Source organism: Hibiscus syriacus, unplaced genomic scaffold (genome assembly GCF_006381635.1).
Source record: "Hibiscus syriacus cultivar Baekdansim isolate YM2019G1 unplaced genomic scaffold, ASM638163v2 tig00112738_pilon, whole genome shotgun sequence".
Lineage (NCBI taxonomy): Eukaryota > Viridiplantae > Streptophyta > Magnoliopsida > Malvales > Malvaceae > Hibiscus > Hibiscus syriacus.
The window spans coordinates 848,022-920,110 of NW_024063392.1; the positions used below are offsets into that span (position 1 = coordinate 848,022).

General features: G+C 33.0%; 3 protein-coding genes and 1 long non-coding RNA gene across 6 annotated transcripts in view; all 4 read left to right on the plus strand.

The window, feature by feature from the left end:
- The first annotated feature begins 24,121 nt into the window (after nt 1-24,121).
- LOC120183160 lies at nt 24,122-24,619 on the plus strand. Its single transcript, XR_005521918.1, has 2 exons — nt 24,122-24,245; nt 24,495-24,619. It is a non-coding gene; the product is annotated as an uncharacterized LOC120183160 (long non-coding RNA).
- Nucleotides 24,620-26,633: 2,014 nt separating this feature from the next.
- On the plus strand, nt 26,634-32,313 carry LOC120183156 (sodium/hydrogen exchanger 2-like). Its single transcript, XM_039187911.1, has 15 exons — nt 26,634-26,831; nt 27,092-27,393; nt 27,516-27,634; nt 28,168-28,265; nt 28,459-28,518; nt 28,606-28,652; nt 28,746-28,940; nt 29,211-29,257; nt 29,512-29,578; nt 29,665-29,765; nt 30,002-30,103; nt 30,426-30,564; nt 30,659-30,721; nt 30,837-30,920; nt 31,844-32,313. Exons 2-15 carry the CDS (start codon nt 27,220-27,222, stop codon nt 32,147-32,149), a joined length of 1,602 nt encoding a protein of 533 aa, XP_039043842.1. The 5' UTR covers nt 26,634-26,831; nt 27,092-27,219; the 3' UTR covers nt 32,150-32,313.
- An 835-nt stretch (nt 32,314-33,148) lies between these two features.
- On the plus strand, nt 33,149-50,029 carry LOC120183159 (acyl carrier protein 1, chloroplastic-like). 2 transcript variants are annotated; one of them, XM_039187915.1, is made up of 5 exons: nt 33,149-33,295; nt 34,251-34,361; nt 34,706-34,828; nt 34,998-35,133; nt 50,017-50,029. In XM_039187915.1, the coding sequence occupies exons 1-4, from the start codon at nt 33,245-33,247 to the stop codon at nt 35,124-35,126; spliced, it is 414 nt and encodes a 137-aa protein (XP_039043846.1). In that variant the 5' UTR covers nt 33,149-33,244; the 3' UTR covers nt 35,127-35,133; nt 50,017-50,029. The 2 variants fall into 2 exon arrangements, with proteins under 2 accessions (XP_039043846.1, XP_039043845.1); XM_039187914.1 differs by lacking the exon at nt 50,017-50,029 and having other exon boundaries at nt 34,998-35,279.
- A 20,332-nt stretch (nt 50,030-70,361) lies between these two features.
- The window catches only part of LOC120183157 (superoxide dismutase [Cu-Zn]-like), a 3,423-nt gene continuing 1,695 nt past the window's right edge, over nt 70,362-72,089 (plus strand). The window contains exons 1-2 of one of the 2 annotated variants that reach the window (XM_039187912.1): nt 70,362-70,441; nt 72,071-72,089. The exon at nt 72,071-72,089 is cut by the window's right edge and continues 74 nt beyond it. In XM_039187912.1, the coding sequence (XP_039043843.1) occupies nt 72,088-72,089 (2 nt within the window). In that variant the 5' untranslated portion in view covers nt 70,362-70,441; nt 72,071-72,087. The remainder of the gene's footprint in view (nt 70,442-72,070) is intronic. The other variant, XM_039187913.1, reaches the window with a different exon arrangement.

A 72,089-nucleotide genomic window follows, 5' to 3' on the forward strand; every position in this document is an offset into this window, starting at 1 on the left:
ATCGACATTTATCTTAATCCACCTGTCTTGAGAATTTGTCCATGGTTTCTCGTGTTTAATTCTAGTCGGTCTTGTGATGGTGAAGAGAGGTTTAGATGCCTTGTAAAACTCTTTTTTCAGCCCCAAACTGCATCGATCACCTCTCGCTATGTTGAAGTTCTTTGTCATAAAACCATTTGCTAAGATGGTTCTAAATATTCCAAAGGAGATTAACAAATTTCGTGAAACCTGTTCGATCTAGGTGTGTTGTCGCTCCTTCAAACCAAGATTTACAACTTGAGGCGTTGGAGTTGATTAGCTTGTTGTCTAGTCCCGAGAGGGTAGGAACTTCTTTGGTCATTGGATAATCTTTCAGAGCATATATAGTTGTTTTGACCTCCTATGTGCACATGGAACAAGTGTCTTGACTCTGCCCGACAGTCGCCAGTTTCTGTCCCGTGAAAAGAGCTTCGTGACAAGCTCACCATCTAAAAATTCTACTTTTCGGAAATGAGGACAATCTTGAAATAATCCTTCATATTGGTGATTCCTCTCGCTCTGTACCAGCCTTCATGAGAAGCCAATTGTAACCTAATTTGCTTGAATAACAGCCCATATTATGGTGCTCCCAAATAAGGTAATCAATTTCGTGTGGCAAGATAATAGTACTTAGGATTAACCTCACATCATTGGTCGGGAAGATCTTCTGAACCTTATCTTCATCCCATTTTGTTTGGCCATGGATCATGAAATTCTTACACTTAGTTGGTTGATCAATGTTGTCCACAAATGTGTTAGCGAGGTCAACTGCTTTGGAGCTTCCCCAACGATCGAAGTGCATTTTAGTGTTCCCTTCAAACCCAATCTACCAAAAGTATCCAGCTTTGAGGGCTTCCTTTGCTCAATACAGGCTTGTAGTGGCGGATCCATAAATATTTTTTTAGGGTGGACACATATGTAATGCCCCAAAATTTTGAAAGTTTAGTGGTCAAAGTATAAATTTGTGAAAAGTTCAAGACCAAAATGGTAATTTTATAGAAAAATTTTATATCGTAAATGAATAGTTCACCCCCGAGAATGGCATTTTCTTAGGAATCATATTTTTATCCGAAATTTATATTAAAAAGCTATAAAGTGATAAAGTTGAGTAAAATATTTGGATAATCAAATCAAATCTAAAATTTAGGAAAATTTGAAGGATGATAGTATAAGGTTAATAATTTTATTTCCATATTTTTTACCAGTAGAATTTAACTTGTCTAATTGGATTTAAGTTGGTTTCCATGTTAAATCAGGAATGTTAGATTAAAATGGTAAGATTATAATTTTTGGAATAATGCAAGGGCAAATTAGAAGATGAGAAAATCTTTGTCCATGTTTGACTTTGATGATGTAAGGAATGATATCATGGTAATGGCATGGTAGTAATTATAATGATTTACTAATGGTAAATTGGTAATTTTCAATTAAATGAATTTTTTAATTCATTTAATTGGATTATAAGACAAGCGTATTAGATTTTTAAGTAGAAAATTCATGAAACTTTGTTCTTCTTCAACCTATATGCCGTGAGTCTTCTTCAAGGTAAGAAAAAAATTATTTTTCATTTTCAAGCTTAATTACTTGGTTTTTGGATTAAGACATGAAATAGAGAATTAATCTCCATGAAATTCTCTATCATTTGGTACCAATTATTCATACTTTCCTTGTTTAAATCCTTAGTTTCATGAATATGTTGGATGAAGGGGAAGTTGATTTTTAATGATTTAAGGATGAATTTTGATGTTAGTGGTATGGTTTATTCATTTACAAGCTTGTACGATGATTAAAACCAATTGCAAATGGTTGAAGCAAGGTTTGGTTAATTAGGTTTTTATGGAAAGATTGGATTTGAATTGAAATTGATATGTAATTGGTTGTAGTTGATTAGAAATGATGTTTAGGAGATGAAACCATGTTTGAATCAAGTTTGCAACCAATGTCAAAGTGACCTTTGGCATTCGTCCTAAAGGAAAATATTAAGAAAAAATTATATAAACAATTATACAAGGGTTAGAAATGATGTATGAATGATTCTACATGCTTTGGAAAGTTGTTTGGACCGATTTGGAACTTTGTAAAGTTATAGGGACTTTTTTACATAATTTAGAAAATTGAGGGATTGAGATACATTTGTTTAAAGGTTGATGTATTATGCTGAAATTAAATGTTAGAATGATGATTTTGATGTTAAATGTTAATTTCGATTGATTTGGAAGTTTGTACAAGTATAGGGACTCAATCATAGATTTTGGAAAATAGAAGTTTAAAATGGAAATTACGCAATAGTTGATTACTAACTTTAAATTAAATGTTGAAACGTTTAATTATGCCTTTAGAAGCTTGATTGTGAAGTTAAATTGTAAAGGGGCCATTTTAAATAAATTGGAAAAGTTAGGTTGAATTTTAAAAGAATTCATTTTATTAGTCAAGAATGCAAAATTGAGATGAATATAGAACTACTGAATGAATATTGATATCAGGAGAATTGAAGTTATAATTTAAAGTGTTAAAGTTAGTATTGATCATGTGAAATGGAGCTTATATCAAATATGCATTAATTGCACTTTTGGCAATTTTATGCTAATATGCGCCTATGATGTTAGTGAAGGTATTAACATGTGCTTTGAAATGTGTATTTTTTGTAATTGACTTTCATGTTGATTGTGATTGTTGGGATTTATGATGATCTATCGATCAACTGAAAAAGTGTCAAGAGGGGGTGAATTAGCTAAATAAAAAATTTGGGAGTATGGAGAGAAATGATAGAAAATTTTCACAAGTATTTAGAGTGGTTCAACTTTCTCAATGAAGTTTACATCCACTACCTTAGCTCCACCCTAAGGATTTTTAATAAATTCACTAATTTGTTCTTTCTTTTTCTAGGTTCAAGAGTAACCTTTTACAACTCCTTAATTTTCAATGGCTAAACTATAAACCAACCTTTTTTAAAAAGGATAAAAAGAATACAAACAAGAAACCTCTCAAAGGATGATGTTTACAAATTAAGCTCACTAAAACACACTATTTACAAGAGAAAATGAAGAATAAAGAATGAAAGACTTTCTCTTGATAATTGATGCTTGGATAGGTGTTGTGTAACCTTCTTCAAGAATCTTAACTTCATTTTATATGTTGGAATGTGTCTGTGACCGTTTCTAACCTTTGAAGATGTTTTGGAGCCGTTGATGACTTAATTGCTTCAAAGTAAAACTGCTCAGACCAGAAAGTATCGATACTCGGGATTGGAGTATCAATATTGCACTAATTAAAACTAGTCATTTTTCAACCGTTGGGCTGAGAGTATAAGTAGTGAGGTCATGGTATCGATACTACTATATCGATACTACTTTAAGTATTGATACCAAAAATACCTACATGAATCTGAACACATTTAAAACAAATAGGCAATATCGATACTGCCAATAGAGTATCAATACTTTCCTTACCGTGAGTATCAATACTACAAGAACAATATCGATATTGTTCATGTGGTATCAATACTATAAAAACAATATCAATACTTCTTTTCAAGAAAATCATTTTTGTGTTCAAATTCAAGTTTTATGGACTTTGAATTAATTTTGAAAACTTTGAATAAATTCAATCAAGTTAAAAAACATTTTACCTCTTTAATTTGTTATATCAAAATAGGTTCAACAATATCCCCTTTTTGATATAACAAAATATTTGAAAATGAACTTTGGCACAACTCCCCCTAATAAAGCATCAAATGAAAAAAAGAAATATTTTGGAAAGTTTTTAAGCTCATCCTTTTCATTCTTGAAATTTAAAATTTTCAAACATATACTTTTCCCCCTTTTTGTTATATAAAAAATAATTCAAACATTTAAGTTCAAAAACAATAATGGAGATTAAGCAAAAAACTTTAACATAAAATCTATTTGAAAAATCAAAAGCTCCCCCTCAACAAATGCATTCCAAAGAAAATTTGACTTTAAAAGCTTGACAATTAAAATTATTAAATTTCAACAAATATAAGTAAACATGTTAGAAACACATGAAATTAAATAAATCCGAGTCTATACTACTTTATGCAACATTAACATTAGACATTAAAGTTCGTATGCATAAATCTATCCAAAAATGTTATACATTTTAAAAATTGATATCAATTTTAGAGAGACATCATTTGCAATAAAACCACATGTATAAACATTTAAATTTAAGGTCAAAAGTAAAATTTTGTAAAAACAAAAAATTAAAAGCAAATTTGACCAAAAAAATATTATGATGAACAAAAAAATTATTGAAACTTTAAAATTTCGCCATAACACATTTTAACATACATGAGATAGAAAAAGCAACATATAATTATTTATGTTCAAAACTCATGCATGTATAAAACAAAATAGGCAACCAATATACAAAAACATCAAGCTTAGAGGTTACTCATTCTTCTTTTTTTGTATGGCTAAAGCATCTGAATTTCTTCGCTTGTGGCACCATTGCTCTCATACACCTTCAAGAGAGATTTATATAGCTTTGAGTATCCAAATTGTTTTGGATCCTTGAATGTTAGTGTAAAAGACTCTTGTTCCCTTAGGAACTCATACTTGTCTAATTTTAAAATGTTTTCTAAGTTTTAAAGGACAAGTATGTTCCAAGTGACAATAAAAATGACAATGTGAGCATTTTGTCATTTTTAAACATGATGAATTGTTTTGAGAATTTTTTTTTCTTTTGTTAAGCATTCATGCTTAACTTTTAAATAAAGATTTTCTTTTTCTAAATCATTGATTTTGAATTTTGAAATCTTAAATTCAATTTTCAAAATTTCATTTTGTTTTTCAAAATCTATTTTTTCTTTCAAAAGAAAATCATTTTCAACTTTAAAATTTGAAATTAATTTCTTATATGTGGAATTCATGGTCTCAAATTCCAAATACATTCATCATAGGCATCTTGTAACTCTTTAAATGAATAAGAATTTAAATCAAAAGAGTTAGAAGTTACTCTTAAATCTTCTTCGATGACCATGAGACATAAGTTGGCTACTTCATTATCGGAGTTGTCTTCATCACTCTAAGTAGCCATAAATGCCTTCTTTATTCTTTATCCCTTATTATTTAGAAGAGGGCAATCAAATTTGACATGTCCCTTTCTTTGGCACTCAAAGCACACCGGGGGGACCTTTCTTCTTGACCGATTCATGCTTCAGTTTTCCCTTTGGGAGACATGAATTTTGTAAATTTTTGAAGAGCTTGGCCAACTCTTCATATTCATCCACCTCTTCACTTAAGTCTTGATTACTCTCATTGGTGGATTTAAAGGCGATTCTCACCTACTTCTTTTTCTTGTTCTTCTCTTCTTCTTCTTCTTCTTTTGGAGTTTCACCTAATAAGTGGGTAAAAAACCAATTAGTTCATCTAGGGTGTACAAATCCAAGTCCTTGGCTTCTTCAATGGCGTTTTCTTTTCCTTCCCATGATGTAGGCAATGAGACAAGCATCTTTCTCACTACTTCTTCATTGGGATAAACCTTCCCAAAGTTCTTCAACTCGTTTATGATTTAAGTGAATCGATCAGACATCATCTTAATGTCTTCATCGGGCTTTATCTTGAAGTTATCTTAGTTGAAAGTGAGAATGTCAATCTTGTACTCCTTCACTTAGCTTGTTCCTTCATGAAACTTATTACAAATCTCCTTAGTATTAGAGCATGAAGATAATCTACTATATTCGTTTGGGCCAAGAGCACAAAAGAGGATGTTCATGGATTTGACATTAAGTTGGGCAATCTTCTTGTCTTCATTGGTCCAAATCTTTTGATTTCTTAGTGAAACAGGAGAACCGTCGATGATGGAATCCTAAACCGCAAGGTCAGTGGCTTGAATGAAGAACATCATCCTATTCTTCCAATAGGATTAGTTGTTACCATTGAAGTAAGTAGGCCTTTGAATGGAGTGTGAATCTTCAAGGTAATTTGCATCAGATGTTGAACTTACCTTCTTGGTTGTGTCGGGAATTGATAGAGAGCTTCAAGGACCTTCACAAGGTTGTTAAACCGTCAATTTTTACCCACTTTGATACCAATTGTTGGGATTTATGATGCTCTATCGATCAACCAAAAAGTGCCAAGAGGGGGTAAATTGGCTAAATAAAATTTTAGGAGTATGGAGAAAAATGATAGAAAATTTGCACATTTATTTAGAGTTGTTCAACTTCCTCAAAGAAATTTACATCCACTACCCTAGCTCCACACTAAGGATTTCTAACAAATTCACCAATTTGTTCTTTCTTTTTCTAGGTTCAAGAGTACCCTTTTACAATTCCATAGTTTGAAATGGTTTATGAATGATTTTGTGTATGAAGCACCCAATACATTTTTATATGATATTTTAATAAAAGAATTATGGATGATTTTGGGTATGAACTGCCCAACACACTTTTATAAATGTTGATTTTCAGATTTTAGTTTAAAGAAAAGTTTGAAAATCTATTTCAAATATTCATATATTATTATATGAAATTTTATGTACTATAAGTTATGTGATATTTTATAAACCAATATGTTTTATTTTATATTTAATAATGCCTCACAAGTGTATACTTAGCGTGTATGGTCTCACGAGTAGGTAAAAAAAGCCAGTGGAGTAAGGAGATGAGCTTGGCATCAATTATCGAAGACTATTTACCCCCATAATCCTACTGTTATTTTTAATTTCTAGTTGGCATGTATACATATAATAAGTGTCCACAATATTTTAAAATGGTTAAATTTGAAATACTCTGATATGCGTATAGCTTTTAAATGTTTCATAATAATATTTATATATATGGATTTTAGTAAGCATAAATATGGTTATAAATACGGGTTTTAGTTTACTAATTGATAAAGTTATATTTTATTAGAATAAAGATGAGTTTTAATTTCGATAGTTTTTAGACAGTTTTACTTATGATATTAAACAATATTGAACTGCAATATTGTTGCTTAAAACCGAGTTTGATTTGTATGTCAAAATATTATTTTCTAGTTATACACGATTAACTAGTTTTGATTAAAAAAATTAAATAAATGAATTTTAAAGAAACAAAATTTTACTAATTTTCAAGTGTAAACCATTTTCTAAATGTTATGTGATATCTCTGCCTCATGTTCAGGGACGGACACGCAAAAAGGATGTTACAACATATATATTAACAATATAAAGTTTTTAAATGAGATATGCATAAATAAAATTTTAGGGTGGACAACATCAATAAAATATGTCACTAATCGTAGAAAATTTAGATTTTAAAGTGAACATAATAAAATTTTAAGGTGTACACGACTAATTGAAGAAAATTCGAATTTTAAGATGGACATGTACCCAACCTTAGCCCTCAATGAATCAGCCGGTGTGTCCATGCGTAAGATGCCTTTCCCTACCTTGCGTCCATGAAGAATGAGCTATGGGAATATTTTGCTGCTATGACTGTGTACAGCTGTGAGTGGGGGTTTTGAATTAGTTTCCAAACTTGTTTGTCGAGTAATGCCAAATTAAAAGGTTAAAGGTCACAGAATGTTTATCCACCATCCCTTTTAGTTGGACAAAGTTTTTTTTTTTCATGCGATAAATGCTCATCCTCGAGCGTCTTACTTTTTGACCATCAATGAGCTCTCATATGAGCAGACATAGAGTTGATACCATCTGATAACAAGTAACAAGACATGGCATATATCGAAAGTGCTTGGGTCACGAATTTGAAAAAGACCTCAAGAGCACCAAAAGCAAGCTGCATCCACATAAAACAAATTATTTATCCTCCCACTCGCGTATATTCCTTTGATTAGACCTTTACGTTGTCCAACAACAAGGAGGGTATAAAGTCCCTCTGAACATACGAGAGAAAGATAAGAAAAAGGATTTTTTTTTGTCGAAATCCTCGATCCGGTTTAAGGACATCTGAAATCTTTCCATAAATTTGAATGCAATGAGAAGCAGTAAAGTTCAATTCAAAATGAGTTAATGAAAGAACAATCAAATCCCATTTTCTCCATAATTTTAACAATAAAGTTTCATTTTACATGATCGGAGGTTATTTTTAATAAGAAGATATGAGAAATTAAATGTTATTTTTAATTAGAGAAGTGAATTATTTTTTTTTGTCACGATCATTGATGAATATTAATGAAACAGTCAGGATATTTAATAAAAAAATTAAATTTTTAAAAAGTTTATTTTTTAGACTAATATAATTATAAGATAATATTTATTTATAATTTTTTTAATTATCAATAATATAAACACGATCTCTATATTCCAGGACTCAAACCTTTAAAAGCAGAAATACACCTTTTTTGCCCACTAAGTCGCTAGATAAGTTTAAAAAAATCTAATTCAAAGAACAGGAGTAAAGCACAAAACCAGGCAGTAAAGCAACCTTCACGGTGGTTCGTACAATCCACAGTCAGCATTTGCTAACTCAAGAACAGCAGGCGGCGCGTCTTCGATCCAAAATATATTAGTTGTCTCTGACCTATCGACCGCTGCTGATACACTAGGCCACGAGCCACTCCGTTCCCCGATCGAGCAAGGAAGTTCAAACGACAGGCAACAAACCTCCGAGCGATGTTCTTCGCATCCCATATAAACTGATCCATTCTCCTATAAGTCTCTCATTCATCATGAGCTTTGTAATCACACCCATGGACAACAACCATAGCATCAGCTTCAAATGACTAGGAGACCCGATGAGCATTTTGTAATCTTGCTCATAAAATATACCCTTCTGAATGTTGAAAAGTCAATGCCAAGTTGGTCACTTGGCCAAAACTTTCGGTGGTCTGCAAATTAGTTTTCAATATTCACGGCTATTCGGTGCAGTAATTGTTGAAAAATAAATGATAAAATTGTTAAATTTGTCCCTGTACTTTAGAGTATTTATAAGATTAATCATTAAGCTTAAACTATAAATACCCTAACCCATTTAGCTTCAAAATCATCCCAAATCATTCTAACTTTCTCCCAATGCTAGAGAATTTAGAGAGTTTTCTTGAGAGTCGCGTTCTCCTTTTTATCAAGAGAGCATTGTCATTGTTTTCTCATTGTTAGATTGAGAGAGGTTGTAATCCCTATTTTCTCATAGTGAAATACTTCTACCTTTTCCTGCGATTTTTACCCTATATTATTTAGGGGGTTTTTACGTGAAAAAAAATTATCTTCTTTATCTTTATTTTTATTTTTTCAAATTATCAGTTGCGATTTTGCTCTATTCGATAACCATATTCCGCAACAATTGGTATCAGAGCCAGATCAGAGTGTGCAATATCTACTTATTGTCTTTGTAGTTGTCACAAAAAAAGGTGGATCCTCCAACATAAGAAAGTAAGAAAGTATTACTCATTATTTGAAGGTTCTAGAGAACTATTCACGATAGTGAAATAATGAGAGCTGTTCGTAATAGAAGTTATGACAACAAAATTTGATTTGAAAAGTTCAATGTGAGAAATTTCTCATTGTGAAAATTAAAGATGAAGGTCATCTTGAGGAAAGACGGTTGTCTAGCGGCTATCAGTAAAAGGCCGATATATTTCAAAGATAACAAATAGATCGAAATGGACGGGAATGCTATGAAAAACTTTCATCTTGCATTAGCAGATGAAGTATTGTCAAGCATCGAGGAGAAGAAGACAACTAGAAGATATGGGATAAAAAATCAAGGAAATGCAAATTCTTGGGGTATGCTGATGGTGTAAAGGGGTATCGCTTGTGGGATCCCACTGCCTGCAAAGTGATCATCAGCAGGGATGTTATCTTGTAGAAGATAAACTACAAAGAAAAGAAGAAGATGGTAGCGCTGAAAAGCCAGAGACTACAAAGATACATCTGGAAAAGGAGTTTGGACAAAGAGATTCTTCTGAAGCTGAACTAGCACATGATGAACAAGAACCAGAGAGTTCTGAAGCTCCAACGACTCGTCAATCAGATCATGTGAGAAGACGTCCCAATTGGCACTCAGATTATGTTATAGAAAGAAATATTGCATACTGCCTTTTACCAGAGGACGGTGAGCCATCAACATATCAAGAGGCAATAAACAACTCAGATGCTTCACTGTGGATGATGGCGATGCAAGAAGAAATTGAAGCCCTTCATAAAAATAATACATGGGACTTTGTGCCACTACAACAAGGAAGGAATCCAATTGGTAACAAATAGCTCTTCAAAATCAAACAAAATGGTAACGATCAAGTTGAGAGGTATCGTGCAAGACTGGTGGTCAAATGATATGTTCAAAAGGAATGTATTGATTTCAATGAAATCTTTTCTCCTGTGGTTCGACTAACAACAGTTCGAGTAGTCTTGGTCATGTGTGCTACATTGAATTTACATCTAGAGCAGCTAGATGTTAAAACAACTTTTCTTCATAGAAATCTTGAAGAAAAGATTTATATGCTTCAGCCTGAAGGTTTTGAAGAAAAAAAAAGAACTTGGTTTGCAGGTTGAACAAATCTCTGTAAGGTCTAAAGCAAGCGCCGAGGTGTTAGTATAAGAGATTTGATTCCTTCATTATGTGCCTTGGATACAACAGACTTAATGCAGACAATTGTGCTTATTTCAAGAGGTTTGGTAATAACGATTTTGTTATATTGTTGTTGTATGTGAATGACATGTTGGTTGCAGGACCCAACAAAGATCATATTGAAGATTAAAGTCACAAATGGCTAGGGAATTTGAAATGAAGGACTTGGGATCAGCAAACAAGATTCTAGGGATGTAAATTTACCGAGACAGAAGTAATAGGAAGATTTGTCTTTCACAAAAGAATTACTTGAAGAAGATCTTGTCACGATTCAACATGTAAGATTGTAAACCAATTTCTACCCATCTTCTTATTAACTTCAAATTATCCTCAAATATGAGTCCTAGTAGTGAAGAAGAGAGGGTGGAGATGTCTCGAGTACCGTATGCATCGGCAGTGGGAAGTTTAATGTTCGTTATGATATGCATAAGACCAGACATTGTACAAGCAATGGAAGTGGTTAGTCGGTACATGGAGAATCCAGGCAAAGAGCATTGGAACACAAAAAAGATGATCATGAGGTACATAAAAGGGACCTCAAATGTTGCACTATGTTACTAAGGATCAAATTTACTTATCAATGGGTATGTTGTTTCTAACTATGCAGGGGATTTGGATAAAAGCAAATCTACTACAAGATATGTGTTCAAAGTTGTCGGTGGAGCTGTAAGTTGGGTTTCAAAATTGCAGTCAGTTGTGGCTACATCCACAATAGAGGCAGAATATGTAGCAACTACACAAGCCAGTAAAGAAGCAATTTGGTTGAAGATGCTATTGGAGGAGTTTGGGCACAATCAAGAGTATGTCTCTCTGTTTTATGATAGTCAAAGCGCCTTGCATCTAGCAAGGAATCCAATATTTCATTCAAGGACAAAGCACATACGAGTTCGGTGCCATTTCATTCGTGAAAATGTGGAAGAAGGGACGATGGATATGTAGATAATCCATACCAAAGACAACATATCATATTTTATGACAAAGGCGGTAAATGATGATACATTTACTCGGTGTCGATCTTCTTGTGGCCTGTCAGAAACGTAAGTAACATGAAGGTACAAGGTAGAAAGAATGGTGTGGAGATATGATTGTTCCAATCAAATCTTCAAGTGAGAGATTGTTGAAAAGTCAATGCCAAGTTGGCCACTTGGCAAAATTTTCGGTGGTCTGCAAATTAGTTTTCAACATTCACAGCTATTCGGTGCAGCAATTGTTGAAAAATAAATGGTAAAAATGCTAAATTAGTCCATGTACTTTAGGATATTTACAAGATTAGTCCTTAAGCTTCAACTATAAATACCCTAACCCATTTAGCTTCAAAACCATCCCAAATCATTCTAGTTTTCTCCCAATACTAGAGAATTTAGAGAGTTTTCTTGAGAGTTGTTTTCTCTTTTTTATCAAGAGAGAATTGTCATTTTTTTCTCATTATTAGATCGAGAGAGGTTGTAATTCCTATTTTCTCATAGTGAAATACTTCTACCTTTGCCTGTGGTTTTTACCTTATATTATTTAGGAGTTTTCCACGTAAAAAATTTTGTGTCTTCTTTATCTTCATTTTTATTTTCTCAAATTATCAGTTGCGATTTTACTCTATCCGATAGCTGTATTCCGCAACACTGAATCCCTTATAATAATAGTATTATTTTTTATATTTATATTACTTGAAAAAAAATACTGAAAAAACAAAAGCAGAACCATTTTCGTACTTGGGATAAACATTAACAAAAAATAATCTAGAGTTTTCGATATCTGAAAGGTTGTTCGTTTATATATGTTATTGTTTTCCTGCAAACATGGATGATGTACGGGAGAGGAGGATTTTCCAGGGGAAGGACTCACCACAGTAGCTTGCCACTGGGGTTCTCACGCGTCGCCCAAGCGTTGCACTATTGTCTGGGGCCTGGCGCACCCCACCCAATTCTAGTTCGAATGCTTGGTGATTTTTAATGAGGTTTAATACATTTTACGCAATTCCATCTTAGGTGAAGGCTCAAGCAATTCAATCTCCTTTAAATTAGGTCAAGTTTTCCATAATAATTTCAGATCCGGAATCCCTATAAAATGAGTATACCAATTGATTCGAATACATAGAACATTTACAATGCATGAAATATGTTAAAATTAACATTCATTATCGTTAATGGTATGATGTGCAAGGACAAACAGTGTGAGGGATCTAACGGCTTGTTTTATTTCTGAAAATAATTTTAAAACAAGTTTTTTATATATATTAAAAACAAATTTAAACAATATTTACTTTTAAGGATTTTCAGTTGCTGCCTTTTCCATCATCTTAGATATTCTAATTAGATTACATTAACCTAAAACCAAGTACTTAACCGAATTAACAAGTAAAAACTAGGGTGCAGCAAATTTCCATTTAGAACAATTAAATAAGTGGTTAATCCGTGTTCAAATTTGTTCTTAATCATCGCTGTCGCTGCCTTCACCGCCGTCACTCTCTGCTCCCTGAAGATCACCGAGATTCATTGCCTCATTATTCATCCTTTCTGCACAACAATACAGTAAAACCTTGAGCTAATTTGAATACCAATTTAGCATAACAAGTTCAATTCTATGTTTCTGAATTCTGATCATACAATTGATCCGTTTTTATTGATTCTTTCTTTATTTTTTACCGTTATCACCGGGAAGGCCTCCATCTTCGTCGCCATTGTCTTTCAACATAGCTAGAGCAGCATTCATCATTTCGCGTTCATCAAAATTCTGTGCGATCTGGATATCGTTATTCTCAATTGCGTCAACGAAAACCAAGAACTCATGGACCAGTTGTTCCTGGGCCGCCTTCTTTCTTAGCAAGCGGTGGTTATTTCTGGCAAGCATGGAACGCTCCCTCCGCTTCTGGGCCAGTGCATCTTCCAACTGCCCTTTCTTTTGCCTCTCAGTTTCCAACACAAATTCCAGAATCGTAGCAATGGCATCTAGAAGATCCTGTTCGAGGCAGATGGAAAAGAATTAGATAAGATTTTGTTTCTTTTCGATAATCATAAACAACTTAACTGAAATAAATAAAAGAGAGCATCAATCTAACCATTTGGGGAAAAAGTTTGGGCAAAGCTAGAGATTAATTATTTTCTTTTGATTAACAAGAGATTAGTTGTAGAGTAGAGAGCTGCAGTTGAGAATTTATACAGGAAGAAAAACCCAAACAATTAGCTATGTGGTCACTGGTGAGCAACCCAGATATGGCCCGGCGGACTGGACGTCCACGCTTCCACGCTTCTTGGTTTGGAGTTTAGTGAAATGGTTTTGTTTTTATGCCAAACTCGTCAACCACGGCAGAGAGGCGGCGCCTTCCTCGCTTTTTGAACTTTGAGAGAAGGTGGGAAACAACCTTTTCCCCCAAAACACGTGTCCTCCCATGTCTGCTTGTTGCCGAGCATTTGGAACTGTTGTAATAAGCCCCGCCAGCTGAGGTTGCCGCCCACATCTCGACATTTTATCTCAATGTCTTTTTGTTTTTTTTAATAAAGGAATAATAGAAACTTTGCTTCTAAGGCATATCTGTATCTAAAAGTCAAATTTTAAATTAGGGTAAATTACATATTTGATCATCTATCTATTACAACAATTGTATTTGGATTATCTATTTTTAAAAAAAGCATACTTAACATTACATTTTAATTCCGTTTTGGTTATACATCATTAAAAAATTAATAATGATGTTGTCATCATAAGATAATATCATATAATCATTGAAAAATGTAAATTATTGTCATTTCAACAATTCTTTTTATTTATTAACGTCATGCGACCAAAACAAAACTAAATTGTAATACTAGGCATGGTTTTGAAAAAAATAATTAGGTTACCAAAACGGAAAAATATGAATAAGTTAATGACTAAATACATAGTTACTATTAAATTAATATCATTTTTAACGAGATTCTAAAATACAACTGCTTAATATGAGGTTAAAAAAACTGCAACCAATCATACTAAAAAAATTACCAAGTGCATAATTCTTTAGAATAAACTGGATAACATTTTAGGTTTAAACAAAAAATATTACATGTTATATGACAAATCATGTAAATTACACAACTATTCTGATTGCAACATAAAATATTACAGTCAAGAAACTCATGTAACATTCTCGGTTGTAACTAAACTTATTATCAATTGTATAATTTTTTAAAGTAGACATAGTAACATTTTAAATTAAAATCCGTTGTAATATTTTTTGTTGTAACCGAAATTATTATAAGTTGTACAACTTTTTAAGAATAAATAAGATAACATTTTAAGTTAAAACCCGAGATAATTAACCTAAAATATTTCCCTCACATATTAACCTTAAATTTTCCCATCCCACAATAGAACTACCGTCCTTTCTAGATAAGTTTTTAATTTTTTTTCTTTTGTGATGACCTTGTCATAAAAAAATACAAAATATTCTATCATTTTTTATAAATATAAGGGTGATTATAAGATAATATTTGTTTGAAAGATTTCAACAATTTGACATTGAACGTTCAAACACCTCTGACATATGTCGTACTAAAAATTTAGACCTTTAGAGATAATAAATATCCCTTCAACCACTGAGATAACTTGATTAGTGCAAATGGTCAAATAACATGTTTAATATTGATAAAAGAGAGACAATATTAATGTAATTCATATTTATTGAATTAAATAAAACTATTTTATGCGTGAATCAAACGATTTTAGTTGTTAAAAGGATATTGTTATCCCTAGAACTTTTGTATTCGAACACGAACGATTGCAAGATATTTAAGTGTTCATTGTTAAATCGTTATAAAATTTTAGGATATATACTACCGATTTATAATCAACTTAAATTAATCGAAAAAAAATAAAATTGTTTTATAATTCGTGCTTTTATAAGACAATGAATTAATGTTCTAAGTGGCCCAAAAATAAGAATATTCTATGAAGGGTTTATCAAGCACTGGTTGTCGGCGCTTTTATCATTGGTTTGAGCGATGAATATTCAAACAAATTGAATTAAAAATTTGAGTTAATTCGGTTTATAAGTATAATTTTATTATTTATAATATCATGGTACTAACTGAATTTAAGTTAAATAATTTTCTTTAATCATATATATATATATATATACTAATTTTCGTTCAATCTCATTTTTATTTTATATTTTATTATTATAATAAAGGGTACATATATTTATGTTACATTTTTTCTTTGTTTACAGACCCAATACCAAACACCTCGAGGTCCATTACAGAAGTGACCCACGTTGGACCCGAATCAAATACCCAACAGTGGACCTAAACCGGCCTCAACTTGAACTAGCTCGGATCTAAATAAGTTAGGATTTTGAAACCCTAGCCCAGCCTTCCTCAAGTAGTGTCGCATAGCCCTTTTCGAAGACCCACTCCAGCCACGCCAACAACCTCGAGTTTTCTGGTCGTTTTCCTCGACAACAACAACAACCAAGTCAGATCGAAGTATTCGAGTCCAAGTGGGACTCTAACTCGAACTAAAAAAAGCATGTTTCTTTATTATAAATAAAGCATGTAAAATCGAACACAAGACACGAAACACGAGGATTTACACGAGAGATTACACGAAAGTACTAGCAAAAATACGAGAGAAGCAACATCGGAGATCAAAGCTTTGTAAAAAGTTTTGAACAAAATAAAGGTAAAAATTTGTACCTTGATTTCGGTTTGGAAGCTTGTATTTTTCCCCTTTCATTTCTTTCGTTTGGATTCGAAAAATCCTAAGAGACCGAGGAATAAAGGGGAGGCATTTCGAGATTTTATTCTCAGATCTAGCCTCCCCTAAGGTTGATTTGCAAAAACCAATTTGATATTCGAACTGGGGATACGAAAAAACCTTTGAAAAAAAAAATCAAGTTTCGCCACCGATGATCGGTGGCTGGCGCCGATCAACAGCGATGGGTGAGGCGGTGGGCTACCGATTTCTGGAAACTGCAGTAGTCTGAAGAACAAGGGAGAGAATATCGAAGGGGAAGGGGGCTATGGCTTGGCAAAATTAGAAAATGAAGGATTTAAAAAAAATTGGCATTTATAGCAACCCGTTAACCCGTTGCTGACCTGCGTGTCGACCAGACCCGAAACCTTAGGTTTCACGTGTTTTTTAAATAAAATGGGGAAATTCCCATTTTAGTCCCTGTATTTTTTTAAAATACATATTTTGACCCTTAATTTTAATTTTTTACCCCGATTTCTTTTTAATTGTGTCCCCAATTTTAAATTTTATTTCAAATTAGCCCTTTTATTATTATTATACATATATTTTTTACTTTATTATTTTTTACCTAATATTTTATATGTATATATATTATATTTTTTTCATTGTTTTTTTTACTTATTTTATTAAATACTATATTATATATATATATATATATATTACCTACTTAGGGCCTCCTTTTTTGTTCTCTCTTAACCAAATTTACTCCCTTACTTTTTACTTTTTGTGAAGTGATTAGTAGGTTAGATTTTTTTATTTATTATTTCTCTCCTATTTATTATTATTATTATTTTATACCTAATAGTTATATATATTTTTATTTTTATTTTTTTCATTATTATTTTTTTATTTTTTTATTTTTATTAAACACTATATTATATATATATATATATAAATTATTTTATTCTTTTTTTATTTTTGTTCCTGTTTTTCTATTTAATTCCATTACTTGTTTTCCTTTGTTTTTATTTTTGTTTTATTTTATTTTTATTTATTTTATTTATTTTGTTTTGTTTTATTTTTATTTATGTTACCATGTTATTTTTTTTATCTTTATTTTATTACTTTTTTACAATTATATTTTATTTTATTATTTTATTTATTTAGCCATTTTGTTAGGTTTCTAGACTTTTATTTTACTTACTTTCTTTATTGTAGTAATGATTTACATTTAATTTTGTAGTTAGCCTTTTCATATTTATGCATTTTTATCTTAATTTGATTCAACATTTTTTCTATCTAATACTTTTTTTTATTTTTTAAGGGTACACTTTTAAATTCATCAGAGGTAAGTAATTTGGATCAATTTTTACTTGTTAATTTAACTTATAATTTTCTTAATTAAAGACAATCAAAAATTAATTAGTACCAAAAGGGCAGTTAAGGGGTGTTAATCATTCATTGACTGTAACCGACTCTTGAATCCAACATATCTTTGGTAAGATGCAGATCAGGTAAAAACCGAGGTATCCGATCAACCCGTTTTATTCTTAAAATAAATGATCGGTGGCAAATATAATTTATTTCATTCAAGTCGAAGCCCAATTTCGGGCCCACCCGAAAGACGGTTTCGACAGCTTGGCGACTCCACTGGGGACAAGTAAGTGAGTCAGGCTAAGGTAATTTCCAGTTGTCTTTTTAATAAAAAGGGTAAGTTCAAATTTTAAGGTAACTTTTCGATCCTTAATACTTACTTTTGATTATATTTTCGAATAAATAGTTGTACTGACAGTTTCTCTCAATGATTTCAGCTTGTCAAAACTTGTTTTTCATCTAAAGCTCTTTACCCGAGCTCCGAACCCTATTTTTAAGTAGGGGTGAAAGCGACGCCTTCGTGAGAATGTATTCTCCGCACAGGCCTAGCAAGTAGCCTTCAGGATTCATATACCTTGTGTCTTCGTGTGAATTTATTCACCGCACAGACATAAGGGAATGTATCATCTCGAGTTTAACTTAGTACACACAAGCTTGTAATGGGCTTAGGACTAAGGGTCTGACAAGCCCAAGAGGTACCAGCAAGGAGAACTTGGGTACCTTTTTTTTAGAAACTAAACTTCATTTCAAACTCTAGGCTGCTTTGATATTATTTCCTGCTTTATTTCTTGTTCAAAGCATGTGAACTAAAAATTTATGCGGTTAGGACTGGTTCAAGCATGTGGGGTAGGACTTTTTCATGATTGTTTTGATTATTATCTCACTAACTCTTTTCATCTTTTTCCCTTTCATTTTATTTGCATCATTCAAAAGAGGTGTTGATCTACCAAAAACATGTTTATTAAATGTAAATAATTTGCATTAATGGACAAAGGGGTTATAATACAAGATATGAAAAGCTCAAAAGTCCGGCTATGGTAAGAGAATACTAAGAATGGACCGAGATTTACACCAAGCACACCAAAAGTCAACATTTTGAGCCGGCAAAGGTTACAGGGGCAAGACGAGAAAAGGTTACTGACTTGGAGAGTCCCTTCAAAGACAACAAGAGCAATATGGCAAAGCGATAGCTGAAACGGGAGGCCGTTGTTGACAAATTCAAATCTTTGGTAAGATGCAGATCAGGTAAAAATCGAGGTATCCGATTAACCCATTTAATTCTTAAAATAAATGATCGGTGGCGACTCTAATCCATTTCATTCAAGTCGAAGCCCAATTCCAGGCCCACCCGAAAGATAGTTCCGAAAATATATTTGTGTACAAGGGATATTAGTATTATTTAGTAAATTAAATACAATTTAAAATTATAGTGTTAATTTTTTTAAAAAAAATTGAGAATAATATATTGATACAATTGTAAAAGATTTAAAGAATTAGCTAGAAGAAAGGATTTGCAAAGAGTTACAATTAAATGATTAAATTAAATAAAATATAAAATTAACATGCTAAATTGAAAAAGAGGAATTTTATTGTGTAAAAAAATTAAAATTATATATGTATTCTAATTTACAACAGAATTATGTGATTTAAATTTAAGAAAATAGACTTAAAATAAAGAAAAAATATAAATATAAATTTAAAAGAATAGATTGCAAATATATGAAAATTATAGTCTAAAAACAGGAATTAAAGATAAATATGTATTTTAAAGACATTCCTAAAACCAAACCTATAAATTAAGTAAAATCCAATTCAATACTATGCAATTCCTATCATTTCTAAGTATAGGGTAATTATCCTAAAACTAGTTTAATTATAATTATTACATGGGTAAATTACCAAATTCATCACTCAACTGTCTTTCTTTCCTAATTTGTCATTGAAATTTTAAAAAAATTAATTTAATTATTAAATTTTGTATTTTAAACTTTTCTGGTCACTCCTATGCTAATTTATTAACAGAGTAATGACATTTACTAAACAATGATGACATTTTAAATTAAACTTTTACTAATGGTTTGACTTTTCAACTTTTTTTTTGGATAAACTACACCACTTATCACTGAACGCTATTCTATCTCCCATTTCACTCACTGTATTTTTAATTTTTTTCGATATGCTCACCAAACTTTATAGATATAATTTTTTTAGTCACTCGATCATTTTCTCTCTAACGGTGTGATGATGTGGAAGTCAACACCAAAACGACGTAGTTTTGGATCTTATAAAAAAAATAAATTTAGATCAAAACGACATAATATTAATCTAAATAATTTTGTTTTTCATTTTGGCTATTCCCTTCTTCTTCCTTCCCTCGTCTATCCATTTCTCTCCCTAATCTCATTTGAACCCAGGTTCCGACCACAACACCGCAATTATTCAGACCACCTCTGACCACCTTTTCCGAAGATCAATACCAAATACTGACTTCGAAACTAGCTAAAAAGAACAATGCTACCATCATTTATATTTTTTATAGTTGAAGAAGAAATTAAAGAGACAATAAGAAGTCCAATTGTATCATATGATGCTTGAAGAAATAAATCCCAAGGGAAAATCATTTTGGATAAATCAATCCAATAACCCACATATTCTTTCCAAGACCTTTAAATTAGATAGAAAAATGGTGAAAAATATGCGACTCAAATTCTAATTGTATAACAATATGTTCATTGCACAAAAAGAACATATTCCATTTAAGATATGTGAAAAAAACATTACATTCTTTATTCAGTGCTATAAAAAAACCAAATGATGTGGTCTAAAGAATTCATTCTAAGCAAGTTGAAGTCAAAATCTAAAAGAACAATTCTCCAATCTCCTTCACTCTTACAACTTCTTCACAATCTTTTCTCATTGTCGGATGAAACAAATGGGAAAAAAATGGAATGAAGATAAACCCCAAAAAAAATGTATATCAACTCTCTCATGAAAAAAATAATAAGTATATGCGGTGCATGAGTAAACAACTAAAAATTAAAACTAGAAAAAAACAAACAAACTAAAAAATAAATAAATAGTTGAAGAAAATTTGTACCTCAAACTTAGAGAGTGGAGTGGTGATACGAGACTTTTATGGGGTATCTATCATTTCCGGAGGAAAAAGAAATTTGTTTATCTTTTTTCTATTGTTGAAATTTTTTTCTCTATCCATATGTTTTAACTTTCAAGATAGCAAACATAGAGTAATGAGAGAGAATAAACAATGGAACAAAGAAGAAGAGGGGGATGATAGGAGAGGACTTGAGATTTTATAAAGACAATGATTTTAGAATATAAAAAAACATAGAAAAATCCAAAAGTCAGTTCTTAATCATTGATCTATGATGAAGGTGGTCAGAAGTAGTCAGAATAGTTGCCGACGTGGTGATCAAAATCTGAGTTCAAATGGGATTAATGAGAGAAATGGAGAGAGAAGGGGAGGAAGAAAAAGGAAGAAGCAAAGAGCAAAATGAAAGGAAAGAATAAAAGAAAAATACTTTTTTTTTATTTAGATCAAAACTACATCGTTTTGATCTAAATTTAACTTTTTATAAGATCCAAAACTACATCGTTTTAGTATTGATTGCCACATCATCACACCGTTAGAAAGAAAACGATCGAGTAACAAAAAAAATTTAATCTATAAAGTTTAGTGAGCAAATGAAAAAATTGATAGTTTAGTAAGTGGAATAAGAGATAGTAAAGTTCAGTAACAGATGGTGTAGTTTACCCTTTTATTTTGCACAATCTTTTCTTCTTTAATTTGTGTCTTCTTCTTTGTTCTTTCATCTTGATGAATTCTTATCTTAATTTTTTGCTTATTTTCTCTGTAAGATGTCGCAAACTGAAATAACTGGGCCTTGAGTTCAAATATACATGAAGCAAAAACAATAAAACGATAATATTAGTGGTGGATATAAGTTATAACACCAGTGGAAAATGGAAAGTGGTAACGGCCATTTTGCCTTTGTACACATCTTAGACTCAGTTCTATGCAAGTGTTGAACGTACAACTCTCTGATTCTGTGTCTTAGTTGTCTGCTACCTGAATGAAAACTTCTTTTATAACATATATTATGTCCCTTACACGATATCCGAAGATTCAAACTGTCATTTTTACCCCAAGGTATAATCAAAAAGTAGTATTTGTGATTTTATATTCAAGCATATACGACGTCCCTTATCTTTGAACAAATAGGGAAAAGTACGTAGGAGTGCCACAGAAGTGATTGCATAACTGATGCCTCCTAAGTAAGAATATTTCATGTTTCATGTTGATTGAAAGCTGTATTGCTGCTAAAGAACCTCTAGTATCGGTAAACCGTAGGTTTCACATGAACTTTTTTTTTCCCAATCGAATCAAATATTATTGCGACATGATTTGCTAGGATATTATTAGATCAAGATCGAAAACTGCAAACAAATGTTTCAATGAAAGTTTGTCCGATTTCTGCAAATAATGCTGGGTTGAGCAGCAGCTCACTCAAGCTTGATTTGCAAAAATAACAGACACAAGAAGCTATCTTCAGGAAGTGTGGCCTGCCCAGTGCAATTCCCATGGAGATAAAAAGGCTGTCCAAGGAAGCCAAGATTGGTAATAAAAAATCATTTTATTAGACTGTCACAATCCCGTTGCAAAATTAACGATCAAGCGACAAAAAAAATTTAATGGGTAAAGTTTGGTTATTAAATTAAAAAAATTTAAATTTAAGTGACCAAAATAGAAATAAGAAGAAAGTTGAGTGATGATTCGTATATTATACCCTATTTACACATATTCCTAATAAATTAGTCTATGAAATTCTCACCTCATCGAACAAATATATGAACTCGGAAGAATTTAAGGTAGAAACCAAAATTCTTGTAGCAATGTCAGGCTGGATCTTGCTTTTTCCCATTTGTCAGCTCTTTCTGCATGGTAAATCAAAGATAGGGGTGAGTGTTTGATTCAAAAAATTGATGAACTTTATTTTATAACTAATATTTTATTTTAAAAAAATAAGTTTAATTTATAAAACTTTAGTCTAGTCAAAGTATTCAAATTTCTTTTTAAATTTAATTATAAATATTTATAATATCATGATACTATTAGATTTCACCTTAAATAATTTCCCATAACTATGTATAACTTTTCATATGTGATATACATATATTATATGTAGTCAAAAACTCGACTCAAACTTAAGAATTAATCGACTATCTACTAAAAATTTCAAGTTATTTGAGATATTCAAGTTTTACTTTATAACTCTATTCAAATTTTAAAAAATTCGAGTTAAGTCAAATTTATAAAATTATTATATAAAATTAATTCAAATTAATTTTTTTAAAATTTGAATTGAAAAACACTAAATTTTCAAATCGAATTTTACTCTCTTCTGATCAAATAGGCCAAAAATGATTATTTTGTTCTCTCAATATGCTTATATTAAAGGACAACATGCTAAGAATCAAAACCCTAAACAACCGATACCATTTGATTCACAGTGCTAAGTTGCGGCCAGTACCGTAAAATGTATCGGTAATATAAAATTAGAATTACTTTTAAAAAAATAAATCACGGGCGTAACATTCACAACGTCAACAACTGCGACTGCAACCTTCAGTACTATGATTTGATTAGAATCCCAAATCTTTTCATGTATGGGTCTCCGAATATGATAAATCCTTAGTTACGATCTTGTACTCTATTTTCAATAGGGTTCTATGGCAATGCTAAAATTTACTTAAAGAGAAGGTATTTGAATGATTGGGTAAAATTGAACAAATCCACAAGAAACAGAAGATTCTAAGATAAATAAATTATGAAGAACGAATTAATTTTACCAAAACTTTTGAACTGGGAATTTAGCCCGCGATGCCGTCACTGCCAACAATGTTCGATTTCATTGAAGGCTCTCGACTGCGGGCAGTCTTCACTGCAGAAAACAACGAGAGGCTTTGAAACCCACTCTCGTTCCGCCCTAAGGCGGAGCCACCGGCATCGCCTTAAGGCGGAGGGCGGCTGAGGGAGAAGGAAGCCCTCGAGTTCTCTGCTCAGATAAGATCAAGTAGCTGGTCCAGAAAGGAATCGGCTTTCCAGTTTTATAACGGTGAAAACCCTAGGCGCCTCTGAAATCTCCATGTGGTTTGGGCTGCTAATAGACTGGGAGTGAATATCATCTAACCTTGAACGAAGTCTAAAGCCCAATAAACTCATCAAAACTCTAAATAAGATATAATCTTAGAATGTCATTTCATCATAAATTATGATGTTTTTTTTGCCCTCAAAATTTCATAAATTCATTTTTGTAACATAAAGTCATACGCATGTCTATGAGTGTTAGAATTCTAAGCATTTAGGCAATGATAATTGATAAATGGGTTTGTTGAGCCAAATCTATGTGAGTTTGAAGAGTAGGGTTGAAAGACCAGCAGATGAGATTTTACTTACCAGTCCAACACCATTACTACTCTTAGCCACTAGGCTTCTCTCTTTGTGTATAAATCGTAATAATCTCTATACACACAGAAGAGAAGAGAAAAACATGCCGCCACCAGGATGGGGACCGCCGCCGGGGCCTCCTGCCGGCTGCTTTCATTTCATTTGTGGTGGTATTTGCCGTCTTATTTCATCATGGTGAGTTTCATTACACATACAATAAAAACGTTCTCGTCACAGTGGCTAACCTTATAATTTTGCATTTTCAACTCTTATATTATTAGCAATGAAATTATTTTAATTTTACATGCTTTTCTTCTTCTTTCATAAATCATTCAACCTCGTTAAATTCAAAATAATTTTACATAACTTTATTTATTTTGGAAAAATTCGTTCATCAAAATTATTGCTACTACACAATTTATTTTTTCTGTTTCTTGGGTGTAGTTTTTATGTTCTTTGCTGCTGCTGCATGCTGGAAAGCTGCTGTGGGCCACTGTTGGGCGGGCCACATGGCCCACGACCTTTCTAATTACGATGCTCGTTTCACTTTTAATTAACCCTGTTTCTCATTTGTGATAAGTGGCGTAAACTAACAAGATTTGGATGAATAAGATTATGTTCGTGTTGGTTTGTTTATTTTTAAAATTATTCATAATTGATTCATGTTCGTTTGATTTTTTTAGTATTTTTTTTCTTTTTAAAGATGCTCATGTTCAATCCGTTTATATATTAAGAAAATTGTGAAATCACAACACTAGTCCTTAAGTTTCATAGTTTCAACTCTAAAGTTCACATTCTGTTTAGTTTTAGTCTTACCATCACCAATATTTAAAATATAAAAATAAATAAAGGAAAAGAAGAACCAATAAACAAGTCGATAAATGACCTTTTAAATTTATTCATGAATATAAACGAACTGAACACACTTTTATTTGTGTTTGTTCATTTATTAAACGAACATAAATATTTTATTCATACTTACTTATTTAACTTAATAAACGGATATTATATTAACAATTCATGAAAAAAATTATCAAAAACTTTGTTGATGAACACACATTTTTTTGTGGTTGTGAAATAAACTATAAAGGATAATATAATAAGACGGGTATGGAGGGGTAATTGTTCCTAAAAAATTTAAATTTTTATATGGTTTATATTTTTTTTAATATTTTATTATTTTTAATTTAAAATTTTATAAATTCCAGTGTAACATAAAATCTTATTTGTCTTATGTTATAACTCGCATATTAAACCATCGTCTAGACCACGTAATTTATTTTAGAGAAAATAACATTAGTGACCAAAAATATCTTATAATATACGATTTTAACCAATTTTTTTTGGATTTGCCAAAATCGCAATGCGATCGATAATTCGCGACGCGATCTCCGGTATCGCAAATCAGTTTCCATATTCGCAACGCGCACTTCGACTATCGCATTGCGATAGTCCAAGTCTTAAATACCATTCCCAATAGTGTTTCCAATACTATGTGGGATTGAGCATTACCAACACTTGTTTCCAATACTATGTGATTATTCAGGAAACAATTAACAATCATGCACCTTAAAACAACTGAATCAACAACCAATTACATTAGTATTATACGATTAAATATGTCATAATTAAAAGTCAATCTACAATCAATCGCGATTATTACAATTTTAAGCAAAACATTCAAAAAAAATTGCATCACTCGCGAGAATAAAAAAAATTGTTATCGTGCAATTACAATCAATTGAAAATAAATTAAAATTGCATGAAAACTAAACGAACCACAAATACTTTTCATACAAATACTAAAGTCATTAACTATAATTCACAAATAATATCACTATTTAAGGCTCAATCCCACATAGTATTGGGAACAAGTGTTGGTAATGCTTAATCTCACATAGTATTGAAAATACTATTGGGAATGGTATTTAAGGCTTGGTTTTCCCACTTCCTTGTTGAGTGATAGAGAACAAGAGAGACTCTCGCGCGCCGCCGCCGCCGCCGTCCGTCTCGGGTCGGGTCGTGGTCGTTGCGATTTTGGACTATCGCAACGAATTTGGAATAAATCGCAACGCGAACTTGGACAATTTGAAATAAATCGCAACGCGAATTTGGACTATCGCAACGCGAACTTGGACGACCGCAACGTGAACTTCGACTATCGCAACGCGAACTTGGACTATCACAACGAATTTGGAAAATCGCATTGCGATAGTCGAAGTTCGCGTTGCAATAGTCGATGTTCGCGTTGCGAATCTGGAAACTGATTTGTGATACCGGAGATCGCGTTGCGAATTATCGATCGCATTGCGATTTAGTTGGTCATTTTGGCAAATCCAAAAAAAGTTGGTTAAAATCGTATATTATAAGACATTTTTTGTCGGTTATTTTCTCTTTATTTTATAGCAGATACGTCAATAAATCCGACGGTCCTGATTTAATTTCACGTTTTAAATTTTTGTCATGAGTCGTCTATGTTCTTTGCATTCAGATGATAGCCCGCGCAACACGGCCCTTCCTTCTCTTTAGGTTGTCGTAAAATAAAAAGCTCCAATCCCATTTCCCTAAATCTAAACACAAAATTTCAAAAAAGTTTCAACGCATCAAAAGGAAAAAATTTTTGAAGCTGGAAATTTCTTGGGAGATTGTTGCAGATTGCAAGGTGGAAGATTAATGTAGGAAATTTTCGAAAAGGTGGAACTTTGGATTCTTTCAAATCACATAAGACTTGCGGATAGAGAAACAAACTTTGAAAGGATCTTGTCCATTCAAGACGATTCGGTAAGTTTTATTTTGTTTTGTTTTTGGACGTTTTATTGCTGATATTTGAAAAAAGTAGTTGTAAAATGGTGAAACATAAATGCGGTCTTCATGCATGTTGTTGTTATTGATTCTTCAAATCAATTCGATAAGTTTCTTGTTCTTTTTAACGTTCGGATAAACAAAACATAAAGAAAGAAAAATGGGAGAAAAATGTACGTTTTGAGAACGAATATGCGAAGAAATGAGTATAACTCTTTGGGTTCTTCCGTAAAATGCAGAGTTCTTAAGGAAGCCTGGAAGTGTTTGAAGATATATAATATTGAATGAGAATACAAATCAAAAGATTTGATCTATAACTTCATTCAATTGGAATAAATTGATTGTTTTCAATAAACAAGAGGTCAAAATGGTGGCATCTCAGGTAGCTGCTGTCTTATCCAACTTACAAACATTATATTCAGACCATGCCTCTGTGGTCTCCATGAACCTATTTGTCGCGCTTCTTTGCACTTCCATTGTGATCAGTCATCTTTTGGAGGAGAATCGATGGATGAATGGATCGATTACTGCCCTTATTATTGTGAGTTTGTCATTTATAAACGTGAATTTATTCTATTTTAAACAATTAGGCTAATTTTGGTTATGCTTGGATTATATGTTCTACTTGTTCTAGCACATTTGAATTTAATGATTTTACGGCAGGGTCTTCTTACTGGGGTCATTATCTTGTTGGCAAGTGGGGGTAAAAGCTCACGTCTTTTAGTCTTCAGTCAAGATCTCTTCTTTATTTATCTTCTCCCCCCTATTATATTCAATGCTGGGTAAGTTTGTTCTGTTTCAATTTTCTTTCTCTTGTGAATGGAAAAAATGGAGATTGTTAGTTATAGATTATATAAGCTAAAATAGATGGCTATGCAACAATTATTCAACAGGGAACTTTACTTTGTCTAAATTCCTCTTCCCTGGTTTTAAGCCATTTTGCCGGGACTTGAGTATGAGTATCAAATATAGATACCTGTCCATATGAGTATGTTCAATTTTTTCCAAGCCTTTTCATGCATCCGTAAGATATTTGGAAGGCCGTCCTGATGGCCATATCTGGATATGTGTTCAAGGGTTTTGAACACAGATGCTTTAGAGAAAATGAGTGTTCAAAGTAATGGAGCTAGCTTGAATTTGACTGCATTGAGAATTTCTTCTTCTTTTCAACATTGTATATAAGATCACAGGTGTCTTTCCTGCAATGTTGAGGTTACTTTTTAATTAAATTCTGTTTTAAGGGAAAAAAACAAGATTACATTTAGTTTATTATTTGCCTTCCTAAAGCCTTTTCTGATCTCTGCTTCTTTCCCAGGTTTTCTGTGAAAAAGAAGCAATTTTTCCGTAACTTTATTACCATCATGCTATTTGGTGCTGTTGGTACATTAATATCTTGTACAATAATATCTATAGGTAATTTCTACTACTTTATAGATTCTGTTGATAGATATACAATACCTTTAATTTATATATTGTTTTACGGGTGACCTTTGGGGGTTAGCAGCCCAGGGGCAACATAAGGGGTCGGATTGGTTTGTAGATGTACTTCTTAATATTCTCGAGATTAATTTGGTGGTTGTGATAGAATCTCTTATTCTTCAAACAGGTGTTATTAAGTTCTTTAAGGAAATGGACATTGGGTCATTGGATGTGGGAGGTTTTATAGGTATTTTCCCTTATTGCCCCCTTCCTTTTCAAACTGGTTTGATTCATGTTTCTGCATCTTACTATTTTTTGTTGTTGCAATTTTCAGCAATTGGTGCAATCTTTGCTGCAACAGATTCTGTTTGCACACTGCAGGTATACATAAATCGAAATTGTAGTAGCATTTCTAAATTGAACTACTAGTATATCAAACTTACTAAACTTAAGGTGCTTCTTCTGATGGTACAGGTTCTTAATCAGGATGAGACTCCATTGCTCTACAGTCTGGTTTTTGGGGAGGGTGTTGTAAATGATGCAACATCAGTGGTGCTTTTCAATGCAATCCAGAGTTTTGACCTCACTAATACGAGTCCTGGAATTGCTTTGCATTTTATTGGAAAGTTTTTTTATTTATTTTCAGCAAGCACTCTGCTAGGAGTGGTTGTAAGTCGCTTTTCATACAAATATGATTTCATTCTGTGAACATTGCACTTTCACTTTACATTTATCTGATTTTTCATTTCCTTGACTGCGTCCAAAGCAGTTTTGAACATTGGTATCTGGGGATATATCCTTTTAAGGACCCTCCAAATACTTAGAAAAGCTTCTAAAATTGAAAATATTTGTATCGGACACATACATGTATCCGACTCTCACACAGGAGTCCGGTAACATAGCTTCCCCCAAGGTGTGATATTTTTCTTTTCTTTTCAGGTTGGACTGGTAAGTGCTTATATCATCAAAACGTTATACTTTGGAAGGTATGTTTCGGATGCTATCTGGGTTTTATATCAACTAGCTCTTGAAAATAAAATCTCAATATACTTCTATAAGAATCTGATACTCCTTTCTAGGGAATTAAATTTTAGAGAAATAGTGTTTTTAATCGTTTTTTATATTAAAATGTTTTACTCTACAGAAGACTCCAACAGAACATGAATTTTGTTGTTACAGTACAGTTTTTTATGGTACAGTCTTTTAAGTCGAGAACTAATTGAATGTTAACATTATCCAGGCACTCAACAGATCGAGAGTTTGCTCTTATGATGCTCATGGCATACCTTTCATATATTATGGCTGAAGTAAAGACTCTTCTCAGGATAATATGGCAGTTTATTGCATTCATTTTTATTTCATTTGGATAAATCTAATACTGCATCCCCTGCAGCTGTTCTATTTGAGTGGCATTCTCACCGTGTTTTTTTGTGGGATTGTGATGTCGCATTATACGTGGCACAATGTTACTGAGAGTTCACGAGTAACTTCCAAGTATGTATCCTCCATATTACTGTCTTAGAGACAATAAAGTTCATGGATCATTGATATTAGGAGGGAAGAGAACTTGTTAACTGGTGTTATCTTACATAAGTTGGGGGTTCTGTATTCTTATATTCAAGTTACACCCTTGTAACTATTGCTAATTGGTCTTGGTATAGACGCTTAACACCTCTTAAACGAATGTTTAACTCTTTATATGCCTCAAATGACTCGGATCTTTTTTACAGGCATGCTTTTGCTACCCTGTCATTTGTTGCTGAGATTTTTATTTTTCTCTATGTTGGAATGGATGCCTTGGGCATTGAGACATGGAGCTTTGTAAATGATAGGTATTCTCTATGCCGATGCTGCTTCAACTTATCATTTGTCTGACAAAATGTCACACTCAAAGTCTTCAAATATATGGAAAAATTTTAAACACGTTCGTATCCGATAATCACACCTAAGTCTGAGTGCATAACTCTATGCTTCAGCTGGAATAAGTAAATTTTGGTAAAATGTATGTCAATTTGGTCTTGATCCTTTTGCTTCAGGTATATTTTTCAGATTCTCTTTTCCATTTCCTTTATCTCCCTTGCAACTTGTACAAAATAACATCTATATACAGAATGATCTGATGTTGTGACATTGGATTTGATCTCCTCTTTGCAGACCTGGAGCATCAATCATGGTTAGTTCCGTACTGCTTTTGCTGGTTATGGCCGGAAGAGCAGCTTTTGTGTTTCCCCTGTCATTTTTAACCAACTTGGCCAAAAAATCACCTAGTGAAAAGATCAGTTTTAGGGAACAAGTACGTGTTTGTGGCGCTCTCTTTTGCTTCCAAAATCAATTAATAATGTTGTTTGGCATTTGGCATTACAATATCTTTGTAATCTTTTGTTCAGATCATAATATGGTGGTCTGGTCTCATGAGAGGTGCTGTATCTATGGCACTTGCATATAATCAGGTAAAGTTTTCTAAAAGATTACGATGAAATTAAAAAAAAAATGTTTGACGCATTTTTGAGTTAAGTTCAGAGATTTGATTGAAAATCTGATAGACTTTATGTAATGAAAATGCAGTTTACAAAGGGAGGGCACACTCAATCGCGATTGGATGCCATTATGATTACAAGCACTATCACCGTCGTTCTTTTTAGCACTGTGGTATCTTATTTTTACTACTTAGATATTCCTTGGCTGGCATCTTATTTTGTTCTTCTTGTCCCTTTGGTTAAAGATCTGATGTAGAGTCTTAACTGAGGATTCGAGTTTCACATTAGGGATGGCAAAAAAACCCGAACCCGACGGGAAAAATCGAAAATCAAATTAAACGGGGACGGGAAAACCCGTTTATGCTAAACGGAGACGGAAAAAACCGTTTATGTTAAACGGGAACGGGACGGGTTTAGTAATATCCGCCCCGATTACCCGGCCTGATACCCAACCCGATAAATATTAAAAATAATTATTTTATATATATATATATATATAATATTAATAAATTTAATTTAAATTAAAAATATTTATATAATATTTATATATTTAATTTAAATATATATACCCGGCCCGATACCCGTTTAAATAACTGTTTATGCTAAACAGGGATACTCGTTTCCCCGCGGTTTTATCCGATTACCCGTTAGGGATCTCCGTTTAAATCCCCGCGATTTTTTAAGCGGGGATGAATACGAGTTTTTTAAACGGGAACGGGGACGGGGGACCAATACCCGGCCCGAACCCGGCCCGTTGCCATCCCTATTTCACATAGATGAAGTTTGTATTCGCACTGTAAAATCCGACGCCTAAATACCATGTTTTAGCATCTTTTTCCTAGTCTTGTTCTTTTTTTTTATCTTTGGCATAACGATTTCTTGTAGATGTTAGTAGCTCTTTATCTGAAGTTCTTATTTGCAAGAACTGTATCATCATTACCCGGTCATGTTTTCTTATCCGTCTTAGTAGCTCTTTATCTGAAGTTTGTATTCGCATGATCGAATCACATACCTGAACTCCACATTCTGTCATCATTTTCTGATCGGGTTTTTGGAGATATTGGTAACTCTTTTTCTGTTGTTTCGGCTGATCAGGTTTTTGGACTATTAACTAAACCTTTAATAAGGTTCTTGATACCTCATCCCAAAGTAACAACAAGCATGCGCTCCGGGCAGTCTTCTCCAAAATCGGCTACAACGCCGTTTCTCGGGGACTCCTTTGATGATAGTCCAAAGGGAGGTCAGCGGCCAAGCAGCATCCGCGCACTTCTTACGACTCCAACACACACCGTTCATCACTACTGGCGCAAATTTGATAACGCCTTCATGCGGCCCATGTTTGGTGGCCGGGGTTTCGTTCCGTTCGTTCCCGGCTCCCCAACCAAAAGGAGTGAACATTAATCTATCTCAATTACTCTGAGAGACTGCTGCGACAATTCGGCTACTATGCTCCGGAGTTGATCTCAAACACGCCAACATCTTGTATTCTTGTATAGGGTGAGCCAGAAGCTTGAACCGTAACGGTTTTTGTTATGTATCATATAAGGTTAATTTTGTTAAGGCTATAGTTATCGAAAGAAATGTCTTCGAGTCGGGCCTTCTATCTCAATTATCGCATACCCATTTTAAATTTTAAATATTAAACAATCCAATCTAATATTTATTGAATGATATATATATTAATTTCAAATTTAAACATTAAATAATTTAATTTATTGTTTAACTGAATATCAAATCTAGATGTAATCCAATACAATTTATATTCAACTTGTCATTTATATTTATTAACCTTAGTAATAGTCTAATAAATTTATTAACATTATTATTATTTTGCGTGTGTATATTTACATGTTTAATTAAATATGTCAATTAAACTCTCAAAATTCTAAAATCACGACAGATACATTTATTTTTTAAAATCTATGTTAAATAAAAGGAAAAGTTACATCAAGTACCATCGAATTTTAAGTATTGTATTATTTATACTACTGAACTTTTAATTTTTATCAATTATAACATTAAATTTTGATTTGCGTTTAGATTATACCACTGAACTGTTAAATCATTAAAGACACAATGGCATGGTTGACGGTTGTCGACGTGACTAACGATTATCGATGTATACACTTCACCAAAACAATGTCATTTTGATCTGATTGTTAACGATTTAACGGTCTAATGATATAATTGAAACAAAAATTAAAGTTCAATACTACAATTGGAAAAATTAAAAGCCTAATAGTATAAACGATATAACATCTAAAGTTTAATGGTATCTCCTGTAATTTACCCTAAATAAAATAAAAACAGTCCCAGTGGATCTATGTCCCCCATGTGCCATGCGCAGTGCAACACAAGATTCCAACTCGTTGTCAATGCTATAAAAACCAAACTCTTAAACCCTCAGATCACTCCATTCATCTTCTTCCCCCGCACTCTCCTCGATCTCTTCGCCGTTTCTCTTTTCCGTCCTCTCGTATCTCAGCATCCCCTCTAATGGCATCCATGGCTGGTTCATCAATCACCATGCAGCCTCGCAACACCCTTGTACTTTCTCCTCTCTTCTATCTTTTTTAGCTACTAACTCGTTTATTTTTCTTATTCTTTGTTATTTGTTTGTTTGTTGGGTATTTTTTTGCTCGATCTGTTTGTTGTTTCAGTTGATCTGTTTGTTGTTTCTGTTTTTATGGATTTTAGTCTAATGTTGGGATTATTGCTGTTATCGAGGCTTTGCTGTTCAATTTTTTAGCTCAACTTCTTTCATGGATGATTTGATCGGGTTAATCTGGGATTTGAGACATTCTAATATATTCTCCTTATTTTTATTTTTTTCTATTATCTTTTTTAGGATTTTTGCTCTCGGGTTTTTTTCTTTGATTTTTATTTGGATGTAAATAATTATTATTTGTTAATTCAAATTGTAACCGAGAACATAAGAAATGTTTTCACTTGCATTTAGAACGAAGGATTTTTGCTGATTTGGTGTTGCGTTATGGTTAGTCGTTCTTCTATAATCAATTATGTTATTGGGTAGAGAGTAAAAAGCAACTAACCGGAAGGAGATCTGTTTTTTTTCCACCTCAATAAGTTGTTCTAGGGAGGGAAGCAATAGATTCTGGGTATAATTCCTTTTTTTTAGTTTAAGAAAGTTTGCGGTATTGACTTCTTTCTTTTTCTGTACATGATTTTCAATGGAATTAATTCGATAATAACATGGAACATCACATACGAATGACATAATATATGGTAAAGATGGAAACTTTAGTACCATGAGAATTCACATATGGTGACCTGTAACTTATCATTAGTAGAAAGAAAATTTTAGTGCTTATGAAATTTTATTAGTATATTGTTGGATTTGGGATTGATGTGCAGAAGTAAAGTTTCTGTTTTGCTTGGAATAAGGTGTTGATCTACTTTTGAAGATTGTTGTTTCTTCCAGAACTATTCTTTTTATGTAAATTATTGGCTGATTTCTGTGCTGTTGAACTTCTTTTGGCAGGCTTCAAGGAGTGTTTCTGGGTTGAAATTGGGTTCATTTATGAAGCAGGGAGGAAGAAGCCTCTCATTTACAATGCGTCCAATGCCTGCTCGCTTGCAGATAAGCTGTGCTGTATGTTTCTAGCTGAATACAATGATATTAGTTTCTATAGTACTTACTTTTGTAGATGTGGTAGTGATCATGAGAATGCACTTCCCCTGTTACAATATATATATACTTAACTACTTTCTCTTTGATATGCTTCAATTGGAGTTTCGGAAAAATATCATTAAACTGTATGTTTTCTCTTCATATTTATCACGCCTGCATGAGTATTAAAATATTGTCATCTTCTCTATCATATGAAGGGTTTGCTGTAAATATGCTAGTTATGATCCATAGTTATGCAGAATTGACAGTTATACTGATGGTGAATAACATAATGATGATGCCTTGAGCTAAATGTCATTTTACAGGCCAAAAAAGAGACTCTGGATAAAGTTTGTGAAGTAGTAAGGAAACAACTAGCTGTAGAAGATGACAAACCAATCACCGGTGAATCGACATTTCTTGATCTTGGAGCTGATTCCCTTGATACGGTACTCTCCCATCTCTATAACCCTTTGATGTTCTTTCCTCGATTTAATCTTATGCACATATAAGTAGTGTGCAGGATCAAGGGGAGCATGAATTTGTTAAGTGGTTGTTTTTTAACTTGAAAGATCATTGCTTGTAGTTTGTGTTATAATTGTTAGAATACCATTTCAGGTTGAGATTGTGATGGGACTGGAGGAAGAATTTGGAATCACTGTGGAAGAAGACAATGCACAGAGCATTACAACTGTTCAAGATGCTGCAGATCTCATTGAGGAGCTCTGCAGCAAGAAGAGTGCCTAGAAAACTAGTTAAGTCGGACGGTTTGAATGCCGATGTTTGGTGTCTTTTCTTGTGTGTGAACTTTTATGTTCAATATGTAGGAAAACTCGTAATAAAGTTGTTGGGATTATTGGTTATGAATTTATATTTGTCACTTTTTTTAGTTTTTTATAAGAGCTTGTTTGTTGTAAGCTATGAGGGATTGGACTGAGTTGAAGAAACCGCTGCTGTTTCTTTAACTCCGCTGATGACTTCCTCTCCTGAAACCATGATTGAAAGGAAGCATTTAAGCCAGAAATTAGTTGGAAATATAATTTTGAAAGCATAACTTTGCTTATCAATAGGAAGCAACTAGACTGCAGCCAAAGTCGAAATTACTGATATCAACTCCACAGATGTTTCATTTAGTGATCGATGCTTGCTGGATGCAAGCTTGTCACGACCATCAAGAGGGATTACACTAAGATCAATCTCTCTTCAAATGCTTCAGCTGGCTAATGTGGCAATAGTTTGTTTAATTTGCCTTGGAGATTTTTGTGGGAGAGATTAAGCCGCTCGTAGCACCAAATTGAGGGACTTCTCTTCTGTCATAACCATTTTTTTTGTAAAACAATTAAATATTATTTTTAAAACGATTATGACTTTAATTAAAAAAAATTGGTGATTATGGATTAATTAAAATTAAATTGAAAATGAGTCGCCATCGACCTTTGGGTTAGGTAGGTCGAATACCTAAAAACGTCTTTTAAAAACAATTTTAAGAAAAATAGTTTTATAAGACCAAAATTTGATCTACGTTACCAAAGATTCATTTAAAACAGGTTCGGGAGTCGGTTACGTGTGGGGAAGGATAAACACCCCTACAACGCCCAAAATTGGTACTGTGTCGCTTACACTTTGTCGTAAATAGTGGAAATAATGAATTCACATCTACAATTAAAATATGATTCATTTATCGAAATTAATTAATTTCCTTCGAATTATTTAATTGGGAAAAATTCTTTAACTTGAAAAGAAACTTCGAGATTAACAATCCTCCATCGGGAAAGTTATCTCGTCTATTTCTTATCTGTAAAAAAATATTTCCTCATCTATAAAAAAAACAAATAGAATATAAATTAAATATGGACAATTTGTATGAAATAAAATAAATTGTTATTTACAAAATTACTCATTGCATCATTTGAATTATAATATAAACAAATTAATTAGTAAAACAGAAATTGATTTATTTCAAATTCCATTTAGTTCAAACGTCGTATTAGATTGTACCACTTCGATCAAGTGATACTTTCTACGCCCGTTCTAAAAATACGTTCTTGAAAATTTCGAATAACATATACTAGATAAAGAAACATAATGGAAATAAATAAAAATGAAAATATACGAAATAAAACATACACAACAAATAAAGTTAAACATATTTATTTACATATGATATAAATAATACATAACATAAAGATATGTACATATATGAAGGATTAACATAAATACAAATGAATAATACGATCACTAAATAAAATGATATAAAAAAGTAAATATTTAATTACAAGGACCAAAATAGCAAAAATAAAATTTCAAAGGACCCAAAATAATTTAAACAAGAAATTAAAGGACTGAAATAGCTGAAACATAAACTTAGGGATTAAAATAGATAAAACAGAAATCAAAAGGGCAAAATAAATAGATAAACCAAAATGCATTCATAATATACAATGATTAAAACGAAAGAAAAATAGATTTCATGACCAGTTTGGAACATTAATGAAAATAATATATCACAGGGTCAGTGATTAGAATAACATTTATAAACATCGGGATCAATGTCAAATATTTACAAGAAATGTATAATACATAACACAGTGACTAAAATATAATATTTACAAATGACATGGCCAGATTAAACCATCAAAGAAAATAAACATCTAAAATCAGTGACTAAAATGAACTAAATCACAAATCAGAGCTTAAAACAAAGTATTTACCCATAACACACTAGTGATCAAATAGGGATCAAAATGAAAAGATATAAATTATCAGGCAACCAACATAATTTAAACAAAACACCATAATAATAAATAAATAGGGACTGGAATGAAATACAAAAAAAAATATACATTACATAATACGAATATACTAAAACAGTATAACCAAATTGAAATAATATCATAAAAAATTAAAACAAACAAGGACAAAATTGCAAGGTTAAACAAGTTAAGAGCTTAAAGTGAAAAACCATTAAAATTCAATATATTAATGAAAACTGAAGGTTTACAAACTACAGGGACCAAATATAACATTAACCCCTAAATCTCAGGACACGGGTATATGTTTACAAAAGCACAAGGACTAAAGTTGAGATAATCCCATTTTAGGGTTATTTTGAAACCCCATCTCATTTACTTCCTCCTCAGCCGTTTCTTAAAGCAATCCAAGGGAGAGAGTTCCTTTGAACTCTTCCCAAACCATGCCACGGAATTCCACTCTGACCGCCAGGGCTTGGCGCCGATTGGAGACCAAACCGGTCCCAAACGACCCCTTTCACACCCTCAAATTAAAACCCCAAACTTAAATCACCCAAAACCACTTTAGATCTAAAAACCAGTGGTTACCTTCAAACCTCGGTGACCTTGGCTCGGTGAAGACCCCGGCTATGACTGCTTGAAAGGTAACCTTTCGATTCTCTCTCTTTTCCTTTCCTCTGTTTTTTAATTTCGAATGCTCTCTATTTTTTTTGGTTATCACCGAATGCCCCATATTTTCTCCTCTTTGGTCTTTTTATCTTTCCTTTTTGCTTGTTGGATTTTGTTGAGATGATGATGTCTAGAAAAAATAGGGGATGAGTCTCAGATTTAGGAATGGGTTTCTGATTCAGTAGGTGAAATTTTGGGATTTAGGGTATGGGGTTTCCGACTTGGTTATTGTTGGGTACTGTAGATGATATTTGGGTTGAAGTTCTATAGGTTTTTCACTGTAGATGATGATTGTGGCGTGGGAACGATGGCTGGATCGTCGGGAATGCGCCGGAACAGTGGCATCGGCGTGGCATTTCATCTGCCGGGGTAGCTGCTGATGATTAGGGTAAACCCTAATCTATGTTTGGGTTGCTGAGCGGGCCTGATATACTGATGGGCTTAATAGCCTGCAACAAAAATGTAAAATTTGTAAATTAATAATAATAATAGTAATAATAATAATATAACGATAATAATAATAATATAAAAAAAAGACCCGGACAAAAACGGGTGTCTACAGCTGCCCCTATTTGCACATTCTTGTGTTAACAAGAATAGGGCAAAGACGACAAGAAAACACGTTTTTGTCTGGTTCTCCTCTTTTTGGTTTAAAAAAATGGATAGTTTTGTTGGTGGGGACGCCACTGCTCATACGTGATGAAGAGTTCGGGTCGTCTAAGGGTGACATGGTTCCTACGTGATGAGGAAATCTGGTCGAGGGTTGACACTGCTCATATGTGATGAAGAGTTCTTGGCCATCTTAAGGTGATAACACGGTTCCTACGTGATGAGGACGGCTGGTTATCTACGGTTGACACGGCTCCTACGTGATGAGGAGATCTGGTCTGGGGAATGACACGGCTCATACGTGATGAAGAGTTCTGGCCATCTAAAGGTGATAACACGGTTCCTACGTGATGAGGACGGCTGGTTATCTATGGTTGACACGGCTCCTACGTGATGAGGAGATCTGGTCTGGGGATGACACGGTTCCTACATGATGAAGACGGCTGGCCATCTTTAGGAGTTATGGTTTCAAGAGAAACCAAATTAAAGATTTGTTTCAAAAGAAACAGACTCAAAGATTTGTTTCAAGAAAACAAGCTCAAAGATAATGTGTTTCAAAAGCAACTGTCTCGAAAGAGACAAAATTCATTTCAAATGAAACAACTCAAAAGATGACGTTTAAAGGGAATTGTCTCAAGTGAGACAAAATTTGTTTTTAAGGGAAATGTTCTCAAATATCTGTGTTTCATGGGAAACTGTCTCAAATGAGACAAAATTCATTTCAAGGGAAACGATCTCAAAGATGTTTGTTTTGTTTCAAGGGAAACAAATTCAATGATGGTAAATTTTGTTTTCCAAAGAAACAGACTCAAAGATTTTTCTCAAAGAAACTGTCTCGAGAGAAACAAAATTTTGTTTCCAAAGAAAGAGATTCAATGATTTTTTTTTTAAGAAAATAATCTCAATAGCTCAAAGTTTGTCTATTGATTCCTGCATGTTGAGGAAACGTCTTCAGAAGATCTGATTGTTGACTTCAGGAAGCCAAATATGTGGACTGCATTGTTCTTTCAAGTTGAAAACATCTGGTTATTTCCGAGCTCTTATTTCCTGAAAAGATCAGAATGATGCATTTTTGACTAACTATCTTGGAAGTTATGATAGATGTCAAGATGAAATTTATTTGATTTTCTTTTATTGAATTTGTCCTCAAGTGAGGAGGAAAATGTCTTTAATGCACACGATGATAAATGTTTGATACAAATTTTATGTATCATGTATGTATGTGTATGTATGTATGTATGTGTATACTTTTCTCGATCTGGGAGGAGAATGATCGCGAGAGCAGTCTTCACTCTATATTTGATTCAATTTGTTTGTATTTCCACTAGGGTGTACTCTTGCAAGCCTTGACCTGAGATCATTTGTTTGCCTTGCCCTATCAAATTTTGCCCCAAAATAACTTCTCTTGCCCAACTTCGATTATGAGCTTCGGAGATATATTTGTTGAATTCCAAGATATTTCCGCCGGAGAGATAATCTTGTTTGAAAATGTTTTTCTTCTTCTTGAATTTTCAAAATTTTGAAAAATATTGCCTCCTTCTAAGTTTCACAATTGAAGCCAATCATAAAACATGAATTCATTGGATATCAAAAGAATCAAATGCTCTTTTAATCATTGATAGTTACAAATCTTTGACAAATATCAAGATCGACAGGTGGGTTTAGAGGTTGGCTACCTAAATTCTAAGGTGTGTTTCATCCATTGGTCCTCGTGAAGGTAATGACATACCCCTCTTTCTTGATTTGGCATTTTAATCGAAGGCGAACAAAATGACACCACTAGCATAGTCACTTGCTAAACTCTTTAGAACACTTTTGTTTCAGTTCTCTGAAATCTTCAATTTGTTCAAGCTTCGTAGACTTACCTAGTCAAGGTAGTGCAGAAATATCGGTATAAAAACGAGAATTCTGAGTGCTCGTGTGAAGTCGACTATAACAGGCGTTCCTCAACTCCCTTAGTCCATATTCACCGAAACTCCTTATTTAGTAAATTTGATTTAATTTGCCATTGTTTGGCTAGCTGAATTCAGCTTTATTGTACATATATTTTATAATTGCCTTTATCAGGCTAGCTGAAGGATTCATGTCGTCACAAAGTCTTCGACTTGACAACCACAGTGGAGCATACACCGGATTGCCAAATGCCCGATCAATGTCATGGTTTGAATGTACTCTATTCATAAAGCCAGGGCTTTCGAGTTTCCTCTATTACCAATTGCTTTAGCGGAATAGCTCAGCTTTATTGTATACATATATATGTTTTTGTTTGTTTGTTTACGGATTCCATTTCTTAAGCTTGCTGAGGACAACCTGTTATAGTCTCGGTGTTTGTTGAAGGTCAGAAAATCTCATCGTTAGAGTTCAATTCCCAAGCAACTGACCTAAACTAGATTCATCTACTTGACCATTACATCTGAGAAGATTATGATCATCATTGAACGTCATAAACAGAAATAATAACCAATTAGTTTTGCAATCTCATGTGCTAGTTGTCCCATTTTATCCGCTCCTAACACATACCTGAATGCCAAACCCTTTGATTGACTCTTTATGTGAACAGAAAACTAGCTCGGTCCCTGCAAGAAAATGGTATGTATTCTGGTGTACCTCTGGATTAGGATCAAGGGGTCATTGTTTTGCAGGGTTCAATCTTGTCATTTGTCAAAGATTTACAACCTCAATTATTAAAATGCTTTTAATTAAAATGATATTCAAAGAATTCAAGATTAAAATTTGCTCATTGTCATTTTTTCAAAAGGAAGTATTTTATTTACAATGTTCGAACGTCAAGTGACTTACAAAAATTTAAACATAAGAAGAACAAAAGAAAAACAAATTCAAACAAGATGTCATGCATGAGAATGCAACAAAATCTCCTAATGGATGCCCCGACCGACTTCCGATCAGAATGCCCCATTACACATTGAACGTTAATGTCCCTGAATCGATCAGATCTTGGACCTTGCACTTTAATGCCCTACAATTCTCAGTGGTATGCCCTGAGATCCCAATGTGATAGCTGCATATGGCATTAATATCATGGCCTTCAGGATATGGGTCAGTTCTTGGTTTGGATTGAACTGGAATCACCAGGTTGTTCTCAATTAGAGCTGGGAGCAATTCCTCATATGTCATCGGAATTGGATTGATGCATGTCTTTTTACGAAAAACATTATGAGACACGGTCCCCATACTAGCTAAATCCACTAGACTGACCTCAGCTCTTTCCTCAATGTCAATATGGCTAGTACCACATATCTGGCCATTCTTGATAGCTCTTTCAATCATTTCTCCACACATGACGATGTCAGAGAAACTCTTAGTGGCAACCCCTATCATGTAATCAATATAAGGAGACTGTAATGTATCTATGAATAGAGTGATGAACTCTCTTTCAGTCATTGGTGGATGCACTTGAGATGCGACATCCCTCCATCGTTGAGCATATTGTCGGAAACTCTCATCACTCCTTATCTCCATATTCTGCAACATTATTCGATCAGGGATCATATCAATCATGTGCTTGTATTGGTTCAGAAAGGTACTAGCCAAATCTTTCCAAGAGCGGACTTGAGCACGACTCAGTTGGTTATACCACCTAGAAGCAGGTCCAGTCAGACTGTTTTGGAAGCAGTGGATCAACATCCAATCATTTTTAGTGTATCCAGTCATCCTTCGAATAAACATCGTGAGATGGACATTAGGGCAACTGGTTCCATCGTACTTTTCAAACTCAGGCATCTTGAATTTGGGCGGGAGCACCAGGTCAGGAACTAGCACTAGTTCTATTGCATCCATCCCGTTGTGAGAATTTTGTCCTCTCATTCCCTGGAATGTCTTTCTGCACCACTGTTTCAGATTCTCCGGGATCTCGTTATTGACTCTTTTCATTTAGCGGCTTGGAAGCTTATGGGGTGAAATAATTATTTGGGGACTAGCGTGGGCTATCACATCACACATTCGGAGGTTTCTCCGGTCGAGGAAATCTTCTCTTTGCTTCTTCCTTGGTTGAGCTCAACCATTTTTGTTACCATTTGGCCAACTAGGTCTTTTTGATTTTGCAGGATACGATCCACAATGGTCTTTTGCATCTGCTCCATTTTAACCTCCCACTCAACTTGCATCTTTTGCAAACTCTCGTTCAACTCTTTCTTTAATTCCTCAAATTTTGCATCCATTCTCAGTACTGTGTGAATGCAATTGCACAGTTAGAAGTGCTTCCTCAAAGTTTCCAGCAAGGTACGATTAATGCATGTAAACCTGCTTAAATGAATGTTGTGCAAAATGAAATGATGCAAATGCAAATGCATAAATGTTGATCCCAACGATGAATATCTTAGAATAATTTTCACCAGTGATGAAAGCCTTCGCATCACAAGACAATCCACTTTACAGACATGCATTCGCTTAGATGCTGAGTCTGAAATAGATCGCTGCTTCGTCTCGGATCTTCGTCTTCAAAAACGATGCCCCTCAAGAGTTTCTGTAATATGACTCCGTTAATGCCCCGACGATACGGAAGTCAGTGCGTCAATCCTTGATGACTAGAGATGAAATGATTGTAAATGAAAATCTACTACTGGAGTATTTTTTGGCTCAATTGATCATCATTTCAGTCTCGGATGCTGCACTATCTTCGAGCGAGTCTTATTCTTGTATTCTGGACTTCTTTTAGCCCTCAATGCATGTCTGTATATGCGACTACTTGATTGAAAACTTTCATCTCTTCTTGTGAAAATTTTCTCTCGAATATTCCCCTTGCTGATCAACATTTTCGCATTATGTTATGATGATGCAATGCAAAGAAGAATGAAAAAAAAACACAAACAGCAGAAAATAGATAAGTTAGTGCACGCAAATAAAAGAAAAGAAATTAGTTAGTACATGTAAAATAATTGATACGGATAAAAATGTTATTCAGAGATAAATATAACACCTACCCCGTCATGATATCTACCCGAACATGCTTTCAATAGATAACAATCCTACCCGGACATGCTTTCTACCCACAATTATCTATTTTCAAGAAATTAGTCCTAACCGCATGATATCTAGTTCGCATGCTTTTATTCGAAAAGAAAATAAATTCTACGAACTTAGCAAAATATAAGGGTTTAGAAACGCTCCTCCTTGGTGTACACTTAGTTTGGGTACCTACTGACGAACATAGGTTCGATATAGCTATACCTAGGGTGACTGTTCTACGGTTCACTATATGCATGGTTTTGGCTCTAACTGGAAAAAGGGACTCGAATTGTCCTTGATGTCGGTGCCCCATTGGGCTACCAAACCCTCTATCCTCACCCATTACAGGTTTCAAACGGAACGAGTTCAATTCGAGGGGATTCATTGCCTTATACCCGTATGAGGAATAAATCCCTACGAAGGTATAAGGTATGTATCCCATGGGTTATTTGCTAAAACTCATACGAAGAATAAATTCTTACGAGAGTAAAGCATTCACCCCGACTAATTTGGATCGAAGCTCGTGTCTAGAGCTTATGTTATGCTAATGCGAGTGATGTGTGTGAGGAGGAGCGTACCTACCTTCGACTTTAAAAGGAAAACGAAACAAGGAAAAAAACTTGACAAAACCTTGACGATTCTGAAAACAGAGATTAAATTATTAGTATGACAGATAAAAATGAAGCAATTAAAAAACTTCAATAAACGGATCATAAGTTAACTATGTACTCAAACTCATAATTTCGACCACAACGACAATGTGTAAGCGACCTACAGCTTGACTCTCTAAAAAAAGCCGTCCCCAGCGGAGTCGCCAAGCTGTCATAACCATTTTTTTTGTAAAACAATTAAATATTATTTTTAAAACGATTATGAATTTAATTAAAAAAAATTGGTGATTATGGATTAATTAAAATTAAATTGAAAATGAGTCGCCATCGACCTTTGGGTTAGGTAGGTCGAATACCTAAAAATGTCTTTTAAAAACAATTTTAAGAAAAATAGTTTTATAAGACCAAAATTTGATCTACGTTACCAAAGATTCATTTAAAACAGGTTCGGGAGTCGGTTACGTGTGGGGAAGGATAAACACCCCTACAACGCCCAAAATTGGTACTGTGTCGCTTACACTTTGTCGTAAATAGTGGAAATAATGAATTCACATCTACAATTAAAATATGATTCATTTATCGAAATTAATTAATTTCCTTCGAATTATTTAATTGGGAAAAATTCTTTAACTTGAAAAGAAACTTCGAGATTAACAATCCTCCATCGGGAAAGTTATCTCGTCTATTTCTTATCTGTAAAAAAATATTTCCTCATCTATAAAAAAAACAAATAGAATATAAATTAAATATGGACAATTTGTATGAAATAAAATAAATTGTTATTTACAAAATTACTCATTGCATCATTTGAATTATAATATAAACAAATTAATTAGTAAAACAGAAATTGATTTATTTCAAATTCCATTTAGTTCAAACGTCGTATTAGATTGTACCACTTCGATCAAGTGATACTTTCTACGCCCGTTCTAAAAATACGTTCTTGAAAATTTCGAATAACATATACTAGATAAAGAAACATAATGGAAATAAATAAAAATGAAAATATACGAAATAAAACATACACAACAAATAAAGTTAAACATATTTATTTACATATGATATAAATAATACATAACATAAAGATATGTACATATATGAAGGATTAACATAAATACAAATGAATAATACGATCACTAAATAAAATGATATAAAAAAAAGTAAATATTTAATTACAAGGACCAAAATAGCAAAAATAAAATTTCAAAGGACCCAAAATAATTTAAACAAGAAATTAAAGGACTGAAATAGCTGAAACATAAACTTAGGGATTAAAATAGATAAAACAGAAATCAAAAGGGCAAAATAAATAGATAAACCAAAATGCATTCATAATATACAATGATTAAAACGAAAGAAAAATAGATTTCATGACCAGTTTGGAACATTAATGAAAATAATATATCACAGGGTCAGTGATTAGAATAACATTTATAAACATCGGGATCAATGTCAAATATTTACAAGAAATGTATAATACATAACACAGTGACTAAAATATAATATTTACAAATGACATGGCCAGATTAAACCATCAAAGAAAATAAACATCTAAAATCAGTGACTAAAATGAACTAAATCACAAATCAGAGCTTAAAACAAAGTATTTACCCATAACACACTAGTGATCAAATAGGGATCAAAATGAAAAGATATAAATTATCAGGCAACCAACATAATTTAAACAAAACACCATAATAATAAATAAATAGGGACTGGAATGAAATACAAAAAAAAAAATATACATTACATAATACGAATATACTAAAATAGTATAACCAAATTGAAATAATATCATAAAAAATTAAAACAAACAAGGACAAAATTGCAAGGTTAAACAAGTTAAGAGCTTAAAGTGAAAAACCATTAAAATTTCATATATTAATGAAAACTGAAGGTTTACAAACTACAGGGACCAAATATAACATTAACCCCTAAATCTCAGGACACGGGTATATGTTTACAAAAGCACAAGGACTAAAGTTGAGATAATCCCATTTTAGGGTTATTTTGAAACCCCATCTCATTTACTTCCTCCTCAGTCGTTTCTTAAAGCAATCCAAGGGAGAGAGTTCCTTTGAACTCTCCCCAAACCATGCCACGGAATTCCACTCTGACCGCCAGGGCTTGGCGCCGATTGGAGACCAAACCGGTCCCAAACGACCCCTTTCACACCCTCAAATTAAAACCCCAAACTTAAATCACCCAAAACCCAAACCCCTCACTCTAGATCTAAAAACCAGTGGTTACCTTCAAACCTCGGTGACCTTGGCTCGGTGAAGACCCCGGCTATGACTGCTTGAAAGGTAACCTTTCGATTCTCTCTCTTTTCCTTTCCTCTGTTTTTTAATTTCGAATGCTCTCTATTTTTTTTGGTTATCACCGAATGCCCCATATTTTCTCCTCTTTGGTCTTTTTATCTTTCCTTTTTGCTTGTTGGATTTTGTTGAGATGATGATATCTAGAAAAAATAGGGGATGAGTCTCAGATTTAGGAATGGGTTTCTGATTCAGTAGGTGAAATTTTGGGATTTAGGGTATGGGGTTTCCGACTTGGTTATTGTTGGGTACTGTAGATGATATTTGGGTTGAAGTTCTACAGGTTTTTCACTGTAGATGATGATTGTGGCGTGGGAACGATGGCTGGATCGTCGGGAATGCGCCGGAACAGTGGCATCGGCGTGGCATTTCATCTGCCGGGGTAGCTGCTGATGATTAGGGTAAACCCTAATCTATGTTTGGGTTGCTGAGCGGGCCTGATATACTGATGGGCTTAATAGCCTGCAACAAAAATGTAAAATTTGTAAATTAATAATAATAATAGTAATAATAATAATATAACGATAATAATAATAATATAAAAAAAAGACCCGGACAAAAACGGGTGTCTACAAGTTGATTGTGAGAAAGATGAAGCCCTTTAAGCTTGGATAGCATTCCGATAGAAGGTAGGATAATTCCAATGAGATAGATTGCTTAGTGTGCCTATGGTTGAAGGAATGGTTTTCCGGGGAGGTTGAGTATTTTAGGAGACGAAAATTTGCCAATTTGACAGGGAGAGTTCCATTGAGCGAGTTGCCGTGAAGGTTCAGTACCAAAAGCTTGGAAGAATTGAAAAGTTGTCGATAAGAGCCTCGAAAAAAATGATTGGATGGGAGCCTAAGCTCTCCAAGTCTCATTCTTACAAAACAAGGGTTCACTTAAAACTTATGAAGTGGAATACCGGGAGACGTTTGCCCCTGTTGCTAAGCTAAATACTATGGAAAACCTATCAACCTGTGCAACCAACTTTGATTGGTAAAAAAATTCAGTTTACTTGAGAAAAAAATCTGGCAGAAAAGGACATAGTGGAGGTGTTTTTTCCCCCAGGAAGAAGATTCAAAGCAACACAAATGTGTTGCAGTACAACCTGTAAAGAGTTTTCCTATTATTTGAAAGAAGCCTTGGAGAATAACAGAATATATTTACATTGGAATTTATAAATATAGTAGAATATTAAAAATTTAAAGTTACAAACCATAGCATATAGTCGTTAAGCAAGAGTTTGAAAATGGAAAGCTCCCTACAAAAAGTAGCAGATCATAAGCTTAGTGGATAGTTATAGAGTAAACGAAAGCTCACCTCTTTTGTTTTGAGTAGAAACTACCTCCTAATCATATTTTGAATACGCCTGTGCCTGTGGGCTGTTATAACATGAAACATGTAAGCTTTCCGGTTAAAAGAAATGAGATTTTTAAATTTTACTACATACCTCATGTTTGGAGAGTGGGTTCATTCCCTCTGAAGACACTAGTTTTTGTCAATTCGTTTTTACTATTTTATTATTATTAATAATTAATAATAATATTATTATTATTATTAATTTTATTATATTACAGGCCCAAAATACAAACCCAACCCAGAACCGACCTAGATTAGATGGAAACCCTAAACATTTGGGGCTTCAGTTAGGGTTTCTAAACCCTAGCTCCAGCCGCCGCCTCAAGCTTCCAGAAGCCACAGCCGCCGCTCATTGCCGACATTCCACTGCCAGGTGACCCAACCCGATGCTGCCGACGGTCTACTCTGCCACGACGCCTCAACAGAAGGCTCCAGAAGACCCAACTGCCCCTCCATGTCGTTGCTCTAGGGGTGAGTCACCATAATAGTTTGGTGACTCACCAAAGCTTCCCCTTTGGACTGGTCTGAGCCGAACATTGTGGTAGCTATAAAAGCCACCACCAAACCTGCAAAAGGAGGGAACGGAGACAGACATCAACCAACCGAGAGCAATAACCCACATACAGAAACGAAAGAAATAGAAAGACGAAATACAACCCAAACGGCCAAAACAACAAATAAAAAGAGGGAAAGGAGTCTTACCGTTGCGGGAGCTTTCACTTGCCACCGAAGAAACGAAAAGTCGAAGGTAATAATCGTAGATCTAAGACGTGCGGTAGGGTTTTAGGTATAAATAACCTTGGAACAGGGTTTAGGATAAACAAGACTACAATTTTGGGTATTTTGGTGTTTTTCGGTCACCATGAACGATGGCTGGCGGCGGCGATCGCCACCGGAGCACGGTGGTCTGCGGCTGCCGAAACTCCCTCCGGCGAGATGAGTTTAGAGAGAGGGCAGAGGTTTTTTTCATCTCTCTCACTTTGAGAGAGAATGAAAAAGAAGAAAATGAATAAAAAGACCCAAGGATCTGGATGTAATTTCCCGCATGGTGAAATCATGTTCCTAGTGCTCTGAATTTGCAATTTTTATGATTTAGTCACTGAAATTATTTTATGATCATTTAAATTCGGTCTTTTAATTGTATGTACTTTATAATTTAGTCACTACCATACTTTTATAATATTTATGATAAATACTCATTTTAGTCCTTTATAATTTTAGTAACTATATTTTAATCCTGAATTAATTTATTATGGTTAAATTACAATTTTAATATTTAGATTTCATAATATTCGAATTATATCTATTAAACTTTAATATTTTATAATTTAATCACTAATTTTTATAATTCTCATTTTTTTACTATGAATTTTATATATGAATATAATTTAATTGCTTTAATTTCAATCATTTGTTGTTTAAAAACTTTCTCAAATTTGTTGTCAATTAGATATTCATGATTAATTTGCCTTTAATGTTTCATTCTCCTTAATTACTTGTAATCTTAATGGTTATGTCTTTGACTTTATTTTTTACTTTAATTTTCTTTTCATTTATTTATAATTGGTATCTTAAATTTACTTTCCATTTTATCCATTTTAAATCATAATGGAAATTAATACTATTTGACTTTATTATATAATTATGTTAGGATTTTCGGAAGCTCGAATCGACAACCGGAATGGTTTGCAAAGAGGGGTCGGAACGGTTTTGTGTTTAGGGAGTAAGGAGATTGAAAGATAGAGAATTGCACAGCGATTTATAGTGGTTCGACTTTCTCAATCAAAGTCTACGTCCACTACCTTAGCTCCTCACCAAGGATTTTCCAACAAATTCACTAATTTGTTCTTTCTTTTGAGGATAAAGAGTAACCTTGCAAACTCCCTAGTTTTTTTGGGCTAAACTAGAACCTTTCCCTAGCTTTTACACGAGATTAGCTAGAACATTTCCCCTTTACAAAAGGATAAAAGATGTAAACAAGAAAACCTCTCTAAGGTAGGTGTTTACAAGATTGAGCTCACAAGAACAAAATATATACAAGAGAAAGATGAAATAAGAATGAAAAACTCTTCTCTTGTGTTTGATTGCTTGGATAGTTGTTCTCTAACTTCTTCAAGTGTCCTTAGCTTGTATTTATAGCTTGGAATGTGTTTGAAGTCGTATCTAGCCGTTGGGGATGTTTTGGAGCCGTTTGAGAATGATATTTCTGCAAAAATAGGCTGCCCATAATGGGGGGAATCAGTACCCCTTCATAGGGAATCAATACCCCTTCATAATATTCAAATATTATGACCGTTGGGCTGATGAACAGTAAGGGAATCGGTACCCTCAAGGGGGAATCGGTTCCCTCCGAGTAATCTGTTATTTCTCGGAGCCAAACCATACAGGGGGAATCTGTACCCGGGGAATCGATACCCCTGGGGGGAATCTGTTCCCGGGGAATCGATACCCCCTGGGGGGAATCTGTTCCCTCTGGGCAATCTGGTTTTTCTTGCTCAAATCCGATTTTAATGAACTTGAATTATTTTTGAAACCTTTTGAAAACTTTGAATAAATTCAATTCAAGCCCAAAAACATTTTGCCTTTAAATTTGTTATATCGAAACATATTTCAACAATCTCTCCCTTTTTGATATAACAAAACATTTGAAAATTTGTTTTTGGCAAAACTCCCCCTTAATAAAATGTTTAATGAAAAAGATACCAATTGTTACCAATTGTTGAAAAATATATGAAAATGTTAAGCTTCCCCTTTTTCATTAAGAAATTGAATTTTTAAAACAACCAAACTTCTCCCCCTTTTTGTTATATAAAAAATAATTCAATCTTTTAAAGTTCTAAAATAACATTGGAGAGTAAGTGGTAAATTTGATATTTAAAAATTTATTTGAAAAATCAAAAACTCCCCCTCAATAAATGCATTCCAAATAAAATTTAGCTTTAAGAACTTGACACTTAAACAAAATTGAATTTCAACAAAGAATAACAAACATGTTAGTAGCACATGAAATTCAATATATCAAAGTCTAAAATACTTTATGCAATACCAATTGTTGAAATTTGATATTAATACCAATTGTTTAAAATTAAGTGCATTTGCATAAAGTTCCCAAAAATGTTATGCATTTTGAAAATTTTGATATCAATTGTTAGAGAAATATCATTTTCATTTAAATCATATGCATAATCATTTAAATTTAGGTCAAAAATTTAAAATTTGTAAATTCAAAACATTTGAAAAGTTAATATCAATTGTTAGAGAGATATCATTTGCATTTAAAACCAATTTTGACCAAAATTTTATTATGATGAACTAAAAATTCTTAAAAATTAATATAACTTTAAAATGTTCATCATAATCATCTTTTCAATATATATGAGATTAAAACAATGATGCATAATCATTTTAAAACAAAACTCATGCATGCTTAAAATCAAATGAGCAACCAAATAACCAAAATTAAAAGCATTAAGCTTAGAGGTTGCCCATTCCTTTTTCATGTGTGGCTAGAGCATCTTGAATATTATCACTCTCATCACCATTGCTCTCACACACCTACAAGAGACATTTAAGTAGATTTTGGTATCCAAATTGCTTTGTATCCTTGGACATTAGTTTCAATGCCCCTTGTTCCTTTTGGAACCCATACTTGCCTAATTTTAAAATGTTTTCCTTTCTTCAAAGGACAAGTATGTTCCAAATGACCATGATAATGACAATGTGAGCATATTGTCATTATTGAACTAAATGAATTATTTAAAATGATTTCTTTTTCTTTTGTTAAGCATTCAAGCTTAACTTTTAAATCAAAATTTTGTTTTTCAAAACTATCAATTTTTATTTTTGAAAGCTCTAAATCCTTTTTCAAAATTTCATTTTGGCTTTCAAAATCTATTTTTGTTTTCAAAAGAAAATCGTTTTCAATTTTAAATTTTGAAATCATTTTCTTATATTTGGAGTTCATAGTCTCAAACTCCGAATATAACCTATTAAAGCATCTTGTAACTCATCAAATGTATATGAATTAAATTCATTTGAGTTAGAAGATACCTCGGGCTCTTCATAAGCCATTAGAGATACCACCTTTATTGGTTCTTCTTTCTTGTTTCCATGGATTTCCTCGAGCTTATTCCAAAGCTCCTTGGCACTTGAACATGAAGAAACCCCTTCATAGATTTCAGGACCAAATGCACAAAACAACATGTGCATGGCCTTGGCATTAAGTTGAGCTTTCTTCCGTTCTTTGTCACTCTGCTTCTTCTCCTTTTTCTTTGGAGAAGAGTAGCCATTCTCGATTATCTCCCATACATCAAGATCATTGGATTGGATGAATACCTTCATTAATTTCTTCCAATGATGATAGTTGTCTCCATTGAAGTATGGAGGCTTGTCCGTTGGTAGGGAGTCTTCCATGTGGAACGAGCCGGAGGTGGAAGCCATCTTCTCGGTTGTGTTGGGAATTTATAGAGCTTCTTCAAGGATCGTCTCAAGGTGGTTAAACCTTCTTAACGAGTTAGGCTCTGATAACAATTTTTAGGATTTTCGGAAGCTCGAATCGACAACCGGAATGGTTTGCAAAGAGGGGTCAGAACGGTTTTGTGTTTAGGGAGTAAGGAGATTGAAAGATAGAGAATTGCACAACGATTTATAGTGGTTCGACTTTCTCAATCAAAGTCTACGTCTACTACCTTAGCTCCTCACCAAGGATTTTCCAACAAATTCACTAATTTGTTCTTTCTTTTGAGGATAAAGAGTAACCTTACAAACTCCCTAGTTTTTCCGGGCTAAACTAGAACCTTTCCCTAGCTTTTACACGGGATTAGCTAGAACATTTCCCCTTTACAAAAGGATAAAAGATGTAAACAAGAAAACCTCTCTAAGGTAGGTGTTTACAAGATTGAGCTCACAAGAACAAAATATATACAAGAGAAAGATGAAATAAGAATGAAAAACTCTTCTCTTGTGTTTGATTGCTTGGATAGTTGTTCTCTAACTTCTTCAAGTGTCCTTAGCTTGTATTTATAGCTTGAAATGTGTTTGAAGTCATATCTAGCCGTTGGGGATGTTTTGGAGCCGTTTGAGAATGATTTGTCTGCAAAAATAGGCTGCCTGGAATGGGGGGAATCGGTACCCCTTCATAGGGAATCGATACCCCTTCATAATATTCAAATATTATGACCGTTAGACTGATGAATAGTGAGGGAATCAGTACCCTCAAGGGGGAATCGATTCCCTCCGAGTAATCTGTTATTTCTCGGAGCCAAACCATGCAGGGGGAATCTGTACCCGGGGAATTGATACCCCTGGGGGGAATCTGTTCCCGGGGAATCGATACCCCCCGGGGGGAATCTGTTCCCTCTGGGCAATCTGGTTTTTCTTGCTCAAATCCGATTTTAATGAACTTGAATTATTTTTGAAACCTTTTGAAAACTTTGAATAAATTCAATTCAAGTCCATAAACATTTTGCCTTTAAATTTGTTATATCGAAACATATTTCAACAAATTATTTATTAAAATATAAATCTATTTTAGTATTTATTCTATTCATTTACAATGATTGCTTTTCTTATATCTATATATGTATTATTAATAACGTTAAATGTGTTTATATTATAGTTTTAATTTTATTTATTTTATTCATTATTAGATTGCAATTTATTTTATTTAATTATTACCCTTTTAATTTCAATATATTTAAATTATTACTTTAATTATTATTTTATCATATTACTCATATATATATATTTGTTTAAATAATAAATATTTATTTATTTTTTATATATTAAGAAAGGACAATCTTAAAGCAACTGGATGTCCATTTTCTGATATTTTTAAATAAATAAATATTTTAACTTTTTAAATCATATATATTAATCTATTTTTAATTATTTTTAGATAAATATTTTAATATTTATTTATTTTTTAATATCAAAGAAAAGAGTTGTCTTAAAGCACCTACAAGCCCTTTTCTGATATTTCTAAATAAATATCTTATTTAAAAATATAGATATTAATATATTATATGAATAAGTTTGAAATAACATGATTATGAATTAAATATATTTTTGAATTTTTAAATTTCTAATAATAGAGATAATTTATAATTAATAAGTACCAATTTTGGGCGTTGTGGGGGTGCTAATCCTTCCCCAAACGTAATCGACCACGAATCCCTTTTTTATTATTAAAAAGAACAAATTTTTGGTTAAAACGCAAACCAGTTTATCTTTTAACTGATGTTTTTTTAAAAACTCTTTTAAAAGATAATTTTTTAGGTATTCGACCTACCTGACCCAAAAGGCCGATGGCGACTCCCAAAACATTTTAAAACCATTTATTCACATCACTTTTCCCGCCAAATAAAAAATTCGTACCCGGGCTAAAACCGGTTACGACAGCTTGGCGACTCCGCTGGGGATCTGGTCAAACTTTAAAATCAATTACAATTTTTCTCTATTAATTAGAAATTAAAAATTCATATATTTAATTTATAATTCTTTCTTTTCAAAATTTTTATATATACTTATTATTTTCATAATATTTATATGTATATTATTTTATTAATGTTTCATTTTATTTTCAAGTATTTTATTTCATTATTTATTTTTCTATCAGAGGTTTGAACATTTCTCCTTACACACAACACATGCATCACATAACATAAGCTTTATAATCAAGCTTGTCCCTCTTAAGTGAGAGTGAAAGCGACATCTTCGTGAGAATTTATTCTCCGTGTCAGACCTAGCAAGTAGCTTTCGGGGTTCATATGCTCTATGTCTTCGTGAGAATTTATTCTCCGTGTCAGGCATAGAGAAGTGTATCCCCTCGAATTGAACTTAATCCACTTTAGTCTGTGATGGACTAGGATTAAGGGTTGACAGCCCAAGGGGGAACTAACAAGGACAATTCGGGTACCTTTACTCTTAGAACCAAAACCCTGCATATAATAAAACCTTAAAAATTCTCCTGATCTAAGATTGTACTGAACCTCTGTCTGTAGGTGTACACAAAGGAGAAATAAGCTCTAGCTTTTAATTTGATTTATTTTCTTTTCCTTTTTTTCTAAATAAATGCATGCAAACTAGTAATCATGCGGTTAGGTAATTTTTCCAAACAAAGCAGGGAACTAGAAAGCATGAGGTTAGGATTTATACTTTGATAGATAGGATTTTTTCTTTCTATTAATTGGTACTAACCAATTTATTTTTCCTTTCTCATTTTTATTTTTCATACATTTTATTTTGCTTTAACTTGTTTATATTGATTTATTTTGTTTGCATTGCATGATCATGGCATAACCAAAAGGTGTTAACTTGAAAGACTGTTCATCAAATTGGAAAGAAATCATAAATGGACAAAAATATTTATGATCAAACAAAATATGATGCGGTTAAGGAAAAACATCCTAAGGAAACTCCGAGGATAGAAGCGAGCAATGCACATTGAGATCCTGTTATATTAATACCAAAATTACTCCACAAAGATCCTGCCAGATTGATACAAAAAGCAGTCTATGGTAAGAGCATCAGCCAGGGCATTCAGAATAAAGTATATTTTTATGAAGCTCAAGCATGTTATTTGAAGGATCAAAACAAGAAATTGAGCACAGAAATGAAAACCATGCATGAAGATTTCCAAAATATCAGTCAAGCCTTTCAAAATGCTGGCCTAGGAAGTACCCCAGAAGAGTGGATAACAGGGGTCACCAAACTAAAAAAGAACTGCAACATATATGAAGATCTAATCCAAGAACTTCTTGGACAGAAAGGTTCTCTTACAAGGGAAAATGAGCAACTCCAATAACTGATACAAAAGATGAAAGAGAATAACGTGGAAAAAGCTGCAATCCAGACAAGCAATATGGCCCATAAGCTGATAAACTAACTTGGCTTTCAAGAAGAAAATAGGAAAGTTATCTCCTATATGTAAAGTTTTTAGGATTGAAAGTTGTCCCCTATATGTAAAAAATTTTTTGATGCAAGGAAACTTTTGTGTTCAATGAAATCTGTTCTAAGATGATCACTCTTGAGTGACACCTTTTCATACATGCATTTGCATTTTGCATCATTACATTTTCATTTATACTTTTATGTTTGCTTTTGTATTGCACAATTTGCATTTTTATTGTTACATTCACATATTTACATTTGCATTTACATTTTGCATTTTTTTTCATTTTTACGTTTATATTTATATTTTCATTTTTGCATTTTGCATATTTGCATAATTACATTTTATTTCAAACTATTCTACATGCATTTAATCATGACAACCTGGAATAATTCGTGGAGAATTCCATGACATAATCAAAGTGGAGTTAACTTGGTCTTCCTAAAGAAGGATAATAGCCATGAATGAGATTTTAGCAAGGGTTGGTAGAATCGAGAAACTACAAGAGCAATTTATCGAGACACAACAAAAGATAACTGATCAAGTAAATAAGTTCCATGAGGATTCAAATGAACAACTGAGCAAATAGATGGACCTGGTGAATATTGTAATCCATGGAGAGAAACCCTTAGAGGATCCTGTTGTGAAAGATTTGAATGGGATTATGAATAATGTAGATGATACAATGGAAACAAATGACCATAACTTTTCCAGGGAATGTGGAAATTCGATAAATCTCCAAAAATAGGGTATGACCCAGAAGATGAGACAAAGATCAAGTTGAAGAGAAGCATAGAAGAAATTTTAGTACCATTGAAGAAAGCTAAACAAAGCAAACATCTAGATCAACAGTCACAAGGTCTTCAAGAAATCAAAGAAAATAATTGTAATGTGACAGTGATGTCAGGGGAAATTCTACCCAAGTTTCCTTCAGTTTCATACAACAAGTTATATCCTGAGTTACTCAAAGCCCATCTTATTGGCCCATGTCAGGCTAAGCCTTTGTTGCCTCCTTAAATGAGAAAGTCTTTTGTGAATATCATGCTGGAATCCGATGACACTCCATCGAGAATTTCGGTAACTTCAAAAGACAAGTTCAAGACCTTTTGGTTCATAAAATCATAAGAGTGGATGTTAACAGTCAATCCATTTTGATCAAACAATCGGGATTCAAACCCCAAAATGAAGTTAACACGATCAAAGCAAATGAAGATCATATAGCAGAAGATATTGAAAAGAAAAAAGGCAAAATTGAGGAATATGAAGTATGCATGACAGATTCCACTCCTGATACTTCTCTGATACTAAAGAATGAGAAAGAAATAAAAAGAGAGGTAATTCGAGATTGGCCCACTTATTTAAGAATGAATGGGAAAAATATAACTCTGAAGAAACCTCAAACATTTATATCAGATGTTCTGAGGACAAGTGAAGCAGTGGGTAATATAAAGAGTCTGGTGAATACTACTCCAATCACAGCTGCAAGATGCATTCAGAATCAGAACAAAACTGTCATCACCAAAGGAAGCTGTTTTGAATATAAAATTGAGCCCAATTTCCACTCGGGGAAGAAGATGATGATGATAGAGACTGATCAGGAAGAAGCAAAGATTTGTGCATTTGAGGGTTTATCCAAAGAAGTTGACACAAAAGATGATCAAGAAATGGGGGGCAAATAAGGACAAAAACCTTAGTCCTATTACACACCTAACATTATAATGAGGCATGATAGATAAACAAGTGGAAGTTGATATCTACCACTGTAGTACCTTTCTACTTTCAGCATCTTGTTTGAACTTGTTTTTTGTTCCTTTTCTTCGCCCTTTGTGCAATAAATAAATTTGTGTTGCTTTTATGGTTATGAGCAAGGAATTAAGTTTTAATCTTAAAATTCTTGAGTATCAAGTAGATTAAATATTCTTTTAATTTTTCAAGAGTTATAGATCTTTGGAAAGTGGTAAAATTATATCTTCCATATCCCATCCAACGCCAATTACTTGATCCTTACAAAACCAAATCCTGACACTACGATTATCTGAGACTCTGAAGAAATATCTCTACCTATTTTTGAGAGACCAAATCCAGATGTTTACTGGTTTATGATACTACCTTCCACCACATACACGACTTCAAAAGTCACACTTTTGTCCTTCCAAATACAAAACCATCATAAACCAACTAACCTCAAAAGAACCAAACTTTAAATTATCCGTGAATCTTCCTGCAAGAAGAGAAGATATGACGCAAAGAAAAAATGATTGATTTAAATAAATATATCATGCATTAATTACATCGTTTTCATGTAAATGAAAGTTAATCTTGAATATTCACCCCCCTGGAGATACATCTTTTCACAAAGACTTTTATGTATGAGACGACTGAACTTGCACAGTTTAAGCATGCAAACTCATTGAAATATCGCCCAAAGATGAATGAGGCAGTTGAAGGAGCAAATAAGAACATTAAGATGATTATTACAAAGATCACTGAAACTTATAAGGATTTGCACGAGAAGCTACCTTTTGCCTTATATACATATCGAAATACCTTTCGAACATCACTGGGGCAACACCTTATTGTCCAGTCTTACCAATTTGAGATACCATCACTTTGTATCTTAAAGGAGCTAAAATTAGAGGAGGCTGAAGGGATCCAAGCTCGGCAGATGCATCAGAAACAGATGATGAAAGATCATATCCGAGAGAGTTCCAAGAGGGTGATCTAGTGTTTAAAAAGATCTTGCCTATACATAAAGATTTCTGTGAGAAATGGATGTCTAATTGGGAAGGGTCAAATATTGTAAAAAATGGGCCTTTTCCAGAGGAGCATTGATTTTGGTAAAAATGAATGGGAAAGTTCTGAGAAACCAAATAAACTCAGATTCTGTCAAGAAATATTATACTTGAAAAAAAAGAAAAAAAGGAAAAAAGAAAAAAAGAAAAAAAAAGGAAAAAAATTGAACCAAGATGGGTGACTCATGGAGCCTCAAGTTACAAAGTTGATCAAGTACAATTAGTTCAAAGATTCATATTCAACAAAAAGAGCAAGAAATGTTGAAGATATGAGAAAATGGGAATGGACCAAACAAAAATGGCAGTCTAGAGGGATCCAGATGATAGAAAAATCCCCAGCAAAGCAGATCCAAGTCAAGCAAAGCAAGATTAAAGGCATCCAATTAAGAGAGAATATCTTCAGAATTCATTCCGCCTCTCAAGATTGATTTTTATTTGCAAAAATTGGTTTTTAAAATCTTTAATGCATGATATGAAAAATGATAAAAGGGGGTTTAAGATGTAAATTTTTAAAAACATCTTGAAACCAAATGAGGGTTCAAGTTGAAAACCTAAAAAGGTGGCTCGAATATTGAATGGTGCAACAACGACATAAGAGACGATCTTAAGCTCTTAATGAAGCACCACATATCCCAAAGATGTTTATGAGAGTTAGACACAAGAAGTATCTCTACGAGATGAGCATAACAACGAGAAGTATCTCTACAAGATGAGCATAACAATCATTTCTTCAAGTTAACCCAAAGAGACATATATGCTGGACTAATTTGAGAGACCTTACTTTACCAGAATCAACCTACACCTTAAATCAGTCAATAGTTTTGACACTTGCCATAGAACTATGATTTTTGAATGATTTAAAAGAGTAGTTGATTTATTTGAAATTTATTAATTTCATGTCTTATGATTTAATTCTATTGTGAACCTGAAAAGGGCAATACTTTACAAATTCTTTCATTCTTTGATAAAGAAAGGAGAAAAAAATATTTTCAAATAGGACAGTCTCAAATGAGGAAGGTTCTTGAAGTAAATTGTTGCATATTCTACTTCTATTGTAGGAAAAGAATAAGTCAGGACAAAATGATGAAGCACTCTTGAAATCAAGTGGTCTAAGAAGCCAGAAAGTTAGGAGAATTGAACTTATGATGCTCTCCTATGACATTATCAGTAACTTATCAAGAATGATTACCTTGTTCTAAAGGGAGATACTGAAAGCCCATTTCAACTAAACCTTTCCATGGTTCGGGAAGAGTGGAATATGTAGGTGTGTATCTTGAAGCAACAGGAGAGACAGTCACTTTAGCAACCATTGCAAGAAAATGCGCCAACAAAAATCTTCTAGTTCATCATGATGATGTTTATGTCTTCTGGTAAGGTTGTTACATGAAACGCCACCAACAACAAGGTCAAATTTGCGAAATCTACTCATCGATTGCTCCAACCAATCATCATTCAGTTCTTGCGGATCTGTTTTTAAAGGTATGTCAAGACAGTAGAAGGCAACCTCTACATCACTGATTCTAGAGAAAAGAGACAGAACATTGATACCATCGGAGAACATGTCTCTAGCAGATCCTCTTCCTTGTGTATGGTTTTTATGGAAACCTAGAAGAATTTCCACCTTATCAGGTTCAAGTGGACCAACTTTATTTCTCCCAACCATACCAGATTCCATTTTTGACACTCATCAAGAACATACTTCTGGACACTCGAAGGTGGCTCATCGTCATAAGTTTCAAGAGCCTTACGGATCCTTTCTGTCAATTTGGCACTTCCTGTACATGTTTGTAAACAGTTCAACTTTGTTCTTGGATCCCAGGAAGGCCACCATTTTGTTTTCAATGGAAAAACATCATGGAGGAAGTGGAATAAGAGGAAATTTATTCTCAATTGGCAGATTATGAATGTAGCCCTTTTTTCAGTAGCACAAAAATACTTCGAATCTACAAATTTTGGTTGCATTGTATTATTATCATGACATTTTAGTCCAAACACCAACTGAAGCAAGTACCCCGTTCTCGAAGTAGAAATAAGGAAGCCCAATATCATCTTCTGGAAATTCTTTGAGTTATTTGATCTGGTTCGGTAGGAACTCCAAAACCAATCATTGGATTTGAAAGATGAATTGCATGATTGTCTTCATTAAGAAGCTTTTTTTCAAGCTTCATATGCTTCTTCCTTTTCCAAAAATCATAGCCTGAGTTTTCTTGTAATTGGGGTTATTGCATAATGGCTTCCTATCTTCTACCGGAAGAAGTATGTCAGCAGCCTTAACCATTTGAGCAGCACATATAAAATTTGTCAACTCTGTAATTAATGAATCCGGATCACATCTCTCCATGGCTATTGAAGCCTCAGCATCTGAGTACCCTATTTTCGTCAGGTATAACAGTTTATTCTCCTCATCAGAATCAGAATTCAGGATTTCCTCGGTATCAGAATAACTATCAATATCTGTGAAATCATCCTAAAAGATCGCTTCATAATCAGATGAGTAGTTATCAGAATCAACATGTTGCATGAGTACGAACTTTTCCAGAGCCTTCACTGAAAACAAGGTTCACTGTGTCAACCTGGAATAAATTACCAATCGATCTATATAATTCTATCTGACTAGATCCCTCCAGACTAATAAATGGGCACCTCATTCAGAAGAGGCACATATCTCAGACATTTCTGTCAGAATGATTGATTACTTCTTAAGTTTGTGACAACATAAAGAGAATTCCTTAAGTTACTTGAAAACTTCTGTTTAGTGACACCAGAACAAGAGTATTCAAGATAAACAGATTTGGGGCACGAATATAGCTACAAATACCCACAACAATGCATTGCCAAAATTGGACCTCGTAAGGATCATAATATTCAAGTGAAACCGACATTGAGAGTGAATCAGAAGAAGAATATTGGGACATCTTGAAAGCCCATTTAATACAAAAATGTTTTTTGTGGAGCATCCTAAAGGCCCACGTCAATATGAATGTTGGGCATTTTGAAAACTCAAATCAACAAGAAGCAAATGCTGGGGTATGCTGAAAGCCCCTTTTAAACAGAATGAATAATGTTGACGCATTTTGAACGCTTGTATTAGCCAATATTGGGGCATGCTGAAAGCCCCTTTCAATCAGAATGGAGAATGTTCACGCATTTTGAACGCTTGTATTAGCCAATGTTGGGGCATGCTGAAAGCCCCTTTCAATCAGAATGAAGAATGTTGACGCATTTTGAACGCTTGTATTAGCCAATGTTGGGGCATGCTGAAGGTCTGTATCATCTTGCAGAAAGATCATTGATTTGAGCAAATATTTCCATTGAGACAAAAAGATATGAAGAATGAAAATGGTGAAACAGTGACGGTGGAGTTGACTATACATAAAATCTTCGTTCATCAAGAGTTATATCAAGGTCCTATTGTTGAACAAATATTTATTTAGCAAGTATGGTTTCAAATACCCAATATTCTTAACCATGTATCACATGACATCGTTTTCTTTATTAAGTTACATCACAGTTGCATGAATAAAGATGGTCCCCAAGCAGACCATTCGATCTAGGATTCAGTTCCTCAAAATTTCAGCTTTGAATTTTGTATTCCGTGTGTCGGTGATGATTAGAAATATTTCTTTGAGATTCCTGGCAGTTAATTTCAACCATACTATTGATGTTACGAAGCTGTTTTTCACATCAGTTGTTGTTTACTTGATGACATTGAATAAAGAGGCTCAGCTTATGTTATTCTTATTCCCATTATTATTGGTGTTATCATTGCCAGCCAGGGTGAACTGAGTTTTCATCTATTTTGGTTTTATCATGGGTGTTTCATCCCCAACGACAAGAAATTCATGAACCTCTTTCTGTACATGGCTTCTATAGTTGATGTGTTTCTACTTCCTACAATGCTCATTACGGAAGAAAATGTGATCGATATCACACTTTCCCTTGCTCAAGATGATATCAAGATCAGTTGGCATCTCTTATTCAATACGACACTAGCATATTTGGTGAATTTGACCAACTTTTTTGTCATAAAACACGCCAACATTTCACTCATATTCCCATGGAGTTTTGTTCTCAAACGGTCTTGTAACATCATACAAAAGTTTTAAACACTATCAAAGAGCTTCCTTGACCAGAAATTTATGCAGAAGCCACATGAAGAGATGAATGCGTTATCAAATGTTTTATGAACATCTGGGAAAAAACCACATGAGAGGATAAATGTGTTGTCAAATGTTTTCTGAACCAGTTATTCCGATGCTAAACCAATGTTGTGATCATATGGTTTCCATTTATTAATGCAAGATAAAGTATGTATTCTTCAACCCAAAGGTTAGAAGTGAGATATAATGAAGATTTCTTTCCACGGAAAAGAAGCTGAAATTTTAACAATAAGAAACTAGTGGAGCCAACTAAGGTTGAACGACAGGTTATTGTTAAGCATCTCAACATGATATGGTCCAAGTTGCCTTGTTCGAGATCCAATTAGATGTGGAGACATGAAAGGAATTAGGGTAAATCCTTCTTGTGATGTGTTTCAAAAGTCAAATTAGAACAGACACTGATCTCCTAATTAATCTCTACTGAGTCAAACATATCTACATCTACACTCTTCAAAGATGATATATTCTCTCTCTAAAGATGATAGATTCTCTTTTCAAAGATGAAAGCTTTATTGGATTTCTACACAAGTCCAGACAAAGAAAGTCGGTTTTATCCAAACAAAATGGGGCATCAAGGTCATAGTTCTGACTACGACAAAAGTTCCATAAATGAAACATTTCTTCTGAGACTTAAATGAAGCAAAGAATACACAAAGATTGCTCTTCCAAATCAGAAATGCCAATTTGAAATGACATTTTGACCAAGTGAAGGAAGATCGAGTTCACCACTTTAAAATCAAATAAAGATGAACTTAACATTCATGCATCATATCTAGACATTTGCAGATAGGGGAATTTTCATTCATTTTATCCATGTTGAATATTTGACAGGAATTTCAAAGATTTTAGAAAAGATTCAAATCCATCACTTGATGGATCAGCATTTCCAGGTAGAGTTCATAATGAGAAGAACTCATCTGAAGAAGGAAGAAGAAGTTCATAATGAGAAGAACTTGTTCAACCTTTTGCTTTAATTCATCACCCGATGGATTAACATTGCCAGAGAAAGTTCAAAATGAGAAGAACTTATATGAAAAAAAAAAGTTCATAATGAGAAGAACTTGTTCAACATTTTGTTTGAATTCATCATTTGATGGATCAACATTTCCAGGTAGAGTTCATAATGAGAAGAACTCATCTGAAGAAGGAAGAAGAAGTTCATAATGAGAAGAGCTTGTTCAACATTTTGCTCGAATTCATCACTTGATAGATCAGCATTCCTAGGTAGAGTTCATAATGAGAAGAACTTTTTCAACCTTTTGCTCAACATCATCACTTGACGGATCAACATTGCCAGGTAGAGTTCATAATGAGAAGAATTCGTCTGAAGAAGGAAGATGAAGTTCATAATGAGAAGAACTTGTTCAACCTTTTACTCGAATTCATCACTTGATGGATCAACATTGCCAGGTAGAGTTCATAATGAGAAGAATTCATCTGAAGAAGGAAGAAGAAGTTCATAATGAGAAGAGCTTGTTCAACCTTTTGCTCGAATTCATCACTTGATGGATCATCATTGCCAGGTAGAGTTCAAAATAAGAAGAACTCATCTGAAGAAGGAATAATAAATTCATAATGAGAAGAATTTGTCCCAACCTTTTGTTTGAATTCGTCACTCGATGGATCAACTTTTCCAGAGAAAGTTCATAATGAGAAGAACTCATCTGAAGAAGAAAGAAGAAGTTCATAATGAGAAGAACTTGTTCAACCTTTTGCGTGACTCTATCACAGAAGGAGATAGATCAGCATCAACTTTTCCAGAGAAAATTCATAATGAGAAGAACTCATCTGAAAAAGGAAGAAGAAGTTCATAATGAGAAGAACTTGTTTAACCTTTTTTTCATTACTCAATGGATCAACTTTTCCAGAAAAAGTTCGTAATGAGAAGAACTTATCTGAAGAGGAAGAATTCGTTCAACTTTTTGCTAGATTACATCACAGAAGGAGATGAATTGTCAACCCCAGTGAAAGAGTTCATCAACATTTCTATCCTAATCAAGATAAATCAAATGGACAAAAACTTATCGTCTTTTTCATCTTTGTCATATTCTTGTTACACAAGAATGAGCAAAGAGGGGCAACTGAAGACACTAGTTTTTGTCTATTCATTTTTACTATTTTATTATTATTATTAATTAATAATAATAATAATAATATTTTTATTTTTATTTATTATTATTAATAATTTTATTATATTACAGGCCCAAATTACAAACCCAACCCAGAACCTGCCCAGATATGACGGAAATCCTAAATATTTGGGGTTTCAGCTAGGGTTTCTAAACCCTAGCTCCAGCCGCCACCTCAAGCTTCCAGAAGCCACAGTCGCCGCTCATTGTTGACATTCCACTGCCAGGTGACCCAACCCGATGCTGCCGACGGTCTACTCTGCCACGACGCCTCAACAGAAGGCTCCAGAAGACCCAATTGCCTCTCCACGTCGTTGTTCTAGGGGTGAGTCACCATAATAGTTTGGTGACTCACCAAAGCTTCCCCCTTTGGACTGGTCCGAGCCGAACATTGTGGTGGCTATAAAAGCCACCACCAAACATGCAAAAGAAGGGAATGGAGACAGACAGTAACCAACCGAGAACAATAACCCACATATAGAAACGAAAGAAATAGAAAGACGAAATACAACCCAAACGGCCAAAATAACAAATAAAAGGAGGGAAATGAGTCTTACCGTTGTGGGAGCTTTCACTTGCCACCGGAGAAACGAAAAGTCGAAGGTAATAATCGTAGATCTAAGACGTACGGTAGGGTTTTAGGTAAAAATAACCTTGGAGCGGGGTTTAGGATAAATGAGACTACAATTTGGGGTACTTTGGTGTTTTCCGGCCACCATGAACGGTGGCCGGCGACGGTGATCGCCACTGGAGCACGGTGGCCTGCGGCTGCTAGAACTCCCTCCGGCGAGATGAGTTTAGAGAGAGGGCAGAATCTCTCTCACTTTGAGAGAGAATGAAAAAGAAGAAAATGAATAAAATGACCCAAGGGGGTCGGTTTAAAGGGTTTAAATACCCTCACCAAAACGACGTAGTTTTGGTGAGGGATCTGGATGTAATTTCTCGCATGGTGAAATCATGTTCCTAGTGCTCTAAATTTGTAATTTTTATGATTTAGTCACTGAAATCATTTTATGATCATTTAAATTCGGTCTTTTAATTTTATGTACTTTATAATTTAGTCACTACCATACTTTTATAATATTTATGATAAATACTCATTTTAGTCCTTTATAATTTTAGTAAATTATATTTTAATCCTGAATTAATTTATTATGGTTAAATTACAATTTTAATATTTAGATTTCATAATATTCGAATTATATCTATTAAACTTTGATATTTTATAATTTAATCACTAATTTTTATAATTCTCATTTTTTACTATGAATTTTATATATGAATATAATTTAATTGCTTTAATTTCAATCATTTGTTGTTTAAAAACTTTCTCAAATTCATTGTCAATTAGATATTCATGATTAATTTGCCTTTAATGTTTCATTCTCCTTAATTACTTGTAATCTTAATGTTTATGTCTTTGACTTTATTTTTTACTTTAATTTTCTTTTCATTTATTTATAATTGGTATCTTAAATTTACTTTCCATTTTATCCATTTTAAATCATAATAGAAATTAATACTATTTGACTTTATTATATAATTATTTATTAAAATATAAATCTCTTTTAGTATTTATTCTATTCATTTACAATGATTGCTTTTCTTATATCTATATATGGTATTATTAATAACGTTAAATGTGTTTATATTATAGTTTTAATTTTATTTATTTTATTCATTATTAGATTGCAATTTATTTTATTTAATTATTACCCTTTTAATTTCAATATATTTAAATTATTACTTTAATTATTATTTTATCATATTAGTCATATATATATATATATATATATATATATATTTGTTTAAATAATAAATATTTATTTATTTTTTATATATTAAGAAATGACAGTCTTAAAGCAACTGGATGTCCATTTTCTGATATTTTTAAATAAATAAATATTTTACTTTTTTAAATCATATATATTAATCTATTTTTAATTATTTTTAGATAAATATTTTAAAATTTATTTATTTTTTAATATCAAAGAAAAGAGCTGTCTTAAAGCACCTAGAAGCCCTTTTCTGATATTTCTAAATAAATATCTTATTTAAAAATATAGATATTAATATATTATATTAATAAGTTTGAAATAACATGATTATGAATTAAATATATTTTTGAATTTTTAAATTTCTAATAATAGACAATTTATAATTAATAAGTACCAATTTTGGGCGTTGTGGGTGCTAATCCTTCCCCAAACGTAATCGACCACGAATCCCTTTTTTTATTATTAAAAAGAACAAATTTTTGGTTAAAAAGCAGACCAGTTTATCTTTTAACTGATGTTTTCTTAAAAACTCTTTTAAAAGATAATTTTTTAGGTATTCGACCTACCTGACCCAAAACGCCGATGGCGACTCCCAAAACATTTTAAAACCATTTATTCACATCATTTTTCCCGCCAAATAAAAAATTCGTACCCGGACTAAAACCGTTTACGACACCCTCGTATACAGCTGAGAATTTTGGTCAATGAGATGTTGTAGCCACGGTGGTGGCACTACAAAATTTGAGCAATTACTGATTTTTATTTGCTGCAAAGTTGAAGATCTTTCGAGAAGCAGTCGTGGCAAATCCGTGAACCCGTCTGAATCCGAGACCACGAAAGTTTTAAGGCTCAGCTGAAGGTTTTTATCTTCCTCCTCTTCTGGTTCCATTTCTAAATCTATATTTTTGCACCAGGATACACAAAGGATTTCTAATTTGGCTAGAAATTTCAGGCTCCGTGGCAAGGAGACAAGATTAGTACAACCATCCAGAACAAGTCTTCGAAGTGATGTGAGATGCTGCATTCCTTCAAATAAACACTCCAAATTGTCACAATCATAAAATCCCAGGTGTTGAAGTGAAGTCCAACATCCTGGTCGAATTTCTTTCAAATGTGAATCTGTAATGGTTATTTCTAGGTATCGAAGCTCAATCAAGCTTTCCATGTTTCCAGGCAATTGCATTAAAGGAATACCTCTCATTCTCAATGCTTGCAATCTCCGAAGCTGATCAAAAGAACTCGGAAGTTTTCGAATATTACGGGCTATTAGTCAAGTCGATGTCTCGTAAGTGCTTCAAGGTGCCAATGGAATCTGATAAAGCTGTTAAATGTGAATCACGAAACCGTAGTACTCAAAGATAGTTGAATTTTGAGACACAGAGATTTATAAGACTCCTCTAGAACCTCCCAAATGATAACTGTTCGAACATTTTTCAATTTCTTCAAGTGTGGAATTTTTAGCAGCTTTTCATCGGTAAATGATAAATGTCGAACATTTCTATCAACAAGATCTGTTTGGGAATTCACTGTTTTGCACACTTTTTGTGATACATCTAGTGTAAGATCATGTATCAGATCATGCATTTTGAAGGTATTTCTGTGCTCTCTGATACTTTGATGTGTATTTTTTTGGTAACCTATTGTAAATTGGTCCTTGAATTTTGAATTATTTCAATTTAAGTCGAAGCCCGATTTCGAGTCCTACGGTTACGACAGTTTCCCCATCAAATAGTTTGCTTCGTAAGTCTAGTTGTTATTGTTTGTTTGTAAAATATTTTATGCTAAATTATACATTTAGTAAGTTTTAGTATATAATTTTTTTCAAAATCATACCTAAAATTTATTTTTTGTTTCATTTTAGTACGTGCAGTTAAAAATTTTAAATTTTTGTTTTGTTTTAGTACCTAATCAAAATTTAACGTTAAATTTTTTAAAAAATTGAAAGTTTATATACTAAAATATACAAAAATTGATACTTTAAGTATTAAACACTTTAAGTTTTTAACGATGGGTACTAAAATGAAATGAAAACTAAACGTTAAGTATGATTTTATAAAAATTAAAAAATTTAGGTACTAAACGGACCAAAACTGATAGTTTGCGTACTAGATACGTAGTTTATCTAATATTTTAAATGATTAAGATACTTATAGGTGAAGAAGAAATCAAATGAAATAATGAAAAATTATCATCTAAGACTAATAATAAATCTTACACCTTATTGTCACACACTATCTTTCTGCTATGAATTAATTTTTATTTGGTCGTCGAAAGTTGTTATTGATTGGTGATCGATGCTCTGATATTATATACAAAAACTCATAGATCACTGACTAATTATGTCGAGAAGCACTCTAGCACAATATTGGACAGAAATGAATTGAACTGTTATTCTATGAGAGAAGATTACATGATACAAAGGGTATAACTGTTTATATAGTTGTGGTTTGGAATTAGATCAATAATAACTTTACTTAGGATTATTGATTTTATATTTGATTAATAAAGTTTTTAATGATGATATGTGTAGATAGGAATGGGTACGAGACTCAAATTCAACAAGTTTCGATCCGAATATGATCTTATTAGATCATATTTAAAAAAAAAAGTTTTACTTAGGTCGGGTCGAATTGAGTTTTTTAGATGATAAGTTTGATCGGGTTAAATTTGGTTTTAGGGTGAAAAAATATTTAATCCACCCGACCCAAAAAATAATATAATTAAACTTTATGTATTTAAGGATAATTAGAATAATACCTCTTTATATTATCATTTTTCAAATATATACATATTTTATTGAATACAATTAATATTTTTTTATAAATATATTTATTTCGAGTCGGATCGTGTGTTAAGATCGGATTTTATTTCAAAAGACGGATTGAGTTTTGAGTCAAATCAAAATTTGAGTGAAGAGTGTGTATTTTTAGATCAAATCGAGTGAAAAAACCCATGTCTATCTCAATATATAGATCACATATAAATAATTATCTAGTTGAAAGATTAGATTTATTAAAATAAATGAAAATTAAGATTAAATTATAAATTATATCAGTAATAACGATTTAATATATAATTATATTAATTTTATTTGATTGATACCACTCTTTTTTAATTAAATATTAACCAAAGATAGGTTAATTGATATCATTTTAATATTTAAAGAAAATAATTAATCAAATCAATTAATTAATAATCAAATCAAAATTATATTATAATCAAATATTCATTTATATAATTTACTCATTATTTTTTAAAAAAAATCGTTTAACTTAATAAGTGAGAATAAAAAAAAAAGCAGGAGGCAGTAGTTGAGAAGGCCCCAAGTAAAGGTGTAAACGAGTCGAGTCGAGTTTGGGTATTGTTGAGCATGACTCGACTCGAAAACTTTGAAATAAAGTTCGACTCGATTTGAAAACTTTGAAATGAGGTTCGATTTGACTCTAAAACTCACAAGCTTAAAATTTTTAAGCTCGACTCGAACTCGAAATCATGAACTGAAGTTCGTGAGCAGTTCGAAAAGGCTTGAAATGAAAAATAAATCTTAAACTTAATTAGATTGAAGCATCAAACTCGAACCTGAATCTTAAATACATAAAAATCTTACTGTATTTTAAAAAAAATCATCACATAAATGTTAATATTATTAATAATTTTTTTTAAAAAATAAAATATTAATATATTATATTTTCGAGCTGCTCACGAACTTTTCGAATCGAGTTTCAAGCAGCTCGTTTCGGCTCGTTAAAAATTTGAGTCGAGCTCGAGTTGAGTTTATTCGATCTAAATATTTATCAAACTTTAACCAAATCAATCTCGAATAACTCACGATCTGTCTTATTTCATTTACAACTATAATCCCAAGCCCAGCGTTATCCAAAAGATATTTCAATAAGAGTCAGTTAAATTACCATTGTATCCTCACATGGATATGAAGGCATCTCATTGCGTTGCACAGCCGTTTCTATAAATCTGAATTAAACTCCTAAACAAACACTTCATTCATTTCTCACTCTTTGTTTTCGTTTATTCTGTAGGGGTGCCCTGAGGTAAGCATCTTCTGACTTCCGTATCCCCCTTCAATTTTCAAGGTTTCAAAGCTTCGACCTGCTTCGTTTCTCTATATCTTGAGCTTGATTTTGCTGTTCTTCTGCTGTTATGTAAGATCGTTCTAGATTTTTGTTTTTTTGAATTCTGCCTAGACTTCGCTTGCTTGCTGAATTGATATTTTATTATCATTATTTTCATCGTTGTGTGATAAGTTTGTATGAATCCTATTTACCGGTTGATGATTGAAGAAATTAAGAAAAATATTAAACAAACTGCATATTGAAGTTGATCTTCTTCTTCTTCTTCTTCTTCTTATTTTCAAAGTCGTAAATTTTCGGTTTAAAGCTTGGACCTGATTTATATTTTAAGATTTGGTTTTGTCGTTATTCAGCTTATATGGAACATCGATCTAGATTTCGTCTCTCTTTTTTGCCTAGATTTTACTTGCTTGTTGAATTATTATGATTCTTATTTTCACTTTGTAAGACAACTTGATAAGCTTTGACTCAAAGCTGTGTGAATCGTATTTTTTGGTTGACGATAGAAGAAATCTTGCATGCACACTCGTATTCGAAGCATGGTTTTAAATAACGATCGCGGTCACGATTTCGGTTGTGTTGCGGATATAACGGATGTTATTACGTCATTTCAGATATCGCGATCGTACATTTTTTTCCGAAGAAGCTGATTTTTTTTAATAAAAAAATCTGTTTTTTAAAATAAAATAACATAATAATAGCGGAATAGCGGTCCGCTATTGTAGCAATTGGCCGTGATTCGTTAAATTACGGCTGCGATTCACCGTTAGTGGTGTGATCTCGTTTAACACCGTTATTTTTCACGATAGCGGTTTCGGACACTACCGCGACCATGATATAACGGCTGCGATACCGTTATTGGCCGCTATTTAAAACCCTGATTCTAAGAATATGAGTGTGGGAGGAAGAAAGTAGCTTAATTTTTAAGTTTTTGGTTCTCTTAATTGCTTTTTTTCTAATCTTTGAGAGAGTTTATTTTTTTTTTTGCTGTTATATGATTAAAAAAGTAGTGGATGAAACTAATCCCTTTTTTTTGTTTGTTTTTGCTGGGATAAATGATAGTTTATGGTGAAAATCAAACTTGGACTAACTTCTGGTTTTATAAAGACTAAAATATTAAAAATAGCTCTCAAATTGTTCCCACTATACTTTTATTGTGTCAAATAAGAGCTTATCTTTTTATTTGTACCTAAATGCTTTATTTCAAGTAAAAAAATTATTTATGTGAAAAGGCAGTTTAGTGCAAAATCGAGGCTAAAGCTTATTTGGATGCAATAAAAGTATACGGACTTGGTAAAATGATAAAGTTATCCAAATTGAAAATTAATATTTGTCCCACCACATTTTTTCTCCAATTTTTTTTATTTGATATAGCATAGAATTATTGTTTTGATTGCATTTGAATTTATCCAATAATGATATGTCATGTCAGTTCAAAATTTGGAAGAAAAGATGGAGCAAGTAGTATGACTCATCATAATTGTACTTTTTGAGCCTTTTATGCCATTGTCATTAAAGTATTTAACTATTTATTATTGATATCTTTTAATTGGGTGAAATTATTTACTTTTCATATCTAACGTTGTGTAGTATAGAACACATATAAAAT

Bases quoted from the DNA above. Each gene is read 5' to 3' on its own strand.
- LOC120183156 (XM_039187911.1), top strand. From the start codon at position 27,220: ATGGTGGCATCTCAGGTAGCTGCTGTCTTATCCAACTTACAAACATTA. The intron at 28,941-29,210 runs GTAAGTCGCTTT...TTTTCTTTTCAG, and splicing joins GCACTCTGCTAGGAGTGGTT to GTTGGACTGGTAAGTGCTTA. The intron at 29,258-29,511 runs GTATGTTTCGGA...AACATTATCCAG, and splicing joins AAAACGTTATACTTTGGAAG to GCACTCAACAGATCGAGAGT.
- LOC120183159 (XM_039187915.1), top strand. From the start codon at position 33,245: ATGGCATCCATGGCTGGTTCATCAATCACCATGCAGCCTCGCAACACC. The intron at 34,362-34,705 runs GTATGTTTCTAG...GTCATTTTACAG, and splicing joins GCTTGCAGATAAGCTGTGCT to GCCAAAAAAGAGACTCTGGA. The intron at 34,829-34,997 runs GTACTCTCCCAT...ATACCATTTCAG, and splicing joins GAGCTGATTCCCTTGATACG to GTTGAGATTGTGATGGGACT.